General features: G+C 29.3%; 2 protein-coding genes across 4 annotated transcripts; one reads left to right on the top strand and one right to left on the bottom strand.

Moving 5' to 3' along the window:
- Nucleotides 1-13,537: 13,537 nt before the first annotated feature.
- Nucleotides 13,538-59,800, bottom strand: LOC145844582 (neurobeachin-like). 3 transcript variants are annotated; one of them, XM_082951979.1, is made up of 55 exons: nucleotides 59,546-59,800; nucleotides 57,795-57,917; nucleotides 57,472-57,598; nucleotides 56,768-56,868; nucleotides 55,792-56,009; nucleotides 53,598-53,724; nucleotides 52,125-52,244; nucleotides 51,718-51,864; nucleotides 51,167-51,409; nucleotides 50,758-50,888; nucleotides 50,129-50,259; nucleotides 49,036-49,169; nucleotides 48,493-48,661; nucleotides 47,803-47,951; nucleotides 47,086-47,276; nucleotides 46,576-46,772; nucleotides 42,340-42,532; nucleotides 41,863-42,022; nucleotides 40,603-41,553; nucleotides 40,145-40,317; nucleotides 39,705-39,858; nucleotides 39,176-39,356; nucleotides 38,807-38,919; nucleotides 38,274-38,441; nucleotides 37,175-37,237; nucleotides 34,713-34,851; nucleotides 33,590-33,646; nucleotides 33,338-33,402; nucleotides 33,175-33,279; nucleotides 33,003-33,075; nucleotides 32,607-32,690; nucleotides 31,977-32,111; nucleotides 31,492-31,618; nucleotides 28,920-29,028; nucleotides 28,321-28,487; nucleotides 27,909-28,051; nucleotides 27,081-27,194; nucleotides 26,879-27,018; nucleotides 20,114-20,231; nucleotides 19,880-19,982; nucleotides 18,086-18,201; nucleotides 17,864-17,976; nucleotides 17,649-17,789; nucleotides 17,275-17,394; nucleotides 16,944-17,099; nucleotides 16,707-16,856; nucleotides 16,535-16,642; nucleotides 16,296-16,466; nucleotides 16,101-16,188; nucleotides 15,876-16,028; nucleotides 15,480-15,665; nucleotides 15,033-15,231; nucleotides 14,488-14,632; nucleotides 14,223-14,374; nucleotides 13,538-14,026 (listed from the first exon to the last, which is right to left on the bottom strand). In XM_082951979.1, the coding sequence occupies exons 1-55, from the start codon at nucleotides 59,732-59,734 to the stop codon at nucleotides 13,942-13,944; spliced, it is 8,415 nt and encodes a 2,804-aa protein (XP_082808105.1). In that variant the 5' UTR covers nucleotides 59,735-59,800; the 3' UTR covers nucleotides 13,538-13,941. The 3 variants fall into 3 exon arrangements, with proteins under 3 accessions (XP_082808105.1, XP_082808106.1, XP_082808107.1); XM_082951980.1 differs by having other exon boundaries at nucleotides 15,045-15,231; XM_082951981.1 differs by lacking the exon at nucleotides 37,175-37,237.
- On the top strand, nucleotides 21,540-25,785 carry LOC145843758 (protein mab-21-like 2). The gene is made up of 7 exons (XM_082950978.1): nucleotides 21,540-21,700; nucleotides 22,400-22,603; nucleotides 22,957-23,095; nucleotides 23,980-24,146; nucleotides 24,382-24,507; nucleotides 24,570-24,693; nucleotides 25,606-25,785. The coding sequence occupies exons 1-7, from the start codon at nucleotides 21,540-21,542 to the stop codon at nucleotides 25,783-25,785; spliced, it is 1,101 nt and encodes a 366-aa protein (XP_082807104.1).
- Nucleotides 59,801-72,089: the final 12,289 nt, after the last annotated feature.

Genomic DNA, 72,089 nt, shown 5'->3' with positions numbered 1-72,089 from the left:
TGTACTTACTTCAAAAGTATCGCTGTTATACTTAAGACAACAAGTGAACTAAACAACTTAAATATACAGTTTATTTTAATAGTTGTAGGTTTTTAGCACATTAAATTAAAATACTAATATTTTAAATTTATTTGCAAATGTCATGCATGAAAAAATTAAGATAAATCAAAAAAGTTGACAGTCTTCTTAGAACCTAAAACGTTAAAAACCTCAAAATGTTTAGGAATAGTTTGTTAATTTTTGAAGACTTAGATTTCTACTTAGAATAATTATAATAAAGTTAATATAAATTGCTTTAAATTTTTTTTTTATATGAACACAAGCTCATTTTATTCTTTTTAGTTTTAATTTTTTTAAACTTTACAGCTAATAACAGATGGAAATGAACGTTAGTTTTGTTTTTTTTTGTGTAAAAAAAAGTTTTTTTTTCTGCATACATTTAAATTTTTTAATGAAGTTTTTAGCATCATGATAAAAAAATAAAATTTCTGAATTAACAAAAAATGGTATTAAAAAAAAAAATTTTTTTAGTTACAGAAGTTTTATAAACTTGAATATGTTTTTAATTTTTTTTTGTACATTTTAAGGTAAGTTTTATATATTAAAAAAATTAAAGTTCCAAGTTACAAATTTGGTATTTACCTATATAATTGTTAATTACTAACTTGGTTTATCATGTAAAATAAAATTGAGCCCAATAATACTGCAAGTTAGTACTTGGTAATTAAAACAATCAAAACATTTCAACAAATAATTTAGATTTTACAATATTATGTCACTAAGTTGTTAAAATTAATCTTCAAAAAAGTTTTATGAATTTAATAAAATTAAGTATACTAAATAATAAATATATTTTTATAAAAGCTTTTGTTTTTATAAAGTATAAATAAAGTGTTATATTAGTGTTTTATACTGATTTTGTATAAAAGTAAAACTTTCAAGTTATAAAAGTTTTAAGTATAGTTGTCATCAAAATATTTTTGTTCTGTATATACTTAAGCTATTTAAAAAAGCTACATTTGATTAATAGATGCTTTATATTTAAATTTTTTTTATTTTTTAAATTTGTTTCAATTAGTTTTCAGATATTGAATGAATAAAATTTTTAAGTTATCTAGCTGTTAAAATGATTAAAAAAAATACACTTTTCAACTAAAAAGGTACACAATTTCACCATTGGTATGATACGATTTCTGTTACAAAGACTTGTTTTCATTTCCAACATTTAATTTAAGCTGACAAAACTTTTAGCTTTTTAATATTTTTTTATAAAAAAGGTTTATTTGAGTTGACTTGCACACTGTTTAATTAATATTACAATTTGTTAGCTTTCGAGGATGAAGAATCCACAGAATCAACAGACTCATCCGAAGATTCAGGTGATGATGACGATGATGATGATGAATAAATATTTATATATTCATTATCTGACAACTATTTTGTTGACAAGCCTTCTAAATACTTGAATTGGCGCATTTTTTCTATGCCTAGTTTAATCCAAGAATAAATCAAATGTCACATACATTGATGCCACATTTATTTAAAAATTGAATAATTTATGTTTATCAATACTTACTTTTGATCTATATCCTTATATACTAGGCTTGGAAAAGTTTTCTAATCAGCGGGAAAGATTCATTTAAAAATCTTGATTGGCTGGACTTGAAAAAGTAAAATATTCTTGGACCTCTTAAAAAATGTACTATTAAAACTAAAAGCTCAATTTAAATTTTTTACAGGAGTCAGTCTCTATCTTAAAAATATTTCGCAGGTCGAAGGTTGGCCAACCCTTCAATTTCTAAATTAAGGTTGACTTATATTATTTAGCTGGACACGCAGTATTCTACCCCTATTAAAAAAAAAGTTTTTTTCACTACTTTTATATGGGAACGGGTCAAAATTGCACGAGGGGACAAATTTGCACGAAGGCACAATATTGCACGAGTTACATTTTTGCACGAAGGTAAAAGAACAGAAAAAAAACAAAATAAAAACACAAAAAAAAACTAAAAGATAAATTATTAAAAAAAAAAAAAAAGTTACTGACCGAGGGTAAGGGTTAGGGGTTAAGTGATAGTAATAAAAAATAACTAATAAAGATTATAATCAAAAAGTAAGAAAAAAGCTACCGACCGAGAGTTAGGGGTAACAGTGATTAAAAGAAAAAAAAATTAACCTTAAAAAAGATAAAAAAAAATAAAAGTATCCTCGTGCAAATTTGACAGCTACCCCTTTTATATTGTGTCATGAATTTTCAAATGATTTTTTATACATAAGAAAGTTGCTTACTTTTAATGTTACGCTGTAATTTACTTCAATTAGTTTTTTGTTAGTTTCATATGATATAAATTTTTTCTCCTAAAGATTAAAAAAAAATTATGCATTATAAATCTTATGGTGTTTATACAGAATAGTTCCGAAAATATAAAAAACGTTACTACTTAACACAAAAATCAAACTTATAGATAATTTAAAAAGTGAAACAAAAATTATTAAGAGCTCTTAAAGTCATTTAATTATAAACAATGTCTATACATGAGTGTTTACTTTATCTATACAAGAAATTTCAAGCTATACCAAAGTTATAAAAGGCTTATAGTTATGATTACAATTAAAGTAAAATATAAAAACTAGAGTTATAAATTGTTAAGGTGTGTATGTAATCTTGATGTCTTTTTTGTTTTAATATTTTTAACAAAATTAATTGCGTTTGAAAAAATGTACAGTTCACACATACACTAATTAAACTATGCAATATAGTGTGAATTTATTAAACACGAAGAAAAATAATGGTAATATATTTCGTTAAAGGATCTGGTGTAATCAAATATTGCTTAATCGTTGTTGTAATCGGTATAAAGAACAGGCATTATAACCTTTATTTTTAATTGAAATATTTATATTTTTTGAAAAACTAATTCGATTTCGTAGAATAGGGCATTAATAAAAACATCTATTTTCTCAAAAGAGAAATTTTTTTTTAAATAATTTTGAGTGTATTTATATATGCAAAAGTAAATAGTACTATTTTTATACAAACTATTAACTCAAAATTAAGGTTAACATATTCAAGTGTGGTATAATTACTTATTTTCAATTCAAAACTAAATAAGTTTATGTATTTCCAAGGGGAACTGTTCAGTTCCAACCCGATCAATTCCAAATCAAATCCCACCCGATCGAATCCAACCCAATTCAAATCCCACCCGATCAAATCAAATCCCACCCGATCATTTCCCACCCGATCAAATCCAACCCGAATCAAATCCCACCCAAATCAATTCCCATCCACATAATTACTACCCGTTCAATTCCCAGTATATTATCAAACCCGATTATATTTTCAACCCACATTAAAATTTTGTTTTTGTATTTTTTAAAATAAATTGAAATATAAAATTAGTAAGGTAAAAACGCTTTTTTTATTCAATCTAAAATTGTTACTGTTGCTTATTTTATCATGTTTTTAGTTTAATGTAGTTTTTGTTTGTTGATAACTACGATAGTTAAATAATTACGACTTGCGAGCAACAGAAAGTTTTACTGTTATTTGTAAAATGCTATCATTGTTACTAAAGTTTAATCCAGATCAGGTTTAAATAATAAATAAGTTTTAAGTATTGGAACCATTTTCTATCATGGTAACTAATTTATGTCCAATTATTATTTTTTGTACGAGTTGGAACAATTGACATTGACACTTAATTATATTTTAGTTAAAACAACAAAATAATATAGTACTGTACAACATATTTTTCTTTAATAAGAACTTTGGAATTTGAAAATTATATTAATGCTTATTTTATTAAACTCTAGACCTAAATTACTTTTGTTCGTTGATTACTAGATTTTTTTAAGTAATTACAGCCGGCAAGGAAAATTGGCCTATCTTTTGTAAAATGCCTTTCCGGCTAATACAATTCAGTCCAAATCAGATTCAAAGCAAATTCAAGTTTTTTTAGTATCCAAACTATTTAAATAACAAAGTATTCTACGGTAACTGATTTATGTCCAATTAAATCTACCTTTGTAATGCCTATAGAAATTAATATTGCTCGGCATAATTTTTTTTAAGTGCAATTTTTGGAAAATATTGTGTTTTATTAAGCTTAATGTTTCATATTTCTTGTTTAAAACAATACTTCCTAAGTTTAATTTAACAACAATTTTAAGTATTTGATGCCTGCGGCGCAAATAACTTATTATAGAAAAATTGGTCTTTTTAAAAAAATATTTGTTATTTAAAAAAGTTCTTATTCGGTTGTTATTCAATTTTTTCTTTAAGTCTTAGTTTTTAAACCAACTAAATTGATTGTATACTATATCTACTTAAAAATGAGCTTATTTTGATTGTAACTATGAAGTTTTTTTTTTCTAAAACATATGTTTTATTATTTATGTGAAATTAAATGAGTTAAAAAAAAAATTTAAACAACTAATAAAAACTTACAGTTACACAAAAACTGATGTAAATATTTAAAATAATACAGGGTAAAATACATTTGTCTTACTGTATAATTTAAAATCAAAATATTCTAAAATATGTTTAAATGCATATTTATCAATTTTCTTTTATGCTTTTTTTAAACACCTCCTAAAAAATATTATAACTTAATATCTACCGCTACAGGACTTTTAAAAATTGATTTTTAAACATGCATGTTAAAAGCACTTTCAATAAGTTTATCTTCATTAAGAATGTAGTATGAGAATTAACCAATGATTTATAATTAAAAATATTATTAACCAATTTCAGAAATAAAAGAATTAAATAACTTGATTTGGGTGAGATTTGATTCGGGTTGGATTTGATCGGGTGGGAATTGATCGGGTGGGATTTGATTTGGGTGGGAATTGATCCGGGTGAGAATTGATCGGGTTGGAATTGATTCGGGTGGGATTTAATCGGGTGGGAATTGATTCGAGTGGGAATTGATCGGGTTGGAATTGATTTGGGTGGGATTTGATCGGGTGGGAATTGAGCGCGGGTTGGAAATGTTAGTATACCATTTCCAAGAACTAATACACTAAATGAAAAGTATTATTAAATCTTTTTTCCAAATCTTTTATTTATAAGGCCCCCTTAAAAGAAATAAAAATAGCAATGGCCGTCTCCGACAAGATCTTTCAAAAAATTACCATTAAGTAAGCATTAGACCTTTTTTTGCGCTTCTTCATCAACTCCAGAATATCTAAGTATGTAAATAATATAAAACATTTTACGTTTTGTATGCACAGTAGGGTGCACTTATTGCCGCTAAAATATAAAAAAATTGTAGAAGAGCGTAGTTTAACTTTTTGTGCGTGGCAAAACACATAAAAAAAAAAAAAAACACTAAAAAAGTTAGCTTCCTAGCTTTTACCATCGGTAAGTTATTAAAATATTTCTGAAAACAATCCCTTTGTAAATTGTATGGAATTTTAGAAAATCAACTTTCATGTTTATGGCTGAAAATTTTTGAACATGTAGTAATAACCACAAAAACACATTCTACGCGTTTTCAGACGTTTTGAAGAAAGTTTCATGAAGGCATTTTTAGATCTTCTGTACTTATAGTTTTTCGTTATTTTTAATTTCAAGACTTTAAAAAATCAAGAAGTTAACCAATAAAACCTTATCATGAGTCTGAAAATGTTTAGGTTGTGTTTTTATGATGAATGATAGTATATAGTAAACAAAAATATTTGTTTCATTTTAAAGATTCAGTACCAGTAAGCTATTTTTAATCGTAGTTTTACGTTTAATATAAGAGTTTATATACTATGGCATATATTTAATTTTTATTAATAAAGTTTAGGATTTTTAAAAGAATTTACTATTTGATAAATGTTGCTTTAAAACAGGGAATCCCAAAGTAGGCCACATGGCCCCATTGGGGGCCATTTTATAAATTTACGGTGCTACAAGCTGCAAAGGGGCTAAAAGTAGTAAAGGGGCGATAGGGGAGCTATGAGGCCGACTGTTTGAAACTTATACTAGACATTATGAAGTTGACTGTAAAACGCAAAAAAAAATCTTAGAAACTTATACTAGATCAGGGTTTCCTAAAGTGAGCCATACCAGAAATTTAGGGGTCATGCAACATAATAAAAACTTATACTAGAAATTTTGAAGTTGACGGTAAAGAGAAAAAAAAAAGTCAAAGCGTATTTAAAGGTAGTTTTTGAAATTAAACTAGATATTTTTCATTCAATGATAAAGATCAAAAGAAGTCTTTGCGTATTTAAGGGTAGTTTTGAAACCTTTGCTTTAGGGAAGTTTTTGGTTTTCTGTACTTTTAAATAATTTTTCCTTATTTTTAATTTTTTTAGAGAAAATTAAGAAGATCTTCCATGAAACTTTCTTCAAATTGTTTTATAACGTAGAATGTGTTTTTGTGATGATTGCTATATGTACATAAATTTGCAGCTTTAAACGTGAAGAATGAATTTCTAAAGTTCATACAATATATATAGTTTTTTTCAGAAAAACTTAAAGTATGCCACGGTGGTAACAGCTAGAAATCTAATAACTTTTGTGTTGGTTTTTTATGTGATTCAACACGCTGAAAAATTATCATTGTGCTATATAAGTATATTTATTTATGAGGGGCAACAGATGCATCTTAATGCTCAGTTAAAGTTTGGATGCTGTTTTAAATTTTTGTTAAAGTTCAAAATGTCGCTCGCAAAGCACGATTCTGCTGTTCTTAATGTACTTTTCAGACTAAAAATAATGTTTTGAAAGAAAAGGATCAAATGTGCACAAAGACCTTTTTTTACAAGGGGAAATTTTTACCCGAAGGGTCACTTTTGCACAGAGGGTCGTTTTTGCACAAGAGTAAAAAAAAAATTAAAACAAAAAAATAAGAAAAATATACTAGGAAAAATAAAATTTATAAAATACAAACACCGACCAAGGGTTAGGGGTAAGGGGTATAGTAAAACAAAGTTAATAAATTAAAATGAATGAAATAAAGAAAAAAAAAACTTACCGACCAAGTGTAAGGGTTAGGGGTAACAGTGATAGTTGTAGAAAAAATAAAATAATTACTTAACAGAAAAAAAAAATTAATAAAAAAGAAAAAAAAAACCACCAAGGGTAAGGGTTAGGAGTAACAGTAATGGTAAAAAAAAAAAAACTATTTAAAACATACTCAATTCGTGCAAAAATGTTCCCTCGTGCAAAAGTACCGTCATGCAAAAGTGTCCCTTCATGCATGTTTGAGACCTTACCATTTTGAAACATTAAAATAAGTTTTTGGATTGAAATTTATAACTAAACTTTTAGTCAATGATTATTATTTACTAGTTCTTATTAATGTAGATTTTATCATTTTTGTTTTAGATAGAATTTTATTTCAATTATTTTTTTAATTCACTTCAAATAACTGTTGCCCAGGAGAGACTATTATCTAAACACTAGGTCCTTGGGCTAAACTTTGTGAGCAATTTTTTATTGTCGTTCAATAAACATTACTGACAAAGTAAAAATAATTTTAATCGGCCAATTATGTTAGTCTAGCCTAGGGGTCAAACTCCAACTGCGGCCCATAAATCAAAAATCTGCGGCCCGCAGGGTACATTTTTGTCAAAATCTTACTTTTAAAAAACAACAAACAAGATTCTTCGATTAATATTTATTGATTGTCATTAGTAATGCTTCATTATTGCTCACTTTTTTGAAATTTTTAGTTATGATGTTTTTAAATTGTTGCTTACCAATATTTATTAGCTTTAAGTCATAACATTAAATATTTAATCAAGTAATGTATCGTACAGCAAGAATGATAGCTATTTTCTACCTAAAAGTTTAATAACCCAGTTGAAGTTTCATTTTACAGCTATACTTATACATTTTTAGCTGTTAAAAGTTAAGGATAATAATTAATAATCAATAATGTGCAAAAAACCAGCCTTAAACTTAGTTATAGTTTATTTTAAAAAGCAATCAAACTGTTTATTTCAAACATGCACAGTCTTTGTAATTTCGAATAACAACAATCACTAAGATTGTAATTTGTTTATTTTAATTCTTAAAACTTTTTTTCACATCAACAGAGTAATTATTAACTATTACTTTTGTTGTTCTTAAAAGTAATTACTTTGTAATCTAGCTCTACCTGTAGTATCATCTAAATTACAATTTTTTATTAATAATTTAATCTAAAACACAGATAAATAAATTTCAAATTTGTTAATCATGTTTGTAGGGTTTTTTTTTAATTAATTAACAAAATTTAGATAAGTTTTCATGAAGTATTTGTTTAATCTAAATATTAAAAAGTAACAAAAAGTTTTATTTAAAAAATCAACTGTAAAATTTTAAATTTCAAATATTATAATTTAAAAATAATCTTAGTAGAAGATTTTAATTACTTTTTCAAATAAAGTTTAAACTTTATTAGTTTGAATATGCTTTATCATACTTGATGAATTTGAACACTAAATATATCTGAGTTTCTGAATACCTAAAAACTAGAGTTATTAATAAAATGTAAAGAAATGAACTATTTTATTTCAAATAAGCTATTGTTTGAACTACAGAAAGACCAGTTTACTAAAAAGCCTTTTTTGCAGGTTTTTATTTGTAACCGAAAACAATGGCACCCGTTTACTGTGAAAAGTCGTTGGACAACCTGGCGTTGCGAGTCAGATACACCGAACTGCATCCCGAAATTCCCAACATTTACGACGTGGACTGCAGCGTTTACCAGTCGCCTAACAGCAAGTGGCCGTTGCCAGCCGAACTGTACCTAGTGTTTGACGAAAGCAGCCGAAAAATTTTGTACTTTTTCACGCAGATGGCGAAGTGCAAAGAAGCAAGCATTTATGTTGTCGCTCACAAGAGCGGCTCTTTGGACGACTATCGAGCTGACTTTGACATGAGAACGTTTGAAACTTGCCACCAAGCCAACAAGTTCTTCCTGTCAACGCTGTCCGAAATCAGCCACATTCTTGACAAGCCTTTCGTCAAAATAACAGACAAGCTGTTCACGTTCGAACAAAACTTTGTGATGCAAAACAAAGTGAAGCTGAGAAGAGAAAGCAGAAAAAGTTTTGTGGTTTTCGGCCGCGATCATACGGTGGACCGGCTCGTCCAATCAATGATCGGTGAGCCGATGACGTCACAACTAAACTTGTCTTTCGATCAGGAAAGCACTTTCTTTGGTTATCCCAACAGGTATGCAGTTAAACTTGCACAAAGCTACTTATACACGATAAAAAGCATCCTCGATGAAAGAAAGACAACTAATTACTCTCTCAACCCATTGAGGAGAAACCGTAAAGTTTGGGGTCATTTCCCAGTAATACCTAAGGTCGAATACCAAGAAGAAAAAAATAATCTGAGCAACCCGGTATACGAGCTCAGTGTGCTTTTCCACCTGCTCATACCTTACTTCTCATCAGGCAACAATAACATCCGCATCGGCAACAGAGGGGCGGTGGAGCGAAAGCAGGCGCTACTCGACGCTCTGCAGAGCCACGAGGTGGCGCGCTCGCACCACGGAAGCCGCCACGACAAGATCGACGTCCACCTCTCGCTGCTGGACCACCCGCTGATGCTGGTGGACAGGAACAGCGTGTTCTACCACCAGGTGGAGACGTGCGTGGAAAAAACTTCAAACAACCTGCGCCTCGTTAACCTTCTGCAGTTCGACCATAGCGCCGACGATGACGAGTCCAGGACCGACAAGTTCCTCCTGTGGCACGGCACCGCGGTCAGCAACGTCTACAGCATCCTCAAAAACGGCTTCGACCTGAAGAGGGCCAACAACGGCTTGTTCGGGAGAGGCGTGTATTTCGCCGACGCGGTGGGCAAGTCGCAAAACTACTGCCACCGGGGTTACGATCCGTGCTTCGAAGGACTGGCTTTCCTGCTGTGCGAAGTGAAGCTGGGAAGAGTTTGTGATCCGCAAAAAAATGGCGGTTACGACCAGTTTGGCATAGCGAAGCCTGACCGAAGCAAGTACGACAGCTTCGTGGTGAAAGGAAAGCTAGAGCCGAACGAAGAGGCTTACTTCAAAGACGACTTCGGCGCGAAGTTTTACAGCCAAGTTTTGATTTCAAACGATGAGCGCAGAAGGGCGAGAGAGTGGGGAGAGTTTGTCGTGTTTGACACGAACAGAATTAAAGTCCGGTACGTGGTTCACTGCGAGTACATAGGAAGCAGACAAGTATATTTTTGAAAAGTTGTCATCTCTGCTTTTTGTATAAATTACTTTATTTTATCTTTTTTGATTAAAGTTCAGCATTAAAAAGTCACCGTTTTACTTTGAAGTATTTTGAATGTTTACAATCATATAGCTATATAAGTTAGTTTTGCGGTTTATTATAAGTGGTGTATCTTTGAATTTTATGTCAATTGTATAACGTCATTTACATTGGTAACTTTGTAATACTTACTTGCTTAACTTTTTAACTGGACAACTTGTTTTTAAGTATTTATTTGTTTTTTATGTTGCGTGTGATAATGTAATAAACCTAAATCAAAACTTAAGTTTCTTAGTTTTTGCATCTGAAATCTTAGTGTAGTGATTGATGTTAATGGATTAAAGTAATATATGGACTAATATTAAACTGAACTAAGTATATTTTTATAGTTTTATATTGAAGAAATACTTTTAAAATTTGTAAATCAAAACTATTATCTCCTAAAATTTTTTCGGTATATTAATTTCTTAATCGGGTATTTAGTCAAATTTAATAATCGCGTGTACAAACTTATAAATAAATTTTTACCAAATTGTTTTGTTGTGAAACAGCTGTTAATTTAGTACTAGACAGTGAGGTTGGCATATTAAAAAGTAACTTTTCAGGTTAAACAAACTTAGAGTTTCCTACTAAAGTTTTGTTTATTAGTCCGATTCGAAGTAGAATTTTTGCATAAAAGTGTCCTGAACGAAATTGCGTCATGTTTTTAAATCCGGTAAATTTTTTAACTTTACTGCTTCTTTAATTTTTTAAATTTAAACAGCTGATAATTGATAAGAAGGAATTGTTCTTTATTGCAATAAAGAAAAATAAACCTATCTAAAAATATTTAATAATTCAAAAATTTATAACAAAAACTCGAACAAAGTTATAGCATAATACAGTAACCTCTCGCTTATTTACGCACATTGTGTCCACAGAAAAAATGCATAAAGATACGAGAGATCGTAAAGATACGAGAGTTACCAAATATACTTTACTATAATGGCTGTTTTTTTGATATTGCTTCTAGTTAAAAGCAGACTGGGGGCTTTCCCACTTATAACAATTTGTTTACTTTATTTATAAATATGAAAACAAAAGATAAAACTATATATACCTATATTAAAAAAAACGGTTTAAATTTACATAAAATAAAATTACTTTTGTAGAAAACTTTTATTAATTTTAATAATAAATAGATTTTATTTTAATTTATATGTGACTTATTTGATACTAAACATTTATATTCTATTCTACTTAGCAAATTCAATTTATAATTAGACATTTGTTTACAATTAAGAAATGGTGTGGTGTTTATATTAAAATTTTTTTCTACAGCCTTTTACAAAATTATGCATTTGGTAATGTAATAGATTTCATCTTTTGAACAAAAATCTATGAAATATAAGAAAAATATTTAATAAAAATTATTTATGTTACTACAACATTTTTAGTCTTAAGATATAGAGAGGTGAGTTGGTATATAAAAACATATTTTAAATTAAAAATATACAATAGACCTAATTTGTGCAATATTAAAAAAAAAAATTTTTTTTAATTTTTTTGAATTTTATAATGCGTAACTTAACGAGATTGCGTATCGTCACGAGTGCGTAAAGATGCGAGAGGCTACTGTAAAAGATTTTTTGGTAATTTAAGTAATCATACTGTGTACTTCAGATTGTAACAGGGTTCGTGCGCAATTTTTTTTTCATTTAGCCTGACTGAGACCAATTTAGCCTGACATTTTTTCAAAGTAAGGAAAATTCCCTTTAGAAGGCGTCTTAGGTATTGGAGGGTCTTGATTAGTACTATTGTAGTCTCCGACTTCAAACAGCTTTATCTCAAAAACATTTTGAGCTTTAAAAATATGCAAAAAGCAACTCATAGCTCAGTTACAACTCAATAAAATAAGACTAAATTGTCAAAAATGTGATCGATCCCCCTATGCCCTTAACATAACAAATTCAGTGATAAGTTTTAAAATAAGTGTTATATCTAATCTATTACTAGTGTAAAAATTTAAAATATATTACTAAACACAATTATTCAATTTAATTAAGCACTAATTAAAAACATTATAATCAGAAGACTTATAATAAAACAACGTGCATTACGTGTTTTGTTAAAATTAAAAATGAAACGCTTACACGAGTATTAAAATAAATAGAAAATGTTTATTATAGTATTTTGACTAATATTTAAAATTAATACATAACTATAAATCCTCAACTCTAAATGAATACAGTGATTGTTGATGTCATATCAGATTTAAAAAGCTTACACGTAAGTTATAAAAAAACCTTTAATATTTTGTTCTTGTAAAGAAAAATGAATTGTACCTAAAATTTGTACTCCCACAAAACTTAGTACTTATATCTTAACGCTATGTTTTAGTGTTGTGAATATCTCTAATAACTTTAAACAAACAGTAAAATATATGACTAAACTGATAAGAGTTTTAATCTAAAAAGTATTGGTATAAAGCCTTTAAATTAGAAATAAAAACAGTTTAACCAACTAAGATCTGAAAAACATAGCTAATGTAAACAAATTCTAACAAACAGCTAAGTTGTTGAACTAAATTGTAATGTTTAAGCTGTATTTTTTTATGAACTTTCATAATTATGACGTCTATAACCTACTCAAAACTAAATAAGGAAGAAAATTAAAAATTTTTTAGAGATTCAACAAATGGTTTTAAACATTTATTTTTACACACTGACTGATTTTGTCTTTAATATTTAAATCTTTATTTAGAAATAAATTTACATCTCAATTTGATCTTGAAAAGATTTCTCAACTTTTTTTAATCAAAAATTTTCAAGCATTTGAACTGAGAAAAACTGAGATTTTCAAATTAAAAAAAAAAAAAACTGATTTAGCCTGACGTTTTTCAAAAAAAACTGATTTAGCCTGACGCACACGAACCCTGTTGTAACTTAGTTTTATAAAAAATTCAATTGATTATTTTTATGTAGGAAACTAATTAAGACTTTGTTTCAATTGTCTTAGTTAAAAAGTTTTATGTAACTGTTAATTATAACTACAAAGGTAAAGTAAAATACTCATTTTACTAGCTTAACTTACTATACTTAAACTAGTTAAACAATGTTGTAAAAAAAAAACATACTTGCAGAAAAGTATTTTCAACCTTTTTTTTGAAAACGAATATTTACAAAAGCCTGTTTTGCTTAAAATACGGCAACCTAGCAAGTTGTACTTTATAACCTTTTTATTAAAAATCTTTTAAATAATAAGCTGAGAAAAAATTGTTTTATTTCAATAACTTAACTCGACTGCACACAAAATATTACTAATAAACATAAGCTAATTTATTCATAATGAAAAGTTGATACAGAGAAATTGATACAAAAAACAGACAGGGGAAACACGAGACGGACGATTTCATAAACAGATGTACCGATTACAAAACCTTGCGAATAGTAAGTGCAATAGATAGAAAATAAATAAGTAAAACGAAATAACGTTGATTTAATGTAAACGTAAAATGATATATTGCTTTGAAAAGCCAACTGCCATATAGTTTTCTTTAAATAATGTGTTTGAGTATCAAGTTATTAGTATAGCTGATAGGAATGTTAGTTTACGTAAACTGTTATGTCAAATATCAAGATAACTGAGTATAAACGTGTTTAGAAAGTTAAATAAAAGCAGCTAAATAACTTAGTTACAAGCCCGTCGAAAATCTCATACAAGTTTGATTAAATTTCCACTACTGTTGGTCCGATTGCATGAGTATGATTATTTTTTCAAGCCATCTTGGTTTGTGTCGAAGTGGGAGCGGAACACGACGATTGATCCGGTTGACATTCCACAAATAATATTCCTGGATAAAATTTATCAAGCGTTTAGTTGGTAGTTTTTTTAGATAACCGAAAGATTTGATTTATTTTGAAACAATCTTCTTTACCAGTCTGCTTTTGCAAGCAACATAATAAAACACATTGTTAAACTACTAAGATAGGTGTCTGTACAAAAGTTTCAAACAAATTAAAAAATCGTATTATGATCACAAAACGAACTTTTGGTCGTGTGACAGTGTGATGGAGTTGATTCCGGCGTCACATTGCTGGTAAGTGTAAAGATGTTTGAAGTCCGACAAGTTCCATATTTCAACAAATCCCTTCTTGCTTCCAGTTACCAAATAATCGCTGTTGTTGCTCGAATATATCGTCTGTTATATGTTTTCCCTTAATTAGTATTACCAAACTCTCTTTTTTTAGACATATCAAATTATCAAGAAAATCATCTAAAATAAACAAACTAAAACTTATTGGTAAAACAAACTTGGATTTTGTCGTTACTCGGCACCACTTTCGACGCTATTTGTCTTCCGTTCATGGTGAAGCTGCAAACAATCGACGATTCATACGTCACAATGACCATGCCTTCGCCGGTGAACAACATCAACCGGGGTTGCAAATATCCCCCACTGTGAAATTAAATTACATTGTTTGTTGATGAGCACAAGCATTATTGAAACGATTTTTTTTTTTAAAGATTTTGTATTCTCTTTAATAGAAATTAATATGATATTTTTAAACAGCCACCTTTTTATCAATAAGCGTTTTTTTAAACGAGTAAACTCGCTTGACTTATGGCCATCAAACCCAGTCTATTTCTTAGCTATAATAAAACTATAAGTGAGTATTAACTAACTAGCACAAGTAAAAAAAAGGTAATAACTTAAGTACAAACAAATAATCAAGATACTACATTAAGCAAACAAAACAAAATATTCAATGTACTTTTCATAAACTCGGGAATCTAATCTCAAAACAGCCTTAAAGTAAATTTCGTCAATCAAAATAAATAAAAATCAAAACACAAACTTGACAACCGACCTGACGTCTTGCAGGAGGTGCGGGTCGGGAGTGAGAGAGCGGAGCAGGTCGCCGGTGATGGTGTGGATGAGGACCGGTCCGTCGCGCGACGCCGACGAGATAAGGCCGATCTCGGCGCAAACGGCGCAGCACACCACCGTGGTGTTGTGGCCGGTGAGCACCGCGCGCGCACTAGGGTTCTCCTCGTCTGTGGTAGAAAGAGTTTGAGTGAGGAAAATAATTGATGAGACTGGCGTAAAACAGTCTGTTTTGTTTGCACGAAGACAATATAAAAACATAAGACATGTAAAATTTAGTATATGTTAAGTTTAAGATTTGGTCATCAATATGAATATTTTCCAATAATACATAGAAATAACTGAAACTCTTTTCAAGTTTTACAAATTAACAAAAAAGATTGAAATACTGCGTCTCGTAAATACTCTTGAAACCCACATTGACCGCCGTCGTAGTTGCTGTCGGACCCGATTATTTTGCTCCTCCTTCCCGACCAGTACCACAGCATGAGAGTGGTGTCCATGCTGCCACTGACGAAGTAGCAGTCGCCCGCGATGTAAGTCTCGCTTCTGGTGAGGCAGGTGACCACGTCGTGATGACCGTATATCGTCTGTTCTAACTTGCCTGAGAAATATTTTGTTTATTTTGTAATTCACCTGAAACTACAGTAATAAAAAAAGCAAAAAAAAACGTTTTGAAAAGTTAATTTAAATTTTAGATCGACCCTTAAACATAATCAGGCTATAACTGTATTACAAGTTTAAATTAAAACTGAATATTACTAAATGCAAATACATAACTAGTCAGCAATGTACTAATGCATCAAAACCATACCGGACTGAAGGTTCGTGACCCTGAAGCTTCTGTCCCAGTAGCCGCAGGTGACCAGGTACCTGTTGTCCGCGGTGACGCTGAAGCAGCTGGAAGTCACCTCCACGCTCTGATCCAGCATCTCGCGAATCTGCCTCTTGTGCGTGCGTTCTTGCACTGAGATAAAATGTTTGAGTTAAAAAAGACGTTTATAAAAACATAGTTGAAAATACAATCTATAAGACTCACGAGCAGGGTCTATTTCGATGACGGGACGCATGAGTTTTTTTCCGCCTCCTTCCCCTGAAGCCTGACTTTTTACTGTCCCGTCCGCCTCCTACATATTTTTGTGTGAATTTTTTGTTGGATTTAAAAAGCAAAAAAAAAAACATGATTTCTTAAAATTTAATTTACGGTTTCAAACAACTAATTAGAAAAACTGACATGTATCCAGGTGTTGATGGCGAACTGCAGGTTCTTGGTGCACGTGACCACGGCGGGAACCTTGAGGCTGGGGTGGGTGTTGGCGACGACGTGCATGATGGGCGAGTTGGACTTGAACTTGAGCACCATCAGTAGGTCCTTCACCGACCCGTACGAAAACATCATTGGCGTCTGGAAAACACAGCAAAATTTAATAAAAAAAAATGAAAAATTTACGCGGGAGAAATAAAAGCACAAACGAGATGCATGGCTGAGCTTTTGGGCGGGTGAGGATCGAGGAGCAGTTGGGACGGGGTCTGGCCAAAATTCTTTATCTGGTCCCTGACGCCAGCGCGCTCAACGGGGTCCTGAAAAGTAAATGGTAATAAAAAAATAAAAATATTTCTGAAAAATTAAACATAGAAAACTCACTTGGATGTCGTTGAGGTTGACGCTGTTTTCGTAGGTGAGATAGTAGAACACGTTTAAGCTTTCAACGGCCGCCGGTCCCCTTTGTTTGAAGCCGAAAATCAGGTCGATCCACTGGTGCAACTGGCAAGATACTATTTCGCTTTCCAGCGCCTGCAATAAATAAAAAATTACTTTTAAGTATTTAAACTTCCTATGTTAAAATAGATTTTTATACATGAATATTCGAACAGTACGAACCTGTCTGTTTATCCTGACGAAATCGTCAGCGGTTTTAGCCCACTTGGGCAGTATGACGTCATCGACCTTAGAGTCACTGCTGCTTGTCTTACCGAAGTCGTAGTTGTTGCAATTGACGAACATCTCAGGGAGATAGAAAAACTCGGGAATCAGTTCCTGTCAAGAACATCACCAATTAGTTTTCATAAATAAGTGGCTTTTATTTTCAAAACTTTATTCAGCAATTCGAAGATATTTTATTAGAAAGTAAAATCTAAAACAAAAAACTATTTTTTAAAGAAAAGTTTAATTAATAAAAGAGATGAACATGTTAAGTTAATAAATAACTGACTTTTACGTCGTGTGAGTCGCGTTGGCAGTTCTTCCAGCTCTGCAGAACTGAATGGAAGGTTCTGTCAGCGTGATCGAACTTGCCCCCTTGAAAGCTCAAGAACAAAGAGGTGAACGGTTCCTGTTGGTTTTACAAAAGTTGTTTTTTTTAACAAGATTTTATGTAAGTTAAATACAAGTTTGTTTTTTATCTGTTTTATTATTTAGCCAAAAAACACAAAAAGTGTCAACTCGATTGATGAAAAAATACATTAAAACCAACGAACTTCTTAAATCTAACAGTTAGACATACTGTCTCTTAAACGAAAACTTTTGTCTTCCAACGAAAATGACGTTAACGCATTTTCAAAAGTGCAAACATAAACAACAACTGACCACTCTGACGAGCCAGCTGAGGGTGAACGCGGCGTTGGAGTAGTGGGTGCCGTAGTGGAACTTGGGTATGTCCTCGTCCTCCCACTCGTCGTGCCTCTGCTTGAAGTACTCCGCTCGTTTCGGGTTCAGCGCGCCCACCGGCTGTTAGAAAAACGAGGTGACAAAATTTTCTAAGAAAAATATTTTTTTTCATGCGAGTGTTCAAGCGTGCTGACCTGCGCGAAGTTTCTGAAGTTGCTGGCGATCGTCAGGTCGAGCTCCTCTCCCTCGTAGTTGGAAATTACCCAGGGGAAAACCGGGTACTGGTTCAGGTCGTTCATGGTCCGACCTGCGCGAAAATAGAAAGTTAAATTTTCACGTTTGAAAGAATTGAATATTAGTTTAAGTAGAAATTTAGTACTGCTACATTGTTGCAAAAATGAAGCGAGTGGAAAAACCTGAGATGGAGTTGAGAAACATCAAGTATTCGAAGTTTGAAATTTCTCTCTTCTGCCACCTGGAGGTCATATTCGATTGTTTGAAAAGTTGCCTGGGTGTTGCTAACGAAGTTCTCCTGTAACCATACTAATCTTATTATGTATTTTATGACTAAATACTTTCCATTTTTGCAAGTCAATAATATTAAATATAAGTTAAAGTACACTTTACCGATACAGTCATTTGTAACTATTATTTTTCAGTCTGTAGAACTAGATTATATAATGTAAAAAATGCAAAAAAGTACATCTAACATCAACTAAACTTTTTTTTATTGACTATCTAAAACAAAACTACGTTAATAAAACCAAAACACTCTAAAATACTGTTTTATTTAAACTAAATGTTGGAAAAAAATATTTCAAAGCTCGCATTGAATAAAAGAACTTGTAGTTGTTTTTTCCAATATATATAACAACGAGTAAAGAAAGGACTACTTGTAAGCTTATCACATATTAGTTTTCAATAAATACCCAAATAAATCTGAATAACTGCTTACAATATCAATTGCTAAAACAAGTTTAATTACTTTTTTTTTACTAACAAAAGGTGGACTAAAACCGATTAAAATTTATCTTACTTAATAGGCTATCTTAAAATGTTTTACAAAAAAATACAAACAAAGTAAAAATTGTATATAAAAATGTAAGTAAAATAAACTATTGAGATAATATAACTTAATACACTATTAGCAATATGCAAATTGAAAAACCACTAGACTCGCGATTTACCTTCATGATTTATTTAAACTATTGAGAAACATGAAGGCGAAACTCAAGTATCCAGTTGTTTATTCTCACAAATGAGAATATTTACGTATGTTATACATATATGTATCTAGTAACTTGATCTATTATACTTTTTAATCAAAAAAATCACTTAAAAATTACCGTGTAGACTCATAAAAATACTTGAATATTAGAGTTGAAATTGCTTTTTTTAATTTTTTTTGTAAAAATGTTATTTTGATATTAATATATTTTAGTGTTTTTAAAACTTCCCTATTTCTTTTTTTTATCGAACTATCTGTTAATTAGTATTCAACATTATTTCTTATACATAATCACTACATACTATCAAAAAAAATCTGATTAATAAATTAAATATAAATCGATTGAATGCTAAAAATCCAAATATTTACAAAACTAACACGATAAAGCATAAAGTGTATTAAAAGCTCTTGTTTTAAATTAAAACGCTAATGTAAAAATTTTCGAATTCAAAGTACCTGAAAATTGATAATCAATTAAAACTATTTGAAATGAATAATGAAAACAGTAAATGTATATCATAAGCTTAATTTAGATAAATTAGCAAAACTTCGTTCCTAGTGTCTATCCTAATCGAATAAATGTCAGTCAAAAAAATAAATAAATTTTGCATCAAAATAAATTTTAAAACTTTTAAAACATACTTAAATTTAATTAGTTAGTAGCTAACGAAAATAGATAGTGAATTCATACATATTTACGAAAACAAAATAATAAAAATTGAACTTGTTCGGCCGACTTAATCTAATAAAATAAACAAGTTATAGTAAGTAGCACACGACCAACTCTTAGAATACATTAAACTAATTTGGTTGGTAGTATAAAATTTAAAAATTACATATCACTGTAATGCTTTTAAGGTATAAGTGTTTTAGTTTAACTATAAACTGTTAAAATCACGTAAAAACAAATAATTTTTTTAAAGTTAAATCTTTTTTAATTTTGAGTTAAATTAAATGTTTATTAAAATACTAAGTTTTCTACCTGTCCTGAGGCAGGCCGTACCCGGTACCAATACCGACTCTGGGCAGGCAAGCCACTATTTTCTTCATGACTTCACAATCGCTGAAGTTAAACATGACTGACGCTGTTTTTAAATAAAATAAATAAGACAAAAATTTAAATTAAAGTTTTAAAAAGTGTATATTTTTTATTCACACTTAAATGACTAGAATCAAGAGTAGAAAATGTTATAAACTCAATTAAACATTTTCTTACTTCTGTTAGCGAAGAATATTTCCAAAGCAGTGCTTTGCAAAAGGTACCTTCTCGAAAAAATTGCCCTTATTTCTTGGAAAAGCCATTTTCCGTGAACGCCTTCGGCATATTGCAATACCTGTAAAAAATTATCATCTTATGATACTTGATTTAGAAAAATTATGTTTTGAAAAAACATTAGCCTTTTTTTTGCATATTCAAACGGCAAAGACCGTGATGAATTTTTAAACATCTCAGTCAATAACTCGAATCAAGATCTCCTTTTATTACTGAAGCGAACGTCAAACCCGCGACGCGCCAGTCAATTTCGGAAGGCGCTTTATCGACTTTTTCGCGGTCAAAAATATAACAATTATGAAATATTACACAGTTCATGAAAATTTCATGACTCGACGCGAACGAGCCACCGTACTGAAGCTGCAAGGCTAATCTGCGAACCGCGAATCGATATTTTTCGCGCTGCAAGAAAAAAACCGCCAAGCACTTTTCCCGCCCAAAAAAAAGAGCTCTTAACTCGTTTTCAATCAGTTTGTTTGTTGAAGTTACTCAACGAAGTCCCTCTTCTTCTTTTTTTTTGCCGAAAAAAACTTTCGTCACGAGAGTCTTTGCCGCGCGAGAAAAGCTCCAGCGACCCAAGTGGGGAAGATAATAAAAATGGATACTTGAATCGACTAATTCGATTCGCTGAAGCTGCGAGCGTTCGTGAGTTTGTAAAAGAAAGAAAAGCACAAAGTAGATTTTTGTTTTATTAGATAGTATATTTTCCATGAGAACAGATTAGATTTGTTGTTAGTATAAAAAAACCTTTACAGCTTTGTTAGTGTAAAAATTAGCTATTAACTTTTTTATTCAAAAGCTACTTTTATTTTTCAGAAAACTTTAACAAAATAACTAAAAAAACTGCCCTCAGTTTAAAAAAAATTACAAAAGTACAAACAAAAAGTATTTAAACAAATTAACGAAAAAAAAAAACGTCAACAGAGTTAACGACAACTTTATTGTTCTAATAAATTATTCAACTACATCATGTTTTAAATTTAGAAACTTCATCTATATATAATGTAATGATTGTTTGCACCGACTAACTTCTGTAAATTTAGATGTTCTAACTTCGTAGCCTTTATTTATGTCAAACCGAGTCACGTTGAAAAAATAGATTACTAACTATATATATATATATATAAACTTAACTTTGGTAAAATACCAGCTGACTAAAACAAAAATTTTAATAACAAACTGTTTTACTGGCAATTTTTTTGCTACTCTCATCGTAAACACGCATTAAAAAGTAACTCGTGATTACTTTGAAGTGAAAACAAACAGCAAAAAATTCTAATCTAAAAACAACTCGGCAAACATTCTCTAAATAGTTGGCAAAAACAGCAGAATGAATCTGTAAATATATCTAAAGTTTGTGAATCAAATCATGTTCGAGTCGCAAGCGCTTTTGTCGTACAACGTGGAGAAGTACTTCAACGAGCGGACGATACCGAGGAAGGTGCAGCTGTCGCAGGTGGTCCGGGACGTAGGCAGCATCATCAAGCGGATACTGAACGAGGTCGAGCAGCAGGAGCCCAGATTCATCAGGTAGATTTTATACGCGAAGGTTCACCAGTTTGCAAATAAGTGTTTGATTTTTTGATAGTTTGTTTTGGAATAGGGTTTTACTTCCAAAACATAATACCTTAAAGTTTTGTGTTAGATTAAAATTGTATAAAAAATATCATGTTTTTGAAGACTTAATCATATAATATGAAATACTTCTATGAGAGATAAAAAAAAACAAAAAAAAAAACTAAATAAGTTTAAATTTTTTTGCATGCTCACGTATAAGACTCTACTGATTCAAGCAACGTATTTTTACTCAACATGATCTATTTTACGCTATTTTTAACAGCTAAGGCGATGCATAGTAAAATAAACCCATAAAATGTCTTTAAATAAAAGCCTGGAGCATAAACTTGTCTCAACTCAAAAATGAGTAATAATTTAAAAATAAATTGAAATCAATTTACTTTGCGGCAAACCATTTTATAAAAAAATAAAATGAAGATAACAGTACTACATTAGAAGATAACTTTTTAATTAAAAATAAAAATCTATACATTTCCAATATTAAGTTGCGTATATCCAAAGATATCTATATGAATTTGAAACTAGTTAGAATGCATTTAATCTTAAAAAACAATCAAACAATTTAATTTTTTTATAAATTTTTATGAAAAACAACTTAAAACAAGTATATCATCTATCACGAATGACATCTTATAGTTCAAACACAAACAGCTCGCTGAGCGAGATCGACGGCAGGCTGGAAGGACTGGAGGTGATCAGCCCGATGGAGTTCGAGGTGGTGCTCTACCTCAACCAGATGGGGGTGTTCTCGCTGGTGGAGGACGGGGTGGTGCAGGCGGGGTGCGCCATGCTGAAGCTGTCCGACGGCAGGAAGCGGAGCATGAGCTTGTGGGTGGAGTTCATCACCGCGTCCGGGTGAGTTTGTGACGCAATAATGAGCGGCGATTTGAGTTGTAGTTGATTGGGATTTTCGCTATTTGAACTGTGTGTTTGGTTTCAGCCAGCGCTGATTTGTTAAGCATAATTTTTGAATTTGCGAAAACAAACGTTTTGTGTTTTAGCCGAATTCAGACAATAATCGTTTTATAAAGAGGCAATTTAGCACGCTTTAACCTGATGTAACATAAATATACGTGGTTAAAAGACTAAAACGAACCACTTTTATAAACTTATTGAAGTAAAAACTGCATACAGCAACGTTCAAAGTATTTATTTTTAAATTGTTGCAGTAAACTCAAACACTTATGCAACTTTTCAAACTTCAACAGATATCTTTCAGCACGGAAAGTGCGTTCGAGATTTCAAACGTTGGTTACTCAGGGAATCGAAAAGTCGAACACCGGGCAGTTTGCGAAAATAGTTCCGAACACCAGCGACGTAAGGCTCATCATAAGAAACAACATTCTCGTAAGTTCAAACAGCAACAGATACTGTTTATATACGTAACATTCTACTTTTCTGTTTGTTATTCTATTGAACTTTTCTTTAAGAACCTTTTCTTTAAGGCTTTTTCTTCACTTTTCAAGCTGGGGATCTAAAAATTAAAGCCTAAATTTTTTTTGGTTAAAAATAACTGTTTTCTCGATATTATAATACGCTTTTATATAAATTTCGTTTCTATGTAATTAACACTTTCTTCAACTACATACAAGTAATACTTTTTGCTCTTTTTTGAATTTAAAGTTTAAGTTAACATAAAAAAGATAAGATTTACATATTTGTTATTAAAAAGAGTTTTGCACTACAAAACAAACAACAAAATTTATAAGACAAAAGTTATACAATAAAACTAAATCGCAAACACTTTGTTTACAAATTTTTGACACTAAGTGATTTTGTCTAAAAATCAATTCATTTTCTCGACTAAATAAAATTCTAGGTTAAAAATACTTATTGAAAACAATATTTAACTAAGTTCTAATCAATCGTGAAAAAATGACTTATTCTAAAATCGAAACAAAAAATTTTCAAAAGAATAAGAATATACAACCGTTTTATAAATAATATCAAAAATAACTTTCAACGTACTTTGTAAACAACGAACTTTCTATAAAAATATAAAATATAAATAAGTAGATTTTTACTTGAATTACTACACAAAGAAGTCTTAAAAAACTTAGCTTAATTATTTTAAAAAATAGTTAGAAGTATTTTTAATCAGCTATTCTTTGAATAGACTTAAAACTGGTGCTCTGGAATGCTAACATTACACGTACGAGTTAAAACTACATTTTTCCAATTATAAAAAACAAACTTTTAAATTTTTCTAAAACACAACAAAATCCCCGCAGGTGAAACTGACGCCGGCGTTCAAATGCACGAGACTGTGGCCGCAGTCCGCGTCCAACTGGCCGGACCCGACCACCACTTGGCCGTACCCCACCATTGCCAGCGACATAAAGCAGGACGGGTTCAGCTTGCTGTCCAAGGAAGCTTGCTACCAGCAAAACAAACACAGGTGAGAAAAAGTTACGGTTTACTTTAATGTGTGTTAACAGCTATAAATAGCACTGTCAAAAATCGTCAAAACGTATGCAATAAGTAGCTTAATTGAATCCGTTCTCATAAAAAAAATTTTTACAAGGTATTTTCAGAGGTTGTGAATTTTGTTTTTGGAACGCCTAAAACGATTTATAAACAATACTCTACTACAACTTATTGAAAAAGTTATACATATATATATTTTCAAATAGCGGTTCGACTGAGTCGGACGCCTGGGTGATGTCTTTCACCAACTCCGAAGACAAACTTCTGAACATAAACGACAACAACGGAATGCGGCGCAAGTGCCTGTCCATACTCAAGACCATCAGAGACAGGTTGAACTTGAAGCGAAAAATACAAAAATGTAAAACAAAAACAAATTGTGCAATTCGAACAGGCACCTGGATTACAACGGGAGCCCGCTGAACAACTACCACATGAAGGTGCTGCTGCTGTACGAGTGCGAGAAGCACCCGAGAGACCAGGAATGGGACAGCAAGACGTTGGGCGACAGGATAAAAGTGAGAGCTCGTTTTAAACGTTTAAACTTGATGTAAGCTGCGAGCACGCTGATTCGATTCGTAATTGAGAAATTGCAAATTGTTGCAAAACTGAACGAGGCTTGTGTGAAAGTCACATGGGTTTCAAAGCAATTGTGCAAAACCGTGTTTAATTGAAAAATTCAAGTGTTGCTTGATTAAAAAAAGACGAAAACACATTTGTTACAAATAAACTTATATACTAACTAAAATAGTCGTATACAAATAAAAAGCCTAGAAAAATTACGTTATATAAAAGGCACGATTTGAGTAAAATTTGCATATTGGTAAAAACACAATACAAATTACAAGAAAAAAATAAGAATAATTACAAAGATTAAAACATTGATAGGTGAATTTATTTTGGTTGAACTAAATTATTTAAATTTCAAAGAAAATACGGAAACGTTTTTTTTTTCGGTCAATGATCAATAATATTGTTTGTTACAACATATGCTTCAACTTGCAGTTGCATCTGTCGTCATTATTGCGTCACAATGAACGTACAAACGAGATTGTCATTTCGGGGGATCAATTAGTGTTTTAAGTAAACGACTATTACATTTTTTTGAATAGCTAATGAGAAAAAAAGGACTAAACTTATTTAGTTACTAAAAAGCTTAATAATTGTGTGTATGCATTTTATAACATTCAAGTTATTGAATACACAAAGTAAATGGCTTAAGTACATATTTCAACTTTAAAAATATACGTTTTCATTAATTAAGTTAAAGTTTAACATTTATAATTTTTAAATTCTAGAACTACTAGCGACTTATAAAAACATGAAGTTATAAAACTAGAAGATTTTTATAAACTCACGCTTAATTAAATAGCTCAATTTTTTGCTTGTCAAACTACACAACTCGTTAAACTGATCGAAAAACTCAACAGGGAATCCTGCTGCAGCTGGTGTCCTGCCTGAGGTGCCGCCGTCTCCCGCACTTTTTCCTGCCCTCCGTCGACCTGTTCAGCCACGCGGACCAGCCCAGCAGCCTGGACGTTTGCGCGCGGGAAGTGTGGCGGGTGACGCGGGAAATTATCACGTGCGACAAGAGCTTCGAGAACTTGTAGACTGCCAAAAATGTTTTTTTTTTCTTATAAGAGTCGTGTGTTTTTTTCGAGTGTGTGATTAGTTTAGTGAAATAAATCAGCTTTTCATGCCAAAAACTTGGCGTTTGAACAATTGAGTTTTTGTTTTTTTTATTAGTTAAAATACTTTTGGTTCTTAAAGTTAGTAAACGCCAATTGTTTTGTTTGATTTTACAACCAGCACATGAAGAAAAAATAAATAAAACTTAAGCCTCAATACTAGACAACAACCATAAAGATTTGTCAAAAATGGATTTAGCTGCGATCGTCTATCTATTAAAAACAAAATTCACCGATTCGCGAACACGAAATTAGATGTGACGGTTCGCATTCGCTGGAAAAGCATCAAAAATTTTTTGGGGAGCAGCAAAGACTGTGCTGCTGGTTTTTATTCTTTTTTTTTAAAGCATTTTCAATCATTCGACCTCAGTGCGCGGCGGCAGAATCGAAAAACAAAAATTTCGACGTAAAATCGATGGGCACAGTTCAAAAGTATGATTAAAAGGAAAAATTCTAAAAAAAAAGAAGAAAATTTGCACCAGGGGCAAGTTCACACTTTGTGTTAAAAACACAACAAGCTTTTGTAAAAAAATAGTAAAAGAAAATACTTGCGTAAACAAAACCACTATGTTTTGTTATGAGAATAAAAATGACTAGAGTTTAAAAAAACATTCTGACAGAAATAACTAACAGGGAAGCTGTAAAACATTCTAAATAATTAACTTAAAAAAAAAAATGATTTATTACTAAAATAAAACAAGCATTAATCAAATAAAACTATGTTTTTTAACACCGAAAGAAACTGTCATCTTTAATTTATTTCAACTTAACAATTTAGGTTGTTTTCCAAAAAAAATAAAAAAATTTTACAATTAAAAAGAAAACATTTAGCATTTGAAACAGCTTTAATAAATTGAGGGTACACTATTTTTTTGCCACTGTGAAAAATCTTTAATTAAGTTTTGAAACAGTTTAAAGTTTGAACTTTTGTACTAACAAAAATTAGCCGTGCATACTTTTGGTTTTATTGTCTGTGACGTCACAGCAAACATTTAAAACAACAAAAGCCACTCACGCCGACGTCGGCCTTCTGAAAGCTCTCGTGCTTCTCGTTGACTTCGAAGAAAATCTCGTCGGTGGTGATGGAGAAGTTGCCCTTCAAGCACAACCCTGGGCAGACGAGGTCAGCTTCCGTCGTCAGCGACACGTTTCCGGCTGAATTCATGATTCAAATTAAAAAAACATTGTTAAACTGAGAAATTTAATTAAACTCGTACTTTGCAACTCTTCGATGTTTTCGAGGTCGGACTCGCTGCTGCTGCTGGTGACGTCATCGTCGACTTTGTTTTGATGACGCACTTTTTTGCGCGACGTCAGGCTGGCGTCGGCAACTGAAATCAAACACAATTTTGTGTGAAAAATATGTAAACTCCATTGTCGTATTTTATAACACTGATTCTAATTACAGACAATGAACTTAAAAAATAAAAATAAGAATTAAGATCACAAATAAGAAAAGAATATAAATAACTTAGTAACTAATATTAAAATAAAAACTTATAACAAAGAGTTAAAAATCTTATAAATTGTAATAATTTAGCGTAAAAATATAGACAGGGTTGCTAAATTTTTTTGAGAAACTTCTTCCAGATTTTTAAAAGTACATGTTTATGGGTTTATTTTTAGTTTAAAGCTATCTTTAAAGTTAAAAACTGTTTTAAGTAGTACAACCACATTGAAAAGGTACTGTAAAGCTACTTTAAATGTGTTTTTAAATAAAAAAATATTTTGATGATGACAATTTTTTTTTATCTATATGGTAAATCTTTTGTGCCAAATCGAAATTTTACTACTAAACATCTTAAAATTGTTAGAAATTCAAGGTTTTTAGCCTAAATTGTCAAATTCCAGGTTTTTTGACAACCCTTTAACATGTTTAACATTCCCGGTTTTTCCAGGTTTCATAGCGATTTTTTTAATTCCAGGTTTTTTCAAAACTTCTTAAATTTCAAGTTTTTTTGCAACCCGGTATAGAACATATAAGTTATTAAAATAATTTAAAAGCATCATTAATATTTACTTTTAAACATCAATTTCAAACTAACCAGTATTTCTGGCTGACAAAACTTGCTGGTCGTGGTTGAGAACTGCTTCCGCGTGGGAGCTTCCGTACAAATTTCTTACGAACCTCCGTCGCCTCCTCGTGTCGTCTTCCCACGAATCCAGCTTCCAATACTCCTTCGCGTCGCTGGAATTTATTAACATTATGATTAAATGTTTTTTGACCATATCAAAACATAATTATTTTATAAATTTAAAGTTCTTTTCATAGAAAACGCACAAAAAAAGAAAAAATTTCAATAAAAGTATACTTACGCAAGCACACTTTATTTTAAAACAAGTACATTGCAGGCCGCATACTTCTGCTACGAGGCCTGCATTCGGACCGCAGTTTTCCGACCTCATTAAAAAACCGTTTGCTACGCCAGTTACACAAAAATTTACAATCCAACAAACTTGCTGAAGTCGCTGCCCCACGCGCCCTGCTTGTTGGTGAGGATGTTGGTGATCCTGTTGATCAGCAGCCTGGCCTGCGTGTGGTCCCGGTGCTTGGCCGCCATTATCAGCTGGTCGCACTGCCGGTCCTCGTCCCGCTGCTGCGACGTGTGCACCGCGTTCGAAGACTGGAAAAAAAAAATTGACAATGTTTTAACAAAACAAAACTCGTCTACCTTGGAGCCAGTGGACCAAGTATTTAAAATCTGGGAAGGTATTTGCGTCCATATAGAGAAGGCATGAAAACCCCGTTTTCGAAAACCAACGGACGCAAATTTGCTTTCACAGTTTTTGAAACCTCTTGTCGCGTTTGGATTAAAGTTTGTTAATTACTTGGTTATTTCATGCTATTAAAAACTAAATTGAGTTATGCCAAACCATATATTGATCTAATAAACCTAATTGCAGTAAAGTAATTTTATTTATATCTTGTTTGACTAATTTTCTTTATTAACTCATTAAAACAATTCATGTCTTTGATCTTAGTAGAGGAATAAAACTTTTTATGAACGAATTATTTTTTAGAAACAGTTTTATTTTTAACAACAATAATGACGAACTTGGAATTGAGCGTGTAGCTTTACATCTTCAGCTTTCTGTTTGCTCAGTATAAATTCCGCTTCATTTGCAACTCGAACCAAATGCTCTTTCATGGCGTGACACAAAATTCTGTTTGTTATATTGATTAGTAAAATTTTACTAACTAAAAACATATTTTAAAATTTTTTGGTTTATGTTTGTTACCTTAACTGTTTGAAATAGCGTTTAAATTTATATAATTGGTTTAAAAAAGTTTTTAGTTTTCACTACCATAAAGCATTTTGATTTAAAATATACATAAAACAGTCGATTATTTTATCTACTTCAGTGCTTCTGAAATGGGGTTCCGCGGAACCCTTGGGTTCCGCGACGCCTCTCAGGGGTTCCGCGAAGCCTTTCGAAATTAAAAAAATAAATTTGAAAGAAAACAAAAACATAAATCATAAAACTTCAAAAAAAAATGGAACACATAAAATTGAAAACATATATAACTATAGCATTCATTGATCTGCTTAATGTGTAATTAGCGTCAGGACTTTAATGGGTATTCATTATTTATAGGTGTCCTAGTTGCGCAAATTTTTGCAAATTCTTTAATTTCTTTTTTTTGTTAAGTAATGAAATTACTGGTATTATCACTAAAGCAAACAATGTAGGAGCAATCAAAACAAATTCTAAATGTTTACACAATAAAACTAAATAAAAAATCTTTATCAGAAACTTATTTCTGGTATATTATACTGTTTCAAATGCTGTAAAAATGTTTTAAAAGATGTCTATTAGATTGATTTAAATATAAATATGTATGAAAGCTTATTTTTCACTTAAAATATGCTACTGTAATTTAAAAAAATCTAGCCAGGCATATAAAACTTTAACAGAAATTGAATTTGAAATAGTTTTTTAGACTTACTCTTATTTATACTATTATTTTTAAAAGTTGTGGCCAGGCCTTTAAAATTTTGGACCGTACATTTTTCAAAGTCAATCTTCTTGGAAATTTAAAAATGTGTTAATGAACTTTTACGTTGTTTTAAGGTTTACTTTTTCTTCCTTGGTCAAAACTAACTTTTAAAAATTCGATATTTTAAGTTTTATAATCAGTATCAGAAGTATTCTTATTTTGAAATAACCAAATGGAATGTTTTACTTTTTTCAGACTTTATTTTACATACTATTTTAGCATGGATAGATTTTTAAAAAGAAAGTATGACGATAGTGAAGATGTTGGTTGTAGTTCATCTAAAGGTAAAACTAGAAAGTTTAATGATGAGTATCTGCAGTATGGTTTTGTGGTGATTGAAAGTGGAGGAGAACAGAAAGGTGTTGAGGTTGGTTGTAACAAAGTGTTGGCAAATTTATTATTAGCACCAGCAAAATTCAGAAGGCACCTAGATACATTCCATAAAGACAGTAAGTCTAAAAAGTAAGACTATTTTAAAAAGAAGAAAAAGGTGAGCAATGGTAATTTTGCGATGTTTCACCGGTTTAATGAGGTCCATGAAAAATGCATAGAATTCAACTTCTCTGACGAAATATATAACCACCTTGATCTTTTGTCTATAAAGTTTCAATATTATTTTCCTGAAGATGTTCGCATCGGAATATTATGGATTTTGAATCCTTTTATGTGTGGTATTGCTTCAGAAGAAGTGAATATTCCTGCAGATACAGAAAACGAATTGCTGCAACTATTTGAAGAAAGCAATTTAAAATTGAGTTTCAAAGGGAAGGAGCTTTTAGATTTTTGGATATGAGTACCCCGTATTAGCAAAACGTGCAGTAAAATTTATTTTACCATTCACCACAACTTATCTTTCCGAGTCCGGCTTTTCGCATGTAACAAAAATTTATACCAAGCAAAGGAACTGTATGCTGACTCCAACCTTATTTGCCTGTCTCCGTCTCAGTCTATCCAAAATCCAGTCGCGCATTGACGTGCTTGTTGCTAAGAGACAAGTTCAAGTTTCGCACTAAATATTTTTTATTTATTTTTCGTTAGGTATCTTACCCGTTTATTACAGTAATCTGTGAATTCGATTAGGTTCATGTTTATTTCGTTATTGTTTGTAGCTCTCATTTTTTTTTTGTTATGCGAGGAAAGATTTTTATGACGTTGCGATTAATCATGTTTGTTTTCGTTTATTTACTATAGAATTATAAAATACCTATTGCCTCTGGCACACTTTGAGTTTGACTCGACTTTATACTATTACAATTGGTATGAATTCTAACAATGATATAGTTTTGCTAAAAAATTCATTTTTCACTGAAATTCTTTTGTTTTTTGCAGGAAATTTTATATTAAACACTTTGTGTAAAATTAAATTAGGGGTTCCGCGGAAAAGTTGAACTTTGGAAAAGGGTTCCGCCACTAGAAAAAGGTTCAGAAGCACTGATCTACTTGATGCCTTGAATAAAAATCACAAACGAACCTTGACTGTTTTCCGGACAGATTCGAGTATTATATTCGATATAAAAATGTTTAATCTAAAATACCAATTGAAAACGATTTTTGAAAAAATTATTGCAGGAATGAAGAATTTTACTTGCACAAAAATTAATAATTTTAAGAATCAAAAAAATATTTACCTTCCCTCGTTGATAAGTTCAATGAACGCAAGCCCGGCATTTTTCTGAATGGAATTTTGCCATTCTTGCGAGCAGAGAAGCATGACGATTTCCACTATGGAGTTGTGCGACTTCATACAGGTCAAACCTTTTAAATGTGGAATTAAAATTAGGGAAACAAATCGAGGAAAACTTTTCACCAAGCTAAAGAATTTAAAGTAGTAGTACGAAGCACTATACTAAATACATTAGTATTGAACATCACATTATTTTAAATAAGACTATGATTGTGATTTTTTTTTGATTAGTTATATTTTTTATTTGGACTACAAACTTTATTTTTCCTTAAAAGTTTAAAACTACACAAACACTTCCAAGCAAAGGTTCGGATTACATTTTTAATTACATTTCAAAAAAAAAAAAAAACTTTTTATAGTTCATTGTATCTACAATAGAGAAGTATATATTTCTAAATATGTAAACTAGCTTAATGAAAGTATAATTACCTTCGACGAGCAAGTCTTGACCCTGACTACCGACGAGAGTTTTGCTGAGGTAAGAAGAAAAGTCAACAAAAATATCTCGAATCAGCGATGAGAGATGGTTCATCGATCTTTCCAATTCCAAGCTCACATCTTGATCTGATTGAAAATTTATTTTTTGTTTACATTGTAAAGGTTATCAACGGTATAGTTGACAGTTGAAGCCATTTTATTAAGCAAATCTAAACACTCAACAAGCTCTATGTATTTACAAAATTGTATTATTAAAATAAGTCTTGTGTTTTTATAGTCAATTTAAGTATTTGAAAACTATAGTTTGATTTGTTTGTTTATTTTGATTTTAATGAAATTTATGAGCAACAAATATAAAACTTACGTTTTAACAATTTACTATAAAACCCAATTAATTGCTCTATAAAACATATACAATTCAATTCGGATATTTATACTTTATTTTATTATAGTTTTTTTTTACAAAAGTCAAAAATAGTTTTTTATAGCTTTCTTAAAACTATTAAAAACTAATCTATTGAACACAAATGTTGCTGAAACTTTTAATATTATTGAAGATTTAATAGTTATAGCATCACTATGCGGATATATTTTCTTTTTTATAAAGTCTGAAATACTTACATATGTTGTTTATAGAACTTGTAATTATTTGCTTTGGAAGCTGAGGATCTTTTTGTGGCTCAAATATTGTCTCATTGTTGGTTACTGTTCAAAAGAAAATATATAATTAAGTGAGTGTGTAATATGTAGTCATAAAACAGACATATAAACTGTAAACTTTTTTATACAACTTCAATAAGTTGTTAAGTTTTCATAAGAAAAAAAACTAGTAAAGATATTTAGACCTATTAAAATAACATGAATATAGACTTATAATTTAAACGAACATTCGTAGTTTTATTTGTTAAGTTTAAAACACTAATTTTAAAACAGCTAAAACAATTTAAAATTAATAGGCCGAAAACTTTTAAAACAAAACACATTTAAAATCAGTACTTAATAACAAAACAAAATTACTAGTGTTGGCGTTTTTCGGAGCAACAATCACGCTACGGTCAAAACTGTGGAAATTTGATTCGATGGATTTGACCTGAAAAAACATAAAATTTGAAAAAAAGCTCTGTTCTTATTAGTAAACTAAACAGAAAAAAATCAACAGGTTAAAAACATTAGAATACAACTATCATACATTCGACTGAAAGGAAATGTTGTCTTTCGCATTTGAAAGTTTATGTGGGTCTGCACTTTTGGAGCCTTGACTTGTAGGAGACTTTGTCAAATTTTTTAGTATATCCTGAAAAAGTTTAAAATATTCGAATTAAAAATACAAGGTTTTTATTTCTTAAAACTACCTTCACATTAGATATATTGAACTTTTCTTGAGCCTCTTTTTCCTCGTTTTTTTCTAATGCTTCTTCTGAAATTTGAAAGTTAAAACTTTTAAAAACACGTTTTTATAATTTTTATAATAAACTCATCTAAAAGAAAAAAGAAACATTTAAAAAAAAATATATTGATTGCTTATAATTTGAAAGATCTGATATTTATTATATTTTGCAAACACCTAAGCCTTACAAACAAATAATATATTAATGTTTTAAAACCTTTAAAGGTTTTTTCTTTGATGGTTGACTTATTTTCATCTGAAACTTTCAATGGCTCTGTAAAAAGATAGTGTCATAACAAAAATAAAAGAAGATACATAGAGTTTTAAAAAGAATGGCTTTACCTAAATACGCTTACTCTTTTAATCACGTTTTTATAAACTTTTAAAAACTTATCAACTTAAAAAAAACCTTAAATAAAATTAAAAAAATTAATAAAATTAAACTGAGGTCTAATGGTTAAAGAATAAACTTAAAATTTATAGTATATAAATCTTTCGTAATTTCACAAACAAAATACTATTATGATATAAATTATATTAATAAAATTAGGTATAAGATATTTTCGCAGACTTTTATAAATTAAAAAATTGACCATGTGATATTTTTTTGTTTTTTTCTTAGTATTTTAATTATGCTTTTTTGTTCAATTTTATATAACTTACAGTCTATTTTCAATAGACTTTTAACTAAGAAAACTAAGTTATTTTCTATGTCATGCTTATTTCAAAAAACTATTGTTTTGGAATATATAATTGGAAATTAATAGTTTTGGAAACGTTTGAGTATTTTAGTTATAAAAGTTTGAGTTTTTTCAGTTTGTACCTTGTATAAGTTTTATGTTTATTTTAACACTGTAATTTGTTTTTCTTTTTATGTTAATGTCTTTCAGTTTAAGTGGCTTGGGTTTTAATGCCTAGGTCCTTTGTTTGACAATAAACTTCAATAAGAATAATAATAATAATAAATATATTTCAAAAAAAAATGCTTAACTTTTTTTTTTGTCTTTTTAATAAAGAACATAAAAAAATAAATCTTTAAAAATAAGTAAGTTTATGAAAAAACAAAAATAAAAGGAAGAGTTATAAATCTCAAAGATGAGAAAATTTGTAAAGATTAGTTAAAGGAAAAAAAAATCTAGATATGCGTATTAACAGAAAAAATTGTCTTTGTTTTTTAGATATATTAGCGTTGAATTTCAACTTACTATGTTTCAACTAAAATTTTCTATACAACAATTTTAAAAGTTAATACTCTATATTTCGGTGATTAGTAATTGTTCGAAGCACATAAAATTATAAAAAATAAAAAAAAAGTATCATAAAAACAGTTAAAAGCCCACCTTTTGATGCTTTTGAATCCTTATTATTGGGGTCATCGGCGTCAAAAGGATCAAGTATATCTCGGTATTTGGAAACCATCAGCACACTGACAAAGTAAACGACTGCAACACCCAGGAATTGCGCTTGTTTCGCGTCCTCCTGTTTGTTTAACAAAAATAGATCAAATTTTGTTTTTTAATTTTATAAGCTTCCGATGCAGTAGATGTAAAGTTAAACAATGTAAGTAACTAAATTTATTACTCATTGATTTAATGAACCAATTGTAAACAATAACATTTTTCATTCAAAAAGTTAATCTGTAAACTATTCACAAGGCTTAATATACATTTTCCTTAACTAAATCTAATACCTATTGTGTAAGAACAACATAAAAAATCATTTAATTTTCGTATTTGATTTTTGTGAGTTAAGTGCAGTATACGCATTTACGTTACAACGTGCGTCAGAAAAGGCGCGTAAAAAATAACTGACGTAAAGTTTTTCTAAATAAAGAAACAAATTTTTCGAAAGTTCATTCTTTAGCTAGATTATTTACTTCTGAATCAGATAAAAGAAGAATGTCTTGCTGCAATTAAAAAAATTGTTTCTTTTTCTTAGTCGGCCATTAAAGTTTTACAATGGTTGACTAGTAAAAACATTCACAAATTTCAGGTTAAAAATGTAAATAACATCAGATCCATTTGATAAAATCGCTCATTAAGTTTTAACTTAACTTGATATTCTTTTAAGTTAGCGTACATTAGAAGGTTATCTGATCTAAAAGCCTAATAGTATTTATTAAGGTGTTAAGAAAAAGTTAATCGATTTTTTTGATTGTTGTTAAAGAAAAGACAAAGAAATTTTGGTAAGCAAGTTATTTATTTTTGATTAGTTATTATATTAACTTAAGTTTATAGACTTATTATCAAAATTTAATACAGCTATTTTCCAAATTTAAACAAATAAATACTAGAATAATTTTTCAAAGCTTAGATAATAAACACGTTTTTAAAAATAATGAACAAATAATAGTAAATTAAAATAACGACACACAATAAATGACATTGTTTAGTGACACAAATAAAAAATAAGGTACCAAATTAAATACGAACTGTTGAAATTTACAGATTATTCTGATAAAATATATATTCCTTTCAACCATATTTTCCAGTTAAATTAATTACTTATTTAAACTTAAAATGTACGAATTTTAAAAAGCATATCCTAATTTACTATCGAACAAGTGTCATGAATGCACAAACTTTGCTTTAATAAAATATATACTTCTTAACTTTGTAAACACCAAAAGATTGGTTGTAAAAGAATACTCTAAAGAAAGTTATCTGAATCAAAAAAGCAAAAAATTATGAAAATAAATTTAACATAAAGTTACATAAACATAATTTATTTATATGAGGTAATATCGAAAACTAAACAATGTTTTACAACATAATTTTTAAAGCAGCTAGTGTGCTTAATAATTCTCAATAAAAATTGGTATATTACATTTATGAATTATGTTAACTCTAAAAATATACATAATTTTAGACTAAACAACCATTGATACGGTTAAGTATTATAGGTAGCTGTATTACATTTTTATCATGCTTTGTGTCAAAACTAAATGAAATATACAATGCAAAATTGACTTTAAAAATCTATAAAATAGTATACTCAATTGGAGTAGAAAAACATAAATATGCAATAATTAAAAGAGATGCACTGTATTAAAAGCTAAAAACTAAAGTTACGAGTTTAAATTTCTGTAAAAAATATAACACTACAGTATTTTTGTTATTTTAAAAAATCTCTTATTTAAGTTCATTTACACAAGACTGTAGACGAAACGAAAAATTATACCTTTAGGAAACAATTATCTGTATAAAATTGCATGCAAAAAGTTTATTAGTATCTAAATACTCAAGATCAACAAATTTATAACTATAGATTTTTGTTTTTATTCTGTATGTACTTTCACAATGTCATATTTTACAACTTAAAAATTGGTAAAATTTAGTTTTTTTTTTTTTTAAATTGGGAAACATATTATAAAGTATCTAATTTTTCAAACCATATGTTTTTTAAAGATTTCAAAAGTTATTCTTATACCGAAATGTAAATATTTTAACACACAGTTTAAAAATAGACGAAGTAATATTAATCTGATGTTTAAATGATAAAATCCTTCAAAAGAAAAATTATAAGATTAAAAAGTGTCATTAGTTTTGTACCATAATTATTAGGTTAAAGCAGCAACTTTAGAAACTGAAAAAACATTAAATATATATTAGTTAATATATTAATTAAAATTGTCTCATAATAAAGACAAAAAAGTCTCATAGAAATAAACATAAAAATTGTAGATGAAAAATCGCATAATCATATGATATGTGGAATTAAGTACTAGTCAAACAAACTCAGCAATAAACTGCGTATTAAGAAGAAGTTGTTAGTAAGCCACCTAATATAATTAAATAATTACTTTTTGTCTAAGCCGACTCTGCTCGCTTGCTTCGCCATTCTTTTCTTCTATATTTCTCAGTCTCTATTGTATTGGTTTCATTTTTATCATAAAACAAGAGAAAGGAAACATTCACATTATATTTTAAAATCTTAATTCAAACCAACGGAAAGGCCTTTATTGAATATTTGCAAACTTCAAAAATAAACAAATTTTAAGAATTTTTAAGCTACTTTTATACATATAAACTTAAGATTTTAAACTGCAAAAGCGGTAAAAGGGTATAAACTTTTACTAGGTATTCATAAAATACTAAATTACCTGTTAACTTTTACCTTAAGATAATAACTTGATTGGTATTGTTTAGTTTTGTTTATATAACAATATTTTAACTAATCTTTTAAGTGACAATCATTTTCCATGATTTTTAAATGTAATTTTTCTGAATTTTATTTTTATAAGCAATGACGAGCTTTTTGAGCGAAAATTTGCTTGCAGAATAAACCTCATGAAAAAATGTTATACTTTCGATAATTGTATTTATTAAGTTAACTTCATCAGATATGCTGACTCCAAATATTATTTCTAAATATATAATTTATATCTTTCTTTGATCTATAGCTCAAAATGTCTTGAAATTATTAACTTACTATGGTTCTCAATGTTTGGTCAACCAGGTCTTTTTATTGTGCAACAAATCAAAGGTTTGTCAACTAAGTTAAATTTTAAACTTACACTTTTAACTTTAAAAACCACAACCCTAATTAAATATATTTGGTAACACAATCAACTAATTTTAACTAATAGTAATCAAAAAAAACCATGCATCAACCATGTAAAGCTAGAAACTAAAGATATTAACGGTTCAATCCTAAAACTTATTTAAATCTACATTTATTTCTGTCACACCAAGACACCGTGCCAAGGACAACAGCACAACATAGTCATGCAAGCTTTTAATATAATCTTTTTTGCTTTCCAATAATGAAGAAAAACTGTCGCGAACACGTTTAAAACTCAATAATCTACAAAAAAAAAAAATTCTGCTTTACGAAAGGATCACGACGAACCGAGATATTTTCAATTTACCAACACTACTTCAACATCAAACGAAACCAACGATGTCTCTGTAGTAGATGATGTTGCGGAGGCGGTGAACGTCGAGTTCCTGCAGCAACAGCGACGCGTCGAGCACGGGAGTGGCCTCCTTGCTCATCATCGAAACCAGGTCTTCCGCCTCCTTCCAAGCGGATTTCACTTCACCCTGCTTGCTCATAGGGTGGCTCGCCTGTTCAATGTCTTGTTGTTAATGGGTGACAAAAATAAAATTTGTAGTAAACTGTTTTTACATAATTAACGGCAACAATATATGTTAATATATCCAATGATACCTTCACTTAAATCTGAAGGAAAATTCTGGTTAAAAAAAATAATATATTTCCAGATAGCAGATTAGTATAAGAAACTTAGCAAAACTTAATAAAAATAATATTAATAAAATAAACAAACAGTTTCTGAATTGAGTTTTATGTTTTCAAAAATTTTTTTTTTTTTGTTTAAAAGCAATTTAAATATTGCGGAAAATCAATTAAAGAGTTACACGGTTTAGAAAGTCATTTTTGTTATAAAAAGCGGGGAAGAAACATGACTGACATGGTAGCTATCAGGCTGATTGTAAGCCATATACGAGGAAGTGGTGTTTAGAGGTTCGGCTTGTCTGCAAACATATCGGTTCTCCAGGCAGTTCCTCACCGCGCACAAACACACTGTTAATTTTGTTGGTTAAACTTATTACTGTGAACAAACATAAGTAGAATGTTACTAACTATACCACAAAAAACTTGTTCTCAGTAATAAAATAACACAACTATTTATTTTCATTTAAAACTTTGCATTTTACGTTTTCATAGTTATAAGTTTTGTATTTATTTTTTAATCAACTTTTTACAATTTTTACACAATCATACATATATAACTTTCATTTATTTATAAAAATTTTAAATCACTGCACAAATTAATTACCGCTTCTCAGCGATTGTCGCAAAACCCCGCCGGAAGAAATGTTCTTTTCGTTTTCAATTTCGGACAGGCTTACGTTTGAGGAAAAAGTCATGATTTCCATCAATTTGACGAGCCTGTTCATTATCTGCCACGCTTCCACTAAGGACAAGCCCTGAGATGGTTCGATTGAGTCCAGCTCGTACTGAGAAAATAGTATATTTTTCATTTGATTAAAAAAATGTTATAGTTATTTATTTTGGTGGAATGTTTGAAAGCAATGGTTTATGTGCGTTATCAAATTTATTTTATCTAACTTTTACTTTAATTATTCTTTAAAATTTTTTATTTTTTATACTAACTATTCAATAAAAAGTGATATTTTAAGTATTATATTGCTGCAAAATAAGTAACAACTTATCAAAACTTTTTCCAGTCACTCTTATACAAAATATTTTTAAACGCATTACAAAATTTAACATTTTAATTTAACACTTTTTTTCAATTTAATTTACTTCTTCTTTAGACTTAGTTCATGTACAAACAAACTAACAGTGGGACTGGTGGCAGATGACAGGATGGGCAGTATGCCGCCGCAAGCGAGCACTATGTTGTCCATCATCTGGCTTATTAGGTGCAGGGTGTTGTGAACGTACACTATGTTGTCGTTGGATCCCACTATTTCACTCAGGTGCTCCTCCGTGCTACTGTGTTTCATTTATGGCATCAAAAAAATTTAAGATGATTTACTTGATTGAACTTAAGAACAAACCATAAAAAACTATGTGTACTTCTGTCATTTTAAATTTTTTATTATTAAATTAATATTTAATTTAATTAGTATAATTTTAATTGTTTAGTTTAATTTAACTTACAGTAATAAAACCAATCATTTAAAATTCACTTTTCTTCACTGGTATACTTAAAAGTTTTTCCATTAAAAGTAATAACAATACAAAAAAAATCAATTAGCAAATGGGAAGAAACACTAACGACTTCCACTTTTCGACATCGTCTTCGATGCATTTGAACAAGTCGTCCATTATTTTTAGATGAACTTGGTTCCATTTGAACTCAGGAATTCGGAACGGCAAGAACCGAGGTCCAGGGCTAAACTGCTGCGGCTCCGGAGACTTGGTTTTATTTTCTTCATCACTTTTTGGTTCCTGAGAATTGGAAAGAATTTATTTATATATGTTTATCTTTTTTTCAACAGATTTATAATTTATTTATAAATAAAAAAATATACTTAAAAAACCTGTTAGATATGAAAAACCTAACGTTATTTTTATATGACAAACATATATGCTTTGACTATATTTTTAACTTGATTTACAAAATCTTAAGTAAAAGATACTTAAAATTATTTATACATGTGTTTATTATTACAATGTTTTTAAAGCTTGTTTATTGATATAAAAGTTCAAGTACATACAACTAAAAAGTTTAACCTCGTTTGGTGTTCCAGATACTTTGTCTTCCGAAATATTTTCTTTGTTTACAGTACCCTTTTCACGATTAGCAACTTGATCTTCATCTATATTATTATCCGATACTTTCTCTTTTTCGTCCTTTTCCAAACTAGCAGTATTGTGAACAGACTCTTCGTTTTCAAGCAATACTTTTTCATTCACTTCTGTTTCGATCACGTCACCATTGTCTGAACTTGGTTTTCCACCATTAATGCTGACATCATTATTTTCTTCTAAATTTGCGTCATCAGCCTTTTGACCATCATTTGAGGAATTTTTGTCTTCAATGTCGCCGTTTTGTGAAGTAGTAGTTATTTTGTCCTCTGAAACAATTTCCTTTGCCTCACTGTTTATTTCTTGACTGTCTAAAACGTCTTCATTTAAATCAATATCTTTTATTTTGTTTGTCAGTTGATCAACTTTACTGCTATTTTCTTCGTTTTCTAAATCATTAAGTATACTTATATTTTTTTTGTTTTCTACATTTGTACCATCTGAAGATTCGTCATTCAATTCAATATTTTTCATTTCGTTTGCTAATTGCTCATTTTCGTCTATGCTGTTATCGTTTTCTAAATCTTTATTTACGTTGATTTTATCTTTTGTTTCTACTTTTTGATCATCTGAAACTTCCTCACTTGATTTTACACCTTCTATTGCGTCAGTCAATTGTTCAGATTCGCTTTTACTTTCTTCATTATTTAAATCACTACCTTTATCAATTATTTCTATTTCTTGACTTTCTGAAAGTTCTTTATGTTGTCTAAGATCTTCTAATACGGTTTTCAGACGTTCAACTTCATCGTTATTGTTTGCAATTTGTGAATCACTACTTTTATCACCGTTAGCTGTCGACAGAGAGCTGCTTTTTTCCTCTGCATATTTCAACTTGGCGTTTTTCACATACTCGCGGTGTTCTTCAAGCGAGATCTAAACGATCAGATTTAAAATTATTGATTTTTCTAATGAGTTCAACGCACAGATAAAGTTGGATAAATTATGCATCCAACTATAAACGCAATTGACAAGTTGCGTTATTAAAGCAAACAAAGCGCAAATTTTTTAATTAAAATATTCTGTCTAAATCAAAAAATATATTAAAAAAAATCCACAAAAAAAGTATATAATCAAACTAAATAACAAAATTATCTTAATTAAACAAATTAATTAAATAAAGTTTTCGTAAAAATCAAATGAGAATTTACCTTGAAAATTATAAACAAGTTGAAAAAAACCGACCTTGGAATGAACAATTGCCAGCGTGTCAACCCAGACCCTCCATCCGCCCCATTCAACTTTGACGGCGTGGAAAAGGAGCATTTCCAGCAGACTGAAGACAAGCTGCTGGATCTTTTCCTGCTCTTTCGTCTTCGGCCGCAAGTAACCCATGTCCAATAACCTTTTAAATTTAATTATTAAACAGCTATGTAATAAAAACCTTACACACGCTTTAGTTTAGGTCTGTAAGAAACATTGATAAATTTACAAAAACGAATTTTGAAAATATTACTAAAATACATTTACTTTGTTATTTAAAATATTCAAAACGCTAATAGTTTATAAGAAAACGTTGAAAAATTCATTTGTGATTTATAAAAAATCACATTCATTTAAACTTGGTATAAGCACTACACTTACTAGTCCAAACTATTTCTAAAACAATAGTTAAACTTATCAATAATCTTACAACTTCATTTTGTAATAAAAGCCACCAACCAATCCTGCCACACAGACTGCTGCAGCAAAACTCTTCTGTTTTCTTTGGACGACTCGAACAACTTGACGAGGTCGTTGAGAAAGACGATTTTCAACTTCATTACATCCGGGTCGTCTTCAACATCTTCTTCGTCATCGGAAGGTTTTTTGCTGTTGAAGTGGCGTATCAGGTTGGCGACCACTTTCATTATTGCTGTTTTATTTATTTTGATTATTTATAAATGCTTTTTTTTTGTTTAGTTTTAATTATCAAACGTTAAGTTTGACATAAAAAACAACTTTCTAAAACAAAATAACAATAAACACTGCAAAAATTAGCAAGCAATAAAAAACGCGTATGCTATGAAATTCAAAAACAAAAGCAAACTCAAACACAGTTTTACTGCAGAACAACATAAATAAACTAATAACATGCTATAGTTTCTAATCAAATTCGAACCAGGGTTGTTTTTCCAGGTTTTTTTTCCAAAATATTTTCAAATTCCAGGTTTTCAGGCAACCCTGTTAAAGAATAACTCCTTTTTGAATTAAGTGAATTTAATAACAATGTAAGATATCTGAAACAAAACAATTATAAACATATAAACTAAAATGAACTAAAGCTTAATAATTCTACATCAACTTCAGCTCATTTAAGGAAAAATAAACTTAAGGTAAAACAAGTCTCAAATGAGGGAATCTAGATAAGTAACAAAAAGCATTTATCAAAAATTATCTGATAAATGATGATTAATAAATCTAGAAAAGTAAATTTAATCAAAATAAAACTAACAAAATTCAATTGCCTTTTACCAAAGAAAATGCTTCAAAAAAAAGTATATTTTTCTTCAAAACAAATAAATAATATAACTGTAATACAACAAAAAAATATTACAATTAAATCCTACACAACTAAATATCACCAATTTGGACCTGGGGAATTAAAGTCTTTTAATCTACGCAAAGCAAGTGGTACTTTATTTTTTATGAAAACCATAGGAGCAGTAGTGTGCTCTTCCTCAACATTCTTATAATCCCCATCAGCTTCATTTGTCTCATCACTTCTGGCATCATTCGAATTATCTGAAAACAATGAAGGCGAATTAGGAGATTGATCACTTACATTGTCCTCTTGTGAGCTAGGTTGATCTCGACGCCAACCATAGAATGTCTTTGAATCAGTACTCGTTGAGATTGGGTTGTACGAAAACCTTCTATTCCTTCGCGTCAATCTCCGTGAGCCATCAATACTCACCACAAATTGATCATGTGGAAGCCCATGTCCCATTTACGAGGATGGTTGCCGCTCTGGTTCAGCAGTAGACACCTACTGCCAACGTACAAAGGTCGCAACTTTCTAGCTTTGTGGTTGATAGCTTCTGCATTTTTGACGAATTTTGTACGCAGTGGCTCTTTTTTTTAGTTTCCATGCTTCTCTTCATACAGGTCGCACCGCAGGATTAGAAAGTTTATCCAGCTTGTTTAAAAAGACAAAACCATCTCGCAGCTGTCTTCCATATATAATTTCAGCTTGGGATACTTTACAGTCGCTGTTAGGGGTGTTCCTCAACTGAATCATCGTACTTGAAAATCTATCGCTATCTAGGCTACCTGATTCAGTAACATTGGACCTTAGGAGTCTTTTTGCTTGCTTTACAGCGACTTTTGCTCTTCCATTTGACCTTGGATAGTATGCTGAAGCTACTTGATGTGTAACATCCGAGGTTTTAAGAAATTCCTTTGTTTAACTAGACGAAAATTCTGGTCCACCATCACTTGATATCTCTTCAGGTACTCCAAATCTAGAAAATAAGTCACGTAGGCACTTAATCAAATCACACGAACCTGCTTGAGATGTTCCGCTGGGTGTTGAAAATATTTTTGTCCAACCTGACAATCTGTCGCATACTACTAGAAAGTTGTTTCCAGCAAAATGGAAAAAATCTGCAAATAACTTCTCGAATGGACTTGTAAGAGGATCAGACAACTAAAGCAGGTTGAAGCGGATCTCATCAGGGATGAGAAGTTAGGTGTTTTGGAACATGTCCCATTTGGTGAACCTGTACTCTGGTGTCATCGTGTGGTTGTCACAAGAAAATAAGATGGGTCACCTAGAAGAGCTGTAGATCTCTCACCTCTTAACAAGTATTGCAAGAGAGAGACACGTGCTTCAGAAACTCCGTTTAAGTTGGTACACTGAATTCCAAAAAGAAGATTCAAGACTGTAACAGATGCTTGGAAAGCGTATCATGGAGTTCCTTTAAGAGAAAGTGATAGGCATCTCACAACATTTATCACTCCGTTTGGTAGGTTTCGTTATACTAAAGCACCTCAAGGCTTTGTTTCGTCTGGTGATGGTTACAATCGTCGTTTTTCAACTATCTTATCTGATTTTGATAGAAAGGAAAGGTGTGTAGATGATACTGTGTTTTATGATTCCGAATAAGAGTGTCACTGGTGGAGAACAATAGACTTTTTAGCCAAAATTTGAAAAAACAGGCATAATCCTTAATCCAAAGAAGTTGCAATTCTGTCAAAAGTCAGTTGATTTTGCAGGTTTCAGAATTTCAAATGAAGGCATAGAACCTTTACCAAAGTACTTGGACTCAATTTGGAACTTCCAAACCCCAAAGTCTGCCACAGATATACGGAGCTGGTTTAGCCTAATTAATCAAGTATCCAATTATGCAAAACTTCGTAAAGTTATGGCATATTTTAGAGACTTTCTTAGCCCAAAACACAAATTCATTTGGACAGAAAGTTTGAACCAAGTATTTATTGAGTCAAAACAAATGATTGTTGGTGCACAATTTTTTTATTTTGGAAAGTTGACATGTCTAAGACCTGACTGGTCGAAGCAAGGCTTAGTCTACATTCTCATGCAGAAACACTGCAATTTCAATAGCTGATTACCAGACTGCTGCACCACTGGCTGGAAGGTGACACTTGCAGGTTCAAGGTTTTTAATTGGAGCAGAAAATAGTTATACTGCCATTGAAGGAGAGTCGCTTGCCATTGCTTGGTCGTTAGAGCAGACAAAGTATTTTACTATGGGCTGCAAAGATCTTGTGGTTTTTACGAACCATGAGCCACTAATAAAGATATTTGGTGATCGTGCTTTAAACGAAATTCAGAACACACGGATATTTAGACTGAAACAGCGCACACTACCATGGCTTTTTGAAGTACAGTACATGCCTGGTAAAACTAATTTAGCTGCAGACGCTGCATCACGTTATCCTACCTTGTCAAGTGAAATGAATTCGCATGATCTTGATTTGACTAATGAATCACTTCTTATTGCTTCATTAAGTAATGAAATACGCCGTTTTATCGTAACCACTTGGAAAGAAACGTTATATGACAAATTACCTTCAAAAGTTTTTAGTTGTATCGAAGAAGGTCGAAGTTTAAAACATGATGAACCCTTGTCAGCGTATTTTAGATACGATGGTGCTTTGTACGTGAGTGATTGAGTTATACTTTACAAAGACAAAGTAGTGGTGTCTTTAAGTTTACGACCTCGTATTCTCAATAAGTTACATTCAGTGCACTAAGGTGTGACACCAATGCATGCGCGTACCCAACAGATTGTCTTCTGGCCTGAGATTACACAGGACATTGAATCAATTCGAGAAAAAAGTCAAAGCTTCAACCAAAACTTTCCTTCTCAACCATCGTTACCACAAGAGTTATCTGATCCTCCTACAAGTCCTTTCGAGAAGATATTTGCAGATTTTTCAAGTTTGCTGGAAACAACTTTCTAGTGGTAGGCGACAGATTGTCAAGTTGGACAGAAAGATTTTCAACACCTAGCGGAACATCTCAAGCAGGTTCGTGTGGTTTGATTAAGTGCCGACGTAACTTATTTTCTAGATTTGGAGTACCTGAAGAGATATCAAGTGATGGTGGACCAAAATTTTCGTCTAGTTAAACAAAGGAATTTCTTAAAACCTGGGATGTTACACATCGAGTAGCTTCAGCATACTATCCAAGAGCAGAAGTCGCTGTTAAGCAAGCAAAAAAACTCCTAAGGTCCAATGTTACTGTATCAGGTAGCCTAGATAGCGATAGATAGTTTTGTTTGTACAAGATATTTTACATGAAGAGTAACTCCTTGTTGAATTGAGTGAATTTAATAACAATGTAAGATATCTGAAACAAAAAAAAAATGTAAACTAAAATGAGCTAAAGCTTAATAATTCTACACCTTTAAGCAACATAAAACTTATCAAATATTTAAAACGAAATTCAAACCCGGGTTGTGAATGACGGTATGCATTCCCGGGTCGCTGTGCTGCTTGTGGACGACCTGCGTGCACGGCTTCTCGACCATGACTTCGTACAGGACGTTGTAGGTCGACATGTTCAGCACTTGGCTCTTGCCGTGCAGCAGCAACCGCTCGGTGATCAGCGAGAACAGTCCCTGCTCGTCCATCAGCTCCGACTTCCTCCTGCAATGTTTACAAAACTAAAGTACAACGACATTAGGCAATAAGAGTCAATGAAATGATGCATGCGGTGATTGTGTTTTATAATAATGTCAAGGACTTGCAAATTGTGAAAAAACTTCAGAAGATGTTTTTTTAAATACAATATATCTGAGTAATTACCGTGAGCTTGAATTACTTAACAAATAAAATGATAATCGTAAAAAATTAATTCAGACTTATTTCATAACTCATATATAGCAATTTTCATAAGATATTGACTTCTTGTACTTCTGCGCTCAATAAAACCAAAACAAATAAATCTAAAAAGACATACTTTGATGACAAGTTCTTGAAAAAGTAGGCGAGCAACTTCAACGACTGGATTCTGACGATCAAGTTATCCGAAGCCATCAGCTTGAATATGACGGCGACGCCCTGCTGGGATTCGAACCCGGGCGTCACCTGCTCACCGTGCTCCGAAATCATCGCCACCAGAAGTTGAATGACGTCTATAATGTTCTCGTCCTGCAAAAGAAAACAAGTTTAATTTTTTTTTTGTTTAATTTGTAAGACCGTCATACCATTAAGCTTAACCGAGTTTGAAAAGTAAAACATTAACAATAATAAAATATTACTATATACCAGAAACTCTAAACTTAGTTTAATTTGAATAGTTCTAAAGAAGTAGAATAATAATTAGAAAAAACAACTTTTCCAAGCAAATAATGTAGTTTTTCAATAAATCACAAGGCAGTCTCAAAAGTTAGATTTATAATTTATAAAGTGTGTCTACAAACCAAAGTATTTTGAAAAATATGCTATATATATTTGGCTAAAACATAATACTGGAAAAATCAGTTTATAAAATTATGCTGTGCTCTTGTTTTATCAATGGGTATTTTAATTTAATTAGCAAAACAAAAAAATTATGATTTAAAATAGATTTGTTGGATATATCTTACTTTTTCTGTCTAGCATTTTAAATTAAGGCTTAGTTATTCAAGGAAGAACATCTAAAACTCTAATTTATATTATTTTTACGACAGTTAACCTCATGCATGGTCAACAAGTATCCGCATATTGCTTTGATTTCGTCTTCGGAAACTGAAAGAGACTTTGTGATGATTTGTTTAATGAACAGCAAGATGAATGCTCGTAGTGACATCAGTTCATCTTTTGTAGGACGATTTCTCGTGTCTACTGTTGTTAAATATTTTGATTAATTATTTCAGTTTTATTTACAGCTATTATTCGTTAAAATAGTTTTTATACTACTTATTATATTATGTACTATTACAAGTACTGTCATATATTTATTCAGAAAATATAATTATAAGAACACATCAGTACTAAAGAAATCACTAGAAGTAATCATTTAAATTATTTTAATGTTTGTTGAATTTTGGCAAACGATCAGATAACTTTGTATCTATACTGATAAAATTTTACAGCACAAATATAAATAAGCATCATAAAAAAATACGTTGGAAACAAAAAATTATTGAACACTTTAACCTTGTTCACTCATTTTGTTATAAACAAAATTTCAAAACAAAAAAAGACAGTTTTTACCAGTTTTAACGAAATTTATCTGGTTATAATAATAAACTGAAGAAAAACTACATAAAAAATCAACTCCAAAACCATATAATGAATTAATTTTAGACATATCTTATTACCTTAAACCTTTTACTGTTTTTAACCATTTCACGTCATGATACAGAACAAACTCCAAACTAACTGGTCGACTTTGGTGAAATGCCGGACCTTGGCTGGGGATCTACCACCCAGTAGTAATACTTCAACGCGTGAACAAACAACAACACTGTCGAAACTCGTCTAATGCTGGTTTGAATGGCGGGAGACTGGACCAAGTCGGTTGCCAGGTAGGTGTACAGTTTATTTTGAACCTGTGAATAATTAAAATATAGATCCAACCAGTACAAAAACATACTGTAAATACTTATATTCATAGTTTGCGCTCATGTAAATTACATGCTAATTCACAAAATTAGACTATTTCAACATCAAAAACAACTGTTTCAAAAACTGATGTTGCTTTTTAACTGTTGACTTTTTAACTGTTTTAAAGTCAACAACCATGGTTGCCATAATTTGGATCTTTTGTTTGCGCTTATGTAAATTACATGCTAATTCACAAAACTGCTCTAAATTATGACAATTACCATTTTATTACAGCTAGTAATAAGTAACTAAAAATTGTAATATTAAAAATTATAATATTAAAAATTAAATCAGGCAGAAAATTTACAACTTTACTAACAGAAGGGCTGGTGTTAACCCACATATTGGGGTTAAAGAGGATGTAGTCGCAGAATTGCCGCATCAGAATCACGCTGTTCGCCGAGGATTGTTCCAAAAGCTTACCGATTCGTATCAAAGATTCCAAGCATTTCTCTGATATTGAAGTAAGAAGTTAGTACGAGATAATGCATTTCTAAGTATTATTGTAGTGACATTTGCAGTGTAAATGAAAATAAAAACATGTTGACAGATTAATAAACTAATATTTTAAATGGCAATTAATTTTTTTAAGCAATTAGAATTTCCTTTTTAAATAAAATGTACAAAAACACAGAAATTACAGAAAAGCTGAAAAATAAATAAATCTAAAACATATAAAATAAGCTAGATAAATGAGTCAATACGTGTTTATTTACTGAGAGCTTTGATAACAGAAATAAAAACTTTAAAGTGTTTAAACAAATAAAAGTCTAAGTTTAAGCGACTGTTGGTATACTTTTTTTCAAAAGTACTTAAAATTCTAGCCACAATCTAACTTTTATAGGTAAAAAGTAAGTAAATATAATACTAATTTGAAACTCATTAAAATTTTTGTTTAAAAAAAACTAAATTCTACATTAGACTACTTGTTAAAAAAATATTTTGCTTAAACTTGATTTAAAAATTTATGACAATTATATAAAAGAAATGTTCAGATGGATAAAAGTGTCTATTAAGAGTTTAAACTTAATTTATTGATATTTGACAATTTATATATTTATAAAAATAAATTTATTTTAGAACAAAGTAAAGATTAAATACTATTAAAGACAGCAACAAAAAATATTATCTATTTTCAAAACAAAAGTAATTCTAAATAAACACTTGATAACAAATTTGTGTATAGAACATTTAAATCCTGTTTGAAGCTTTTTCCAAGTAAATTATTAATTATTCATTTACAGCCAAAAACGGGTTAACATTTTTACTTTCGATTGAAAATTATAAAATCTGCATAACTCAAAACTATACAAAAAACTAATTGTTTTATATTCGTTATATACTAACACAGGATTCCATAATTTTTTTGAAAAAAAAGCACTTTTTAAAAACTAAATGCAACATTTATAAACCTGTTATGTGTGATTTGTCAGATTTTTCCAATATAGATCCAATTACCAGAAAACCCTTTCCATTTAATATTTGTTGCTGGGCTTTTACTGATCCTTGCAACAGTTGATACAGGAAATTCAGTAAAGTTGAACTAAAAAGTGAGTAAAATAACTATTCTAATTCTTAAAATGTTTAAAAACTTTTCAAAAATGCAGTAGTAATAAAAAAAACTTGAACCATTGAGTATTTGAATTTTATTTTATGTTTTCATAATGACATTAGTAGGGCAGTTGTAATTAAAACACCATTAAAAGTTTGTTTTTAAAAGTTTGTTCTGCAAAATTGTTTTTCAAACAAAAAGTATATACTTCAGTTTAACTTAAGTATGGTTATAAATTAAAATATTGTAAAATTCCATTTTAACAAATTTGTTTTTTTTTGAATATATTTTATGCATAAATAAGTTATAACCAATGTTAAGCTCCTACATTTTTGTTAAAGACTATTACAAAGTCTATTTCCTGTTTTTGGTTTTTTTAATGCTTTAGCGATCAAACAAACGTACATAGTTGCAAAAGAAACTATTACAACTGTGTAATGAAATGAGCCTTAACAACAAAACATAAAAATAATTTTAAATAGTTCCTACCAAACGCTAGTATCGAGGCTGCCGTCCATTTGCTTGTGATCGAGCTGATTGAAGAGTGGAAACAATATTTCAATCCCGCCGACCGAGTGGAGGGCAGAATATATGGAGTGCGTCACGACTGCGTCTACGCCCTGAAATATAAAATAAAATTTCACTCAATAAAAGTTGAATAAGCAACAGTGTATGTGTAAGTAAACTGTATGAATTTCAAAACTAACAGTTTTATAAAAGTATCAAGGAAGACCATTTTCTTTTATTAATTCTTTACTCTGATTGTTTTGATAATTTTAAGAAAAAAAAATCGTTTACAGTATATAAGTGCAAAAAACCCTAAATAAATCATTTTCATAAAACAAATCAAAAACATAACAAGCAAAACTGCTTGCATTCAAACGCATCAGCAACTAACAGGAAGCATGAGGGCGTGCGGGCTGTGCACGAACCACCGCTCCGTCGTGCTCAGTGACGTGATGCTGCTGATGACGTCACTCCGCGACGTCCGCGGCGAGCACTCGAGGCAGAGCTTGCCGTCGGACGACTTTGCGTTGTAGGCGAACACGAGGGAGTCGGACAGCTTGCACTCTTCGTACAGGACTTTGCGGTGCCGGTTGGCCAGCAAGTGGTCGGATTCGGTGGCGAACCTGAATTGGTTCTGTGCAGAAAATTTATACAAGAGTTTTTATATAAGGTTTACTTAACCACAACTATACAGTATATGTTTTTATATATACTAAAATATGATTAGATTTTAGTACCAGTTATATTTTAGACTATGTATGATTTAGAACAGCTTATGTGCTTTTTAGACACTGTGTTTTATGTTAAGGCTCTTATGTTTAAATTATGAAACACAACAGTGTTGTACGAATAGATATTTGCTTTTAAAGAATTAAACTTATTAGGATAAATTTTGTTAATTTTTTTGTGTAAATTCAAATAAAATCAAACTGATACACGAACCTTGTATCCGGGGCCGAGTTGATGAATCGCGTGAATTTGCGAGGCTGACAGCTCCTCGCTGAACGTGTAGAAAGCTGCGATTTGCCCGCAAAACACCCTCGACCCGTCCCCGCTCTCCGCTGACCCCAGAAAACATTTGTCGAATTGCTGTGATGATAATTGCATTAAAAAATATAAAAACAATAAAAAACCAGTTATAATTTACTAAAACTAATTTTATAACACAAAATGTAACAAGTCAAGGGTTTAAGCATCTGACATGGGGTAAGTTTAAAATAATAATATTATGACAAACACGTATAAACTTTATAAAAGTAAATAGTTAAACAACTATTATAAGTAATTCGCACCAAACAGATAGATACAATTATAAAAGCATAGTAACTATGACCAAAAAATTGTCATACATCGTTGCCGCCAATGTACCAGTTCATTTCGCAAGTGGAAGCCAGCTGCCCGTTTGCGTAGCACTTGAGCTCGCTTGTCCTCCATCTATTGTACACGTGCACTATAGTTATCATGTACCACTGTGAACAAAATTATTTTGATTGCTGTTGAATTAACAATAATAAAAAACATTAAACTTTTAGTAGCTTTTTAAAATAATCAAGTGTTTGATCTCCTCATAACTAGTGATGTACCGAACCCACAACTTCGGGTCTGGTTGGACCCGGACTTTTTTTAAATTAGGATCCAGCCGGACCCGGACTTTTTTTTTAAATTAGAATCTGGCCGGAACCGGATCCGGGCTTTTTTTTCAAATTAGGGTCCGGCCGGAACCGGATCCGGACTTTTTTTTCAAATTAGAATTCGGCCGGAACTAGATCCGGACTTTTTTTTCATATCAAGATCCGGCCGGATCCCGATATCAGACAAAAATGGCAATATCCGGCCGGATCCTGACCCGGATAGTGAGTCCGGTACATCACTAGTTTTCACATAAAAAGTAAAGCTTACATTTGTAGTTTCAAAATTTCATTTTTATAAAAGCTAAAAAAAAACTATAAATAACTTTAAATTTAGTATAAGGAAAATTGATAGAAAGATAAAGTACATCACAGAAACAATATCTGATAGCTAAGATTAAAATCTATTAAATAAGATCAACTTGTAAGAATCAAAGAGGACCCCCCCCCCCCCCCCTATAGCCTTACCAATCTAAAATCAATTAAAATCAAGTTTTTGAACAAAATTAGCTTAAAAATCACAAAATATTGAAAACTGGATTAGCTTAAACTCATTCAAAATCTAAAAGAAAACTAGCCTGAGTTTTTCAAAAAATCTTAAAACTAGCCTAACAATTTGGTAGTAAAGTTTTTAATTTTACAACATAGGTAAAGAGTTGCATTTCTAAAATGTTTATTTCATAGTTTAAATGTAAACAAATGTAAATTAGTCACGTGTTCAAAATGAGCCAATCATGGTAGGTGTTTAATTTTAACTGACGAAAATGACTTTTTTTAATTTACAAAGAGTTTGTTTTTGAAAAAATACTTTTCTGTATGCTCTTTTATACTAACTAGATCCGAATCGGCCGAATCTCTGTTAGGATCCGGCCGGACCCGGACTTTTTTTTCAAATTAGAATCCGGCCGGAACCGGATCCGGACTTTTTTTTCAATTTAGAATCCGGCCGGAACCAGATCCGGACTTTTTTTTCAATCAAGATCCGGCCGGATCCGGATATCAGACAAAAATGGCAATATCCGACCGGATCCGGACCCGGATAGTAAGTCCGGTACATCACTACTCATAACTCACTTGCTTACCACTGACAACAAACTAAATTAAATTTCTAGACAACCGTTTAAAAAACTATAATAAAAAGTGAATAAACACTCAGCTTTTTTTAAACAATAATCGTTTGGCCTCCTTACTCACTTGCTTTGGTTTGAAATCGAACTTGACGCAATGCTGGAAACCCTTGGTCTTGGACTTCAGTATGGTGATGATCAAGCAGCCCCCAACGAAGTGAGCCGAGTAGCCGAGGCCTTTGCTGTTTCTGAAGCTGTTCAAAATGTTTATATTGATATTTAATCAAAGTTTTTTGATAAAATATCAATATCAATTTTATAAAACAGATAAACTAACACATATTCTTGAGATTCAGCTGAGAGTTATTAAAATTAAAACTTAATATCAAAGAGCATTAAGTAATTTTATTAACGTACTGCTAATAACTATAATTATTTATATTTTACGACAAGTTTAAAACAACTTTTAAAGAATTGAAACTAATTTAAACAAACAATTTTAGATATCAAGTTTTTAGAAATTTTGTCTTCAGTAGACAACAAAATAATAAATAAGGAGAAATAAAAATACTAATATAACAAATAATTAAGAAATTTTAAGAACAAGCGGAATGCATTAGGTTATAAAACTATATTAAATAAACAAGAAAAAAAGTAATATTTCAGTTTTAAGCAACAAACAATTGTTTTGAATATAATTTTTTAACATAAATTCGTTATATTAAGAAAACTGTTCAAAAATTTATGTACAACCAACAAATAATTTTTAAATCAAACTTTATTTTTAAATACAGCACTGAAATTGCAAACAACACTTTCACTTTGAAAAACCATAAGTTAAATGATTTAAAACCAAAATTTTCAAAATATTTATTTACCAATACAACTCAAGGCAAAAATTACTATAAAGTAAACTATTATCTAGATTTTCGACCCGCTAAATGTAGATTATTTATTTATAACTTACTTAACGGCAAATTTTACTTTAAACATGAATATAAGGTGCGCAATTACAATGCCTGCTCGCAAGTTTTCGCTACTTTTCCTGCTGTTTGTTTAAATTTTTCATGCTAAATATAAAACAAAAGCTCAAACCAAAACTTACAACTTTTTCGTTAAATACCTAAAAACCATTTTAACAAGCTGTTAGAAAACCTATTGAAAACAACTAAAACTTTAAAGTTTTATTTTTATATACTTAAAAAATGAATTAAATTGTATTTTAACGATATATGCGCATGAACAACAACAGCTAACTTATTTTTAGAAATTATCAAGCGTCTGTTAAATATACAACAAGCTAAAATTCATTGAATCGCATATACTGTAAATAAAAGAAGTTTTTTTTAAAAGTGTGTAGACAAAATTTTGTTTTTAACTATTGTTATGATTATTTTACAAAAAAATATAATAAAAAAACTAAAGTTTACGTTCACATATCAATGTTATCCGTTCTTAATTCAACTAATCAAAGCCTATCAGGCATAAAATATACATACAAAAACAAGTTTCAAATAAAACTTCAAACCTGCGTATCACAAATTTTCAAATTATCAGCTTACACTTCATAAAAGAATAGAGTTATATGAAACCGCAATATCATGTGGCAGGAAAAAGTTTTATAACTTTGGTAGATTAGAATTTGTATGTACAATTAGTAAACATATAAAACTAACACCAAGTGTTTAGTCAAAATTATTTACATGACACTGAGCACTTAAAATTTCAATTCAACAAACTTTTCTAAATAGATTTTTTGTAAATTATTAATTTTTTTGTTAAATAGTTTGGTTTTGGTACTGGTTTTAACTAATAACTTTAAACATAAGTCACTCATTTTAAAAAGGTTCATTAATTAATTTCGTTTAGCTTTTCATCAGAATAAACTTGCTAAAAACTGATATTAATATAGTGCAAATTTAGTTATAAACAGTAATTTTTAGCTATGTATTTCAAAATTACCGTTTATAATTAAATTTGCATTATATAAGTATCAGTTTTTAGCAAGTTTATTCTGATGAAGAGCTAAACGAAATTAATTAAAAAACCTTTTTTAAATGAGTGACTTATGTTTAAAGTCTGTAGTTTTTGTTAAAGTTAAAAAAAAAGATTAAACTCATAGGATTTAAAAAAATATTCAGTAAGCTATCAAGCAACTATCTGTTCTAAAAAAAGTTTAGCATAAAAAAATCCTGCTAAAACCAAAATAAACGTACACACTTATATACTTGCTGCGACTGAATCGTTAAAATTGGAAACATTAAAAATCGTATAAAATGCCATGTGCAGATACACTATGCAACAACAACTACTCATCTCACCAGTACAGGTACGGCTTGTCGACATCGACCCTCAGGTTGTTGAGCGGGTCGCACCTGAACCACGTGGTGACCGTGAACCCGTTGTTGTAGGGCCACGTTTTGAGCGGGGGGAGGGCGATGGCGGCGCTGGGGGCCCCGCTGAAGTTGAAGAAGCAGTCCGGACCCTGCCGCTCCGGAGTCGACTCCAAGACGCTGAGCAGCTTGACTGCGTTGCGCGGCTGAAAAATTATTTTTATATTGAAATTTACATTAAAATAATTTATGATTTAAGTCGTGATGGTTTTTTTTTTAAATTTTAGTCAGGGTTGCCAAAGGCTTTTTGAAAAAAAATCAGGTTTTCTGAGTTTCATCCAGGTTTTTGAATATACAAGTTTTTCTTTTCCACTTTTAGTATAAAGTTAAATTTAAGGTAAAAAACTGCCTAAAATAGTATTAAGTTGTTAGAAAGATGTACAAAAATATGAGTTTCTCAAAAATTTGTTGCTTTAATTCTAAATTATTTTTCATCTAGACTTTAATAATAATATTGGGTAATTAGTAAAAATAAAATAAAAAATATGAACCAAGAAGACAACTATAAACAATTTTAAAATAAAAAAATCTAGTAAAATATTCTTTGTAAGCTCATTAAAAAAGAGCTTTTAAAAAATCAATTTTTAAAGGGCAATTAAAATCATAAGTAAGTTCATAGTGATTTTTTTTCTAGCAATACAATTTATTATTTTTTGAAATATAATAAAATAAAATTTTCCTTTTTCTACAGCAAGCTTGAAAACTTAAGTGAAAAAAGAATAATTTACAACAAATTTAATAGTTTCATCGTGCTGATTTCAAAAACTATGAAACAAAACTTAATATTATAAAGTATGTCTTATATTTACGAAATACTAAAAATATTTTTTATCACAAATATTTTAGTAATTATGATTGTACTCCCTAAACAAAATTGTCTACGTTTAATGATTTATTTACTTACCCATTTCCCATTTTCACTTTTAAGCATGCTAAGCAACTGTTTGAGCTCTTTTACACGAATATTGTAAGAAGTAACAATTGATAGCATATCTATTGCAAGTTCTGGAGAGAAATAAATACTTATTTGAACAGCAAAGTAACATTTTTAAAATACAAATTGATCAAAGATTCATTAGTAAAAATTTTTATAAAAAACAAAAAATACTTCTTTTTTTAAAGTAAAAACTATTTTAAGTGTAAAACTTAAGTCAACTAAATAACTTTCGAGAAACTTAAACAGACGAAAATAGTTATAAAACAACAAAAGTAATAAAATTATGAAATTCAATTTTACTTTACCTAAATGAAAAACTAATGCTAATTAACTACTTTTAACTATAAAAACAAATCAACATTGAATCAACATGTAGGTATACGTATACTTAGTTTTGTCATGTTTCTAGTTAATAAAACTCTTGGTGTATATCTTTGTTTTTTAAATGATCTAAAAACACAATTTTTAAAACAATTCAAATTATTTAAATTTATACCGAATGTAATAGTTTACGCTCTTTGAAAATTTTTTAATTTTAAAAGTATATCTGTTTATATAAAATGTACTAAATAAGTATCAGCAATGATAAATGAAACATAACTAAAGTTAAATACAGACAATAAATCAAAATTATACCAAGAAAATGATAATAATTTTATCTACAATTTTACCTGATATAATTTCATTAGACTCATTTAACATGGTTAATAACTTCTGTACAAGATGAACATCTACACAAGCTTGTAAATTAGTAAAACTTTTACGACATATTCCTTTAAAGGTGCTCCAAATTTCAGCCTGGAAGTTTAAAAAATAAATATATATGCAAGTAAATAGATATACTTAATAATAGTATAACTTTATTTTTATTATAAGTTAAACTCTATAAAGTTTTAAAACTTACAAAATACTTTTTTTTGAAATTTTTTTTTAATAATTTTATTTACTTAATTCAGTCAACTGAGTACTAAGACTTCTATATATTTAAACTAACTTGGCATTTAACATTGCAGTTTTCCATAACTTCAAGCATCTTCGATATTTTGTTTTGATCATCTCCTTCTAAATTATGTGTGATCACGAAATTAGTCTCTAAATCAAACTCACCCCCTACCATCTGAAAGTTTTAATTAAAGGAGACTGTATTAAATTATGTCACAATTTTTTTCAAACATTTTTAAACTTCTGATAATTAAGACTACATTTAAAAAAGAAACATTTTAGTTCAATTTTTAAAGTAAAATATTTTTTGAAATTCAAAATTAACTTAAAACTTTTGTATAAATTTCAAGAAATACTAAAGTTTAACTTTAAATATTACATACAAATACAAGATTAAACAAAAATAATAAACTCCTAAAAGTGTTATTCTAAGCATAAAATAAAAAAGATAAAAGTAAGTTTTAAAACCAAGTATTTGAGTTTTCATCTATAAGGTATGTACTAATTAATGTTTAAAATGAATTGCAAAAACATATGCACATAATTGATTTTAAAATCTACTTTTTAAATTTAAAGCAATAGTTTAAAAAAGCTGAACATTTTGATGACTAAAGAAAAAACTTAATAAGTGATGGAGATTTAAAGAGTAATAAAAGTAACTGAAATTAAATACGTACTAATCGAAAATAGCTTTAGTGATTTAAATTTCTAACTAGTTTTATTTTCACAGGGTTGCCGCTCTTTGAGCAAACCTAATTGCTTGTATGCTTTAAAACGGCAATTTTTTTTGTTTAAACTTTTATAATATCTAAATTTAACTTTATAATAAACTTTCTTATAAATAAGTATAAGTCTGATGTCTTCAATATTCTTTTTTAGATTTAACATTTATAAGGTTCATAATAACTTATTTTACATAGAGCTAAGAAACTTTTTTTTTCAATTAATAAAGGAATAAGTTTAAAGCTATAAGAGAGCTAGGGTCTACCTTTTTTAAACAAGTTTCTTTCAGTGTGTAGAGTTTTATCTTAGCTATCACACACTTTTAACTCCTAAACAAAACTTAAAGTAATCTTAAAAAAGACTATTTCACTAAAGAACATATTTTTTATCACTTTTTATCAATTAACTTCTAATTTTTACAGTATTTATATTATATAATGACTTTTTTTTTTAATAACTTTTTGTTTATTATCTTAAGTTTTTACTTAGCAACATTTTAACAATTACTTGTCATTTTACTTAAACTCTTACAAAATATTTTCATAAAATAAAGTTTTTAGCTCAAATAATAACAAAAAGTTGAATTTTATTTGTTTTTTAAATTTCTAATAAAATTAACCATGAAAAATTGAGGTATATACACTTATTCTTTAAAACTTTACATAGAATACAATAACTCAAAAGTTAATAATTTTCTTTACATCTTTTAACATAACAATAAGGGTTCATATTTTTGGCTTTTATATTAAAATCAATGTTATTTTTAGTAAAAAAAATACCTTGACCCCTTGTGGTTTTAATATACTCACTTACTTTTACTATTTAGCGTTTTTTAAACAGTCAAACAAAAAAAAACTGATAATAAATAACTGATAACAATATCAACAACTTAAACACTTCTATATTATGCATCAATAAATTAAAATGTTTAGTTTATAAAAAAATATAAGATTTTAAATTTTAACAAATCACCTGAATTCAATTTTTTTTAACTGTGATAAGTTGTTAACTTATTGATGGACATTTAGTAATATTTTTTAGCCAAAATTTTTTTATTTTTATCTAAAGTTTAAAACTAACCAAGTGAAAAATTGTATCAACAATGTCAACGTCAGACAGTATAGGACCATTTTCACTTCCTTGCTTTATTAATTTTATTAGCACATCAAATTTTTGATTCCACGTTGTGGCTTGAGCACTTTCCTTTGATAAGTCTTCTTCAAAACTTGAACCAGAAATTGTTCTATCTTTACTTCCATTAGTAGACATCTTTCCAGATAAAAGTTTTGTTTAATGAAGTTTATTTATTTTCATAATTCATAATCTAAATAATTTTCAAGCTGTAAATCAGTTTGTAATAAATTAATTGATATAGTATTTATTTTATTGTAAACCTTATTTCTAAGAAAATCGACAATAGTTTCATCTTAAATGTGGAGCAAACTAAAACGTTTAGGTCCAAATATATATGAAGTAAATCAGGGTTCACACTATTTAAAACTATCATAAAAATAATTCTTAGTCAGCTTGAGTTTAACAATATACCTTTTAAAAAATTGGTGGTTTTGGTTCAATCATTTCTATATTTAATAAGCAAATAACTAATACTTTTAAGAATAATTTCTTAAACGTTTCATTAACAATTAACTTTCCAAAAAAAGATAAATTTATCAATTTTTTTATAGTTATCTCCCAAACAATTCATTTAGATTAACTTGAGTTAATTTTTTCAAACATATTTTTAATACTTAACAAAAATTATTTCTAATCTACTTTTCTATGTAGACATTTTAAACTAGTGATTTGAAAAACTAACATTACACCTCAGAGCTAAAACTGCATTTTTATTTGTTATAAAAAACAAAAAAACTTAACTACAGGGTTTGTACACAAAATTTTACAATTTTAGACTGACGTTTTTCCTAGTCGTTGTTGGTCTGCACCCAGTTTAGCTTATAACCAATTGAAACAATGTAACATTTTAGAATAACTGTAATTGCTTAGCCTCCTTATAACATAACTTTTACGACACTTTTCTTTTAATTATTGAACTAGATATTGCCCCTCAAAAATATCATAGTTTTTTTTATTTAAATTGTTATGTAATTTATTCAGAAGTATTATTTTTTTAGAGGGCTAGCTCACTTGTTCTTAGTTTTTAAACCAACTTTTAATAAATTAACACTGCCACTTTGTGATACTCCCCTATCACTAATATAATTATCCTTGAAAATAATAAAAATTACTAAAAACAAGAAAAACTTAATATTGTAATTGATAAAATTTCAAGCAGTTATACTTGACATATTGCCTACAAAACCCAAATGTTTATCAAGAAAAAAATTCACAGTTTAATTGTCTACAAAAAAAAAATTCTCAAATTTGTTTTTAAAGATTCAGAAACTTTCAAACACTTTAAGTGACAAAAACTGAACTGGCATTTTCCACTACATTTTTTTATGGTGATTAGTTTAGAGCTTTTTTGTTTGCAGTTATGTAAATTATATGCTTATTCACAAAAAAGCTGTAAACTATGGCAACTATGCCTGTAGATGCTTATATAAAAAACTGTTTGAACAAAAATTCAAATGGTATTAGCTCTATAATTTTAATGTAGGAAAATGCAGCCCAAAGAGACACCAATGCTAAGAGATTTTTATACTAATACTAACTTTATTTTCTAAAAATAGAGACAAAGACTGTGAAATCTGCAAAAATTATAAGACTTAAATGCAGCAAATATTAGGATTACTGCTTTTGATTAAAATTGGGCAAGGCTGGATCCGGCCTTCAGTGTGAAAATGACCAAACAGCCAATAATTACAAATTTTAAGTAGAATCCAACCCTTGAAAGTTAAAATTGGGGCTACTAAACTGAATTTTGAAACTTACACTATGTAAACTGGAGTTTTAAGTAAATAAAAAAAAAGTCTTAGGTAAATTTTGGGAGGTACAAAATTTAATAAAAATAAAGGTCTTGTGTACTTTTTACTTTAAAGGTGACAATCAAAGTTCTCAACTTAAATATAAGGAGAATGATAAATTATAAATTTTTATAACAATACAATGTTTCACTCTTTCTTGAAACTAGTCAAACGAGATCATCATTTGAATAAAATCTTATTCAAGTAGGATAGATTCTATTTTAACTGATGATCTGGTTTGAATATTTTCAAGCAAGTGAAACATTGTATTGTTAATAAAATTTATAATTAAGGCCATAGGGGGGTCCATCATTTTTTTTTGCAAAAAATAACTTTGGCTTTTATATGAAAGTTTTAAGTATAAACTACAAGCCAGTTTTTATAGAATTCAAAAATATCATTTAACTTTTGAGATATTTAATTTTTTGTAAAAATTTTCCAATATAAACGTATGGACCGCAAATTTTTTGGGGTCAATTTTCTCAGAAATTTTAAAATTCACTAAAAATCTATCTCCTCCTTCATTTTTCAAGCAATCTTCTTCAAATTTTCAGGAAACGTTCCTTATAATATAAGAAAAAAACGTTACTTTAGAATTTTAATAATTTATAAAAATAAAAATTTTATCAAAAAAATTAAAAAAAAAGTGTTTTTTTTTCAAAAAAAATATATTTTTACAATTTTTTTTTTAAATTCCAAAGTAATGTTTTTTTTGTTATTGTATAAAGATTAGACTGTGAAAGTTTGAAGAAGATTGCTCGAAAAATGTAGGAGGAGATAGATTTTAAATGAAATAGTCTTTTTTCGCTGTTTTAGTTTTCCCTTCTTATAGGGAACCTATTATGCGGCCCGACTTTGACTGGTCATATCTCAAAAAATAATTTGAATTTTTTAAAACAATAAAAAGCATCTTGAAGCTAAGAAAAACTCTATAAAATAAGATCAACTTGTAAAAAACATGGTTTACCCCCCCCCCCTATGGCCTTAAAATAAAGGTCTCACAGAATTAATATTTTGTCAAAATAAATTGGATAACTGAGTAACTTTTGTAAATTATAATAAAAAATACTTTAGAATATGTTAACAACTTAACTTAAAAAAACAGAAGAAACTTAAAAGAATATATTCTAAGACCTGTAGAGTTTTTTTTGAAGTAACCTGATCATTACAAATTAAACAACTTTTTAATTTAGAAAATATATAACTAAGTTGTTTCTGAAAATAACTTCAAATTTAAAATCTGAAAATTTTATTCAAAATTGGAAAAAAACAAAATTTTAACTTCATTTAAATTTTAGGATTTTATACATTTAAAAGCAGAATTTTAAGATTTTTATGTTATAATCATTTTATTTTCAAATTGAATATATAATAAAATTCTAATTAACAACAAATACCAAAATTTTAATTTTTTAAATATTGAAAGATATTTTTAAGTTTTTACATTAGGTTCTTTTAATAATATTTTTTTCCATTTTCAGAGTACTTTTTATTATTTTAAAATTTTTTAGTTTACTATCAAATATGGCCAACTAGCATCTTCCCTAAAATGGTAAAATCCACGAAGTTTTAAATTTAGTAAAACTAGTACAATGACAAAACTCGATTGGTTTGCTTTTATATATTTGTTTAAATAAAAAAAGTTCACAAGATTAAAAAACGTATTTTGATATTTAAAATCTTAATTAATATTATTTTAAGCTTTTGTTTTTAATTTAGTAATTACTTCATTTTGTTATCCATGTACAAATTAATTTTTTTAACAGTTTAGAAAAATGTTAAGCCATTTAAGAAAAACTTATAAAAATAAATGTATATTAATGTAAAAAAAACAAAAAACACTTATGTTAAAAATTGTAAATAAAAAGCTTGTTAGTTTAAATCACTTGAAAGTATTTTTAGACTGTGTAAGGTACATTAAACTTTACAAATAACAGTGAACAGTACATACATATAAATAAACTTATATATGTATGATACTCCACGACAATAACTGCTAGTTTACGTAGTAAGTAGTATATCACTGAAATTACGGTAAAACTGAATAAAAGCAAACAAGTGTAAATTAAATCAAAATAACTCATGCTTACTATAAATTATTTCTAATATTAATCATAAGTTTAATGACGAAAGGAGCAGAACTCCTGAAAACGTTTTTAACTTATATGTGTATTGAAAGTTGTAAATTTTTTGAACAATCATTAAGTTTTTGTCTACTTGATGCCGTAAAAAACACAAACAATTATTGACTATATCCTGAGTCAGGATTCCTGACTCCTAAACAGATTTGAGTACTATATTCGATATATAAATGTTGTCTATTACTTACAGGGTGAAGAAAAAAATCCCGGAGTATATTAACTGTTACTGATTTCAATAAAGGAAAACGAAAGTTATCTTAAAATTTAATTTCAAAGCCTTACAAAACATAATACAGTTTATTTTTAATAGGCCTCCTTCGACAACACTCACTTGCTTAATTTTTTCTCTGAAACTCTCAAATCAACTGCTACAAGCAACCTATTCTGCAGTATTTTGGCTTAGACCACAGACCTTCGAAGAATCCTCTCAGCTGTGTTCTGTTAGCAATTGGCTTCAGTTTTTAAATGGACCGAACACTTGAATTAAAACATTTAAGATCGGTTACAAAAGAGGCCTAACTTCCTTACTACAAAAATGCGAATAATTGTCTTATTGGTTTTTACGGAGGTTTCAGAAGGAGTACTACCATTTTGAAAGGAAAATTCTTAAACTTTGCAATTTTGAAGTACTATATTATACCACGTAAGGCAGGGGCAAAAAGGTCGTCAATGTGCAAAATTGTGTTTACTTTGGCACCCTGTTTCACAAAACTAATAGGTGAATTTTAATTTTTATATATGTAGCCTAAACCATTATTGATGCTTGTTTCTTGAGTTGATAAACGTGTCAAGCCAGCATTCTGTCTTTTGTGAACTGAAGATTGCCTCAATAGAAATTAATTGTAAGTGTCCAAAAACGATTTCACCCTTCTGCGAGCTATATTTAATCAAATTAAAAAAAAAAACAGCTCTGTCAGCGCTCTTTTTTTTTGAAAGACAGTAAGATACTGACGATTTTTCAATTTCAAGAAAAAAAAAACTCGAGATAGCTTTTTATAGTTTATTTATTAATTTGAATCCATTTTAAAACCTAAGCCATTTTCTCATGGAGCGTATAAGGTTTCTCCTTAACGCATCTCAAACAGGTCTAATGTCGATTTTTGTTCCACATAATCAAAGGCATCAATTTTAAGACGATCTATAACTTGCCAAGCTCTCTGTTTTTTCTCAACACATCATAAACTGTGAATTATTATTTTTCAAGCTGCTATAATACTTTTTTATATGCATACACACGCGATAAGCTCAAATAATGGGATCGCGCTTAGTTATTTTCACAGCAAATTGAAATAAATTTATCAAATGAATCTAAACTGGAACAAAGGACACCAACACAATTAGTATATTTTGATATTTTTTAAACATAAGCCTTAAATTGAGTACTATAGTAAAAACCTTAACTAACGAATATTTTTCCATTTTTATTTTTCTGTGAACAGTAAACATATTTGCAAGCACACTGCGTTGAAAATGTGGCAACAAAAACATCTTATTTTTTCGATATTACCTTTTAAGAAATTATAAATAACTTTTTATACTGTATATAGCTATCAAAATATATAATAGTTTCTTTGTAATTTTTGTACAGTCTTATCTCAATATAACACTTAAAATTTACTCAAGAAAATTTTATCAAGCTTAAGCGTTCTTTAAACTATTTTTTGCTTATAGTTTTTTTTTAAGTGTTTTGAATCATATTTTCATAGATTTTTAATAAAATCTAATTTGGTAATTCTATTCTTTGACAAAAAACACAACTAAATAAAAGGTAATGATATTGTTATAAGAATAAAAAACTAAGTTTTATATGCATAAAAACTGTTTTATGTATGATCAGCTAAAAAAATTTTTAAACAATTAGAATATTTTACGAACATTTTTTTTGTTTTTACTTGCTCAAATAATTCACAAGCTTTGGTAAAAATTTATATTTTGTTTTACTTTGCCTTAAGCACGTAAAACAACCAAAGAAAAACAAATAAATACTACAACTGATTTTAATACAGTAGTGTTAATTAAAGCATTTCTAAGTAAGCACTGAACTAAGAACCAATAAAAACTAATATTACTCCTTAAAAAACTAGAGCAATAATTTCAAAGATTATGCTTGACTAATAATCAGCCGTACTTTTAATTGTATTGGCCTATTTTAATGCTTTTTGGTATTCATTTTTTACATTGTTGAAGGATTCTTCGTTATTAGATAGTTTTATTAGCCTTCTGTTTATTTTTTCAGGTAGTTGTTTTAGTATTTGTCGGGGTGATTGGAGTTGTAGTTTACGTATAAAATTGGTGAGTTTGGTTTGTTACACCCCCGACAAATACTAAAACAACTACTCGAAACAATAAACAGAAGGCTAAAAAAACTATCTAATAACAAAGAATCTATCAACAAAGTAAAAAATGAGTACCAAAAAGCATTAAATTCGGCCAATTATAAAAACACCTTAAAATACGATAAGACAATTTTACCAGAAAGAAAAAAAAAAAAGAGATATAATATTTTTCAACCCACCATTTAGTCTAAATGTAAGTTCCAAAATAGGCAAACAATTCTTAAATCTGATAACCACGTCATTTGACGTAAACCACCCATTCCATAAAATATTTAACCGAAACACAATTAAAATATTTTACAGTTGTACAAATAATTTCCGAAGTAAAATAATAGCTCACAACAATAAAATATTAAACTTTGTTGTTGCCGTAAAGAACCTTGCCTTCAAATAACGAATGGCTAGTGTCAAATATAAAGCTACAGTAACATCAAATAAAACAACAAAACAGAATATAGGATCAACAGGAAATACTTTTAAACAAAGACACAGAAACCACAAATCATCATTCAACAATATTAACAAAAGACACACAACAGAACTAGCGAACTACATATGGAATTTAAAAGATAACAATACAGACCACAAAATTAAATAAGAAATATTAAACAGGACAAAATCAAAATTCAATACTAAATTCGGCTGCAAACTTTGTAACTTTAAAAAAATAGAAATCGAAAAATCAGATAAGAACGTAACACTAAACAAGAAAAGCGAAAGACGAAACATATGTATCCATTATAAAAAAAACTTTTTTAACAAATTTTAAAACAAAATATTAAAACAAAATAAAATTTAAGCGGCAAACACGAGTATTTTATAAAATTTTTCCAACAGTCTAAAAATTTTTTTTCTAATAACTTAAAACATTTATCTAAAATAAAGTTTCTAATCTTTCTTAAAATGCATAAATTAACTACTACAGCGTGTAATTTCAAATTAAGCTAACTGTACAATAAACTGTATCATTACTACGTCACGATTATGATAAACATTTTCAAAATCTAAATTTCTGTTTACTATTGTAATAAACTGTAGCTTACTGAGGAGTACATGAGATTCTTTATTTCATGTATGAAACAGCTGTATAAATTATAGTTTTTATATAAAGAGATAAATATTTAGCTCCAATTTAATTTATCGATTACAATCGACCAGAACTTTTTATAAAACCTTTAGTATGCATATATATATAAATATATACTTTAATTAATAAATATATTTGAATGGCATGTTTGTAGTTTAAATGCAAGACAAATTTGTAACTAACAGTTTCGACTTAAACAACATTTATTTTTGTTAGTTTTTATTTTTTAGTTTCTTTTAACAAAAAAACTGAGATTGATAAATTGGTTGCCGTCTTTTTATCCTTAAGTTTGTGCTTCTACTAGCTTAACATATTTGATTTAGTTAAAACTTTTTGCATAAAAACTTGTTACAGTTTTACAGAAATTTTATAATTGTCAAAAAAAGTTTTACTTTATTAATTTTTACTGTATAATAAATGAAAAACCATTACAATTTACCATGTTTCTACTTATTTACAAACTAATTGAGTAATTAAAAAAAAATAATTTATGACGTTTCATTTTTTTAGTCTTGCTGAATAAACATCTTATAGTTTTCAAAATATTGTTTTGAAACTGTTTGAAAAGGTTAGTTTAAAAGTACTTGAAACTTTTATTAAGTTATACAATTTTGGTTCTGCAGCACGCTAAAAATTCCCTTAAGTATGCTAGCCTGTTCCTTATGATAGGTTTTTGCCGACTTTTACCCAAATTTGAAAGCTTAAATAGTGTAATTATTAAGTTAGATTCAACACGTCAGAATTTTACGGACAACTTTGCAGAACATTAAACTTTTTTTTGTTTGCATTACCTGCAGTTTTGTAGATGATAATAGATTTAAAGAATAAATTATATATATATTACTTCAAGCTAAATTAGATTTTTTTAAACTAATTAATTGACTACTATTGGTTAAAAAAGTAAAATTACTTTAGATTAAAACAAAACCTTTAAATTTTAAAAACGTAGTAGAGACTAAAATAAAAATCGAATTAATGTGTTTTACAAATAAATAATTATTTTTTTATTTAAACTAAGAGTTTTATAATAATAGACAGTTATTTTTATACAGTAAACTATAATAAAAGTTATCAAATTTGTTAAAGCTACAAAGTTTATATAAAATTTTAATGTTTTTCTTGCTGTTGACCGAAGCAGATCTTATTTTGCACTGCTATATACATAGTGAACAGTTGCTTACTTATTTTGTTATCAATTAAATTTTCAAAAACTACCTACAAAAAACCAAACTAATTCTTTTAAATCACGACTTTGAATTGTTAAAATTAGTAGATAGAATTTTTAGTCATAATAAGTTTTCATTTTAAAAGTGAGGGTTAAGATTGTTTGTTAAATTTGTTTACAGTAATTGTTTATCCTAAAATAATAAGTATTATTATAAAATTGTAGTATTTTAAATAAAATATAGGCACAATTCAAAATGACTTGAGTATAACCTTTTTTCCTGAATGTTTAATTTTCTATGTACACAAAAATTCAATTTATATATATTTTTTATTACAAGTCACTAAACAAGTTAATACTTTTACACTAGCAGCTAAAACATTTATTCATAGCTTCTCATTTTTTCCGCTGCCTTTAACTTCTTCCCCTGCCAAACGAATGCAATCGCAAGGCCGACTGTTGTTGCTGCAAAACAGCAAGCGAGGCCAAAAGCAGCAAACGGTGTCATCGGAAAAGGTGTTTCCCCTTTCAAAGGTTCAGCAGCTGCGTCGCTAGTTGCAGCCTTCAAACAGATGAACTTTGCTTTGTTTTTGGGTATTTCGTATCTTCCATTGGCTACCAGGGCGTCGCCGTAATCGTCATCGAAATTAGCAACCGGAAAAAACACCGTTTCGACGAAACTGTACTCGAAAGGCGTTAGCCATTCGAAGTCGTCCAAATTTTCCACTTTTTCTCCAGTCGTCGTGTACCCAACTTTCTCTCCGTCGCAAAGCTCTACGTCAACTCCAAAGAAGAAGCCTTCCATAAGAAAATAGTCAAAGCATTCGTCGTCGTTTAGGTTGAGGGCGGCCCTGAGCTCTTCTCTGTCCTCTTTCTTTGTGAGGGGCGCGAGCACTTCGCCCTTTCCCGCGCAAACTTTCTTTGCCTTGCACTTGTAAGTTTTTTTGTCGTGAAAGGTGAAAACCCCGGTTGAAGTTGAAACCTTGGTTTTGCGATAGCAGTGGTCCATTGACTTGTTTGCTGCCATGTCTAATTTAAAAATCTAAAATGTAGGTTAGTTTATAACGAGCAGAGAAGTGTTTTTTACGTTAAAGCAGACTTAAACTCATAAACAGAGCATTATGGAATGATTGTGTTCAAATCATTCTTAAACATAAGTAACAATAAATTGTATGAGTATACCAACTGATAAAAATAACTGCTATGTTTTTAAACAGTCTTTGTTTTATCTACGGATTCCTCACTATGTTTTTTGATACTTTACTCTACCGTTTTATATTTTAAAATATTTTTCATCGACTTTTAGCATGCTAAGTACGCATTAAGCTAATCAGCTTTTTAAACTTAAAAAAGGTACAAAAATATTAAAATTAAAAAGTTATTGAAAATGAATTCTATTTTCTCAGTTTTGTTTTATATTTTTTGCCACGCTTTAGTATCTAAATTAAAATTATAAATTTTTTAAACGCAGTATCTAGCGTAAAATTACAAAACTAAATCTAAGTTAAGTTACTGATAACTGCAAAAATTTTTTCAATTCTCAGAGATCTAAAAAACAAAAAATGTTAAACAGTTTCGTTGCAAAAATTAAAAGACACTAGTCACAATAAGAATTTTCTATAATAAACAGTTTTTGAACTAGTTGTTATATAAGTACTTTGCTATAAAAGTATAGTGAAGAGCTATACTAGAATATACTTACTTTTACTGTGTTAAGTTAATAAAAATATTTGTTATGTCATTTTAAAAGTGTTCATAAGCTAGATAAAACTTATACACTAATTAAATACTATTACTTAGTACAAAAGATAAACAGCGGTTGTTTAACTAAGTGCTACTCAGATAATAAACAATAATGTTTAAGTTTTTGTTAAGTAACTAACCTTTTCAACTATTGTATGTTACATACTGTTTAATCAGAACTAGTTGCACGCTTGTATTCAAAGATCTTCACTTTAATAATTTTTTAGTGTTTTATGTAAAACAAATTTTAGAAATTTTTCAAAATCTTAAAAAATTAAAATAACAAAAAAAAAATTAGGCTAAACTATAAAAATAGTTTATTTCTTTTTAATGTTTTAAATTTGCGTATGGTATTTTGTTTGTAACACTTTTATAAATAAATTTATTTTATCCTCACCGCTTGTCAATCTAACATGGTACCTAATCAGTTATCATTCGTGAATTCAGACAAATCTTGTTATTAAGTACTTAGAAAACTGATAATTTAATGTGTTTGTTTTATTGTGTTCTATAATGCATTGTACTTATAAAAAAAACCTACTATCCTTCAATTTTTTGGTCTGTGTGTACTTCTTAGCAATCTAGCAAAAGTTTAAAATTTGTTGGTACATTTGTAATTGCATATTTTATAGTTACATATTTTATAATATTCAAAAACTATGTTTTATTCTATACAGTACATTAAAAAAATATACAAACAAATTTCATTGAAAACTTATAATGAGTTAAACTATAAACAAAAATGTTTATTTTTTGTAATCTAGCAACTTTAAACATCAACTATTTGTTTTCTATTGAGATTAAAATTAAATCTCAATTATCTTGTTTTTCTGGAAACATTAGCAAATTAAAATATCATACAATTTCATACTTAGTTGTTAATAGAATTTTAAATAAGAAACAAGAATGCTATTTTTTAGAAAAAAAAAAAAACTTTTTCCAAACGAACGTTGTAAACATTAGGTAATAATATAAATGCGGTTATTAACAAAACAAAAGATAAATAATGCTTTTACGTTTTATGTTGACTAGAGAAACACGTTGTTTAAAATAAAGATTAAAGTTAAAGCATACCGAAAACTTTGTAGAGTGTTGTATGTACCTTAAGCTTAATTTAACAATAACAATCATCTATCGAATACAAGGTTTCAGTTTTTTATCGCAGCATCTAAGTTTATAAATGTTTTAAAAAGTAAACATTTTTATTAGTTTAAAGATCAAATACTAAATGAAAGAGTCGGTACATTTGTATGAACAGTTACTGTTGAAGCTCCTGACTTTTCTAAATCAAATTCTTAGTTAAAAGCGGTTCAAAAATGCATATCTAAAGACTTTTAAAAATAAATAAATACAGCCAAAAGTTTTAAATTATTCCATTAGACCCGAAAAAAAAATTATAGCAAAAAAATTTTTGTTAGAAAATAACATTAGCAAAATGCAGCTTAAAGTGATGATAAACTTTCTTTTTAAGAGCTTAACAAATTTTCTTACTTTTTTTCGAAAACCCCATATTTTTTGACTTTTGTCTTCTTTTTTTTCCTGACGTTGCTGCAAACCTGTAAGCAATAAGAGAAGTTGATGAAAGTATAATACTAGTTTACTCTAAAAAATGATGACAAGTTACTAACCAAAGTAAAAACTAATAATAGGAAAACTATGTTTATTTGTTTAGCCAATTTTGAAATCGATACAAGCTAGGTTTATAATAAAATAATAATTATTATTAAAGTTTATTGTCAAACGAAGGACCTAGGCATTAAAACATAAGCCACTTAAACTGAAAGACACTAACATAAAAAGAAAAAAAACAAATTACAGTGATTAAATAAACATAAACATAAAACTTATACAAGGCACAAACTGAATAAACTAAAACTTTCACAACCAAAATATTCAACAATTCCAAAGTCACCAATCTCCAATTATACATTCCAAATCTCCTGTCAAAATTCTTCAGAACCTTGCTCGAAACTCTAGGAACTATATTAAAGACCACTTTTCATCAAACAAGAACTTTCAAAACAGCATTTATTTGAATTAACTTTTCCCTTTTTTTAAACAAGTTTTAATTAGATTTGTATACTTTTGTTCAACAACAGTTAAATATATACCAGGTAGAAAAGGTATGCAATTAAACATCCAAAAAGGACTATTTGAAAAAACTTTCAAAGACTTTCATATAGAACAGAGTTCAATAGTTTGTTCAAATAAACAATTCTTATGATAGA

Source organism: Thalia democratica, chromosome 9 (assembly GCF_965202585.1).
Source record: "Thalia democratica chromosome 9, ktThaDemo2.hap1.1, whole genome shotgun sequence".
Lineage (NCBI taxonomy): Eukaryota > Metazoa > Chordata > Thaliacea > Salpida > Salpidae > Thalia > Thalia democratica.
This window is presented reverse-complemented; position numbering and strand designations above follow the sequence as displayed.

Bases quoted from the DNA above. Each gene is read 5' to 3' on its own strand.
- LOC145843758 (XM_082950978.1), top strand. From the start codon at position 21,540: ATGTTCGAGTCGCAAGCGCTTTTGTCGTACAACGTGGAGAAGTACTTC. The intron at 21,701-22,399 runs GTAGATTTTATA...AAACACAAACAG, and splicing joins CAGGAGCCCAGATTCATCAG to CTCGCTGAGCGAGATCGACG. The intron at 24,508-24,569 runs GTTGAACTTGAA...CAATTCGAACAG, and splicing joins CTCAAGACCATCAGAGACAG to GCACCTGGATTACAACGGGA.
- LOC145844582 (XM_082951979.1), bottom strand. From the start codon at position 59,734: ATGTCTACTAATGGAAGTAAAGATAGAACAATTTCTGGTTCAAGTTTT. The intron at 53,725-55,791 runs GTGAGATGAGTA...CATTTTGAACAG, and splicing joins GACAAGCCGTACCTGTACTG to CTTCAGAAACAGCAAAGGCC. The intron at 51,410-51,717 runs GTTCGTGTATCA...TTTTCTGCACAG, and splicing joins AACTCGGCCCCGGATACAAG to AACCAATTCAGGTTCGCCAC.